The sequence below is a fragment of the Neoarius graeffei genome, chromosome 9 (assembly GCF_027579695.1).
Source record: "Neoarius graeffei isolate fNeoGra1 chromosome 9, fNeoGra1.pri, whole genome shotgun sequence".
Classification (NCBI taxonomy): Eukaryota; Metazoa; Chordata; class Actinopteri; order Siluriformes; family Ariidae; genus Neoarius; species Neoarius graeffei.
This window is the reverse complement of record NC_083577.1, coordinates 45,496,416-45,567,916: the sequence shown is the minus strand read 5'-3', so window position 1 is coordinate 45,567,916 and position 71,501 is coordinate 45,496,416. Positions and strand designations below refer to the sequence as shown.

General features: G+C 43.1%; 5 protein-coding genes across 8 annotated transcripts in view; 2 read left to right on the top strand and 3 right to left on the bottom strand.

The window, feature by feature from the left end:
* Window positions 1–6,372, bottom strand: part of ska3 (spindle and kinetochore associated complex subunit 3) — a 14,717-nt gene extending 8,345 nt beyond the window's left edge. For all 3 annotated transcript variants that reach the window (XM_060929594.1, XM_060929595.1, XM_060929596.1), the window contains exons 1-4: window positions 6,330–6,372; window positions 5,875–6,023; window positions 5,511–5,575; window positions 5,255–5,423 (exon numbers count right to left, since the gene is read on the bottom strand). In XM_060929594.1, the coding sequence (XP_060785577.1) occupies window positions 5,255–5,423; window positions 5,511–5,575; window positions 5,875–5,986 (346 nt within the window). In that variant the 5' untranslated portion in view covers window positions 5,987–6,023; window positions 6,330–6,372. The remainder of the gene's footprint in view (window positions 1–5,254; window positions 5,424–5,510; window positions 5,576–5,874; window positions 6,024–6,329) is intronic.
* Window positions 6,373–8,796: 2,424 nt separating this feature from the next.
* Window positions 8,797–13,706, top strand: LOC132891723 (cytochrome c oxidase copper chaperone). The gene is made up of 4 exons (XM_060929593.1): window positions 8,797–8,895; window positions 10,063–10,185; window positions 12,262–12,368; window positions 13,537–13,706. The coding sequence occupies exons 1-3, from the start codon at window positions 8,885–8,887 to the stop codon at window positions 12,344–12,346; spliced, it is 219 nt and encodes a 72-aa protein (XP_060785576.1). The 5' UTR covers window positions 8,797–8,884; the 3' UTR covers window positions 12,347–12,368; window positions 13,537–13,706.
* Window positions 13,707–23,140: 9,434 nt separating this feature from the next.
* popdc2 (popeye domain containing 2) lies at window positions 23,141–29,720 on the top strand. 2 transcript variants are annotated; one of them, XM_060928726.1, is made up of 4 exons: window positions 23,141–23,948; window positions 27,603–27,711; window positions 27,865–28,291; window positions 29,266–29,720. In XM_060928726.1, the coding sequence occupies exons 1-4, from the start codon at window positions 23,455–23,457 to the stop codon at window positions 29,340–29,342; spliced, it is 1,107 nt and encodes a 368-aa protein (XP_060784709.1). In that variant the 5' UTR covers window positions 23,141–23,454; the 3' UTR covers window positions 29,343–29,720. The 2 variants fall into 2 exon arrangements, with proteins under 2 accessions (XP_060784709.1, XP_060784708.1); XM_060928725.1 differs by lacking the exon at window positions 29,266–29,720 and having other exon boundaries at window positions 27,865–28,545.
* Window positions 29,721–29,815: 95 nt separating this feature from the next.
* pla1a (phospholipase A1 member A) lies at window positions 29,816–50,864 on the bottom strand. Its single transcript, XM_060930551.1, has 12 exons — window positions 50,858–50,864; window positions 50,256–50,321; window positions 39,891–40,110; window positions 39,602–39,779; window positions 39,378–39,486; window positions 38,725–38,826; window positions 38,420–38,512; window positions 37,929–38,096; window positions 32,091–32,180; window positions 31,796–31,904; window positions 30,631–30,786; window positions 29,816–30,514 (listed from the first exon to the last, which is right to left on the bottom strand). Exons 1-12 carry the CDS (start codon window positions 50,862–50,864, stop codon window positions 30,433–30,435), a joined length of 1,380 nt encoding a protein of 459 aa, XP_060786534.1. The 3' UTR covers window positions 29,816–30,432.
* Window positions 50,865–60,696: 9,832 nt separating this feature from the next.
* hsd3b1 (hydroxy-delta-5-steroid dehydrogenase, 3 beta- and steroid delta-isomerase 1) overlaps window positions 60,697–71,501 on the bottom strand; it is a 17,946-nt gene continuing 7,141 nt past the window's right edge. Inside the window, exon 3 of the mRNA XM_060928724.1 lies at window positions 60,697–61,505. Coding sequence (XP_060784707.1) covers window positions 60,697–61,505 — 809 coding nt within the window. The remainder of the gene's footprint in view (window positions 61,506–71,501) is intronic.

Genomic DNA, 71,501 nt, shown 5'->3' with positions numbered 1-71,501 from the left:
ACATCATGCTTTGGGGCTGTTTTTCTGCAAAGGGACCAGGACGACTGATCCGTGTAAAGGAAAGAATGAATGAGGCCATGTATCATGAGATTTTGAGTGAAAACCTCCTTCCATCAGCAAGGGCATTGCATGAAACGTGGCTGGGTCTTTCAGCATGACAATGATCCCAAACACACCGCCCGGGCAACGAAGGAGTGGCTTCGTAAGAAGCATTTCAAGGTCCTGGAGTGGCCTAGCCAGTCTCCAGATCTCAACCCCATAGAAAATCTTTGGAGGGAGTTGAAAGTCCGTGTTGCCCAGCGACAGCCCCAAAACATCACTGCTCTAGAGGAGATCTGCATGGAGGAATGGGCCAAAATACCAGCAACAGTGTGTGAAAACCTTGTGAAGACTTACAGAAAACGTTTGACCTCTGTCATTGCCAACAAAGGGTATATAACAAAGTATTGAGATGAACTTTTGTTATTGACCAAATACTTATTTTCCACCATAATTTGCAAATAAATTATTTAAAAATCAGACAATGTGATTTTCTGGATTTTTCTCATTCTGTCTCTCATAGTTGAGGTATACCTATGATGAAAATTACAGGCCTCTCATCTTTTTAAGTGGGAGAACTTGCACAATTGGTGACTGACTAAATACTTTTTTGCCCCACTGTATCTTCATAAAATACTCTCAACCACCAGTCACAAAACAACCGCAAAGCATCACTGCCATATTTTACAGTAGGTATGAATTTCTTTCCCTCCTCGCATGCAGTATATATCTCACCTGACCACAACACAGTAGTTCTAATGATGCTTGGTTCAAGGTAAAAATGGATTGACAAAGTTTGCCAAGATGGATAATTTATTGGCATTTATTAAAAGCATTTCTGACCACATATTTCTGAGGGGAAATTATTATAATTTTAAAGAGTGGTTCTATTGAGAATGTTTCTTCTTTTTTTTTATGACTCAAATTTTTATTTTCATTATAGAACAATACAGAACACAATGCAGTGCCAGTGGGATACATGATCTTAAAAATAATATTAAAATATCTTCGACATCAGTGTTGAAACCACTTTCCCAGCACTGTTTCTATATGCCTTACACACTGTTATTGTTACTTGATTCAACTCCTGCGGAAGATCTGGCTTTATTTCATTCTCAAAGAAGTCTCTAAATTGATAATATCTAAACTGGTCACAATCTTCCAGTCCAAATTCCCTCTTCAGTTTTTGAAAGCATTTAACTTTGCCCCGATCAATTATTGTGCATATTGCTGTAATTCCCTTATTTATCTATTGATCGTAATTGCTATCCATTGCCCCTGGTTTAAATTTAGGATCACTCAGAATTTTTATTTCCCTTTCTAAATTGTGTTTCCAAACCACTATAAACCAAATTTCCAGAGTGAATCTAGTAATTGGCTCAAGCATAGCCTTATATTTTTTAAACATGTCCCTGTTAGCAATCATACTCTGAATATGACACAGGAATATGACCTCTCTTTTTAATTCAATATCTTTCCACCTTGCGGTATACTCAGGGTCACACCAATACCAAAGGTAGAATCTGTGCAGCATAATATTCTAAAAGGTTTGGTAGAGCTAACCCACCTCTGTCCTTGGGAATCTGAAGAGTTGTAAATTTTATCCTTGGCCTCCCCCCCCCAAATGAAACATGAGATTTTTTTTTTTATTCCATTCTTTGAATTGTGATGTGGGGATTTCTATTGGTAATGATTGAAATAAATATAAGATTCATGGTAAGACATTCATCTTTATGATTTCTATTCTGGAACTAAAATCCAATGTTAGTGTCAACCATCTATCCATATCTTTTTGAATTTCTTGATTTAGACTCCCATAATTAATTTTGTACAGTTGTGTTAAGTTTCTACTAATACTTACACCTAGATATTTTATTGTTTTTGCTTTCCACTTGAATTTATATACATGTTTGTTGAATGGCTAGGGGTGGGGCATAGTTTATGGGTAGCACCTGTGTTTTGGTCACATTAAGTTTATAACCTGACAAGTAATGAAATGAATCCAGTCTTTCCATAAGTCTTGGAAGACAGACATCTGGTTGTTTTAGACTAATCATAACATCTGCAAATAGCCTGATTTTATGTTCCGTACCCTTTACTTCTATCCCTGCTATACCTTCATCTTCTCTTATTGCCTGGGCCAAAGACTCTATGAAAATCGCAAAGAGAGTTGGTGGTAACAGCCCTGTCTAGTAGATCTTTCCAATTTAAACCAGTCAGTGAGACTGCCATTTATTTTAATTCTAGCTTTCGGGTCTTGATAAAATGTTTTAATTATGTTTACTGAGTCCGTATTGGGCGGCACGGTGGTGTAGTGGTTAGCGCTGTCGCCTCACAGCAAGAAGGTCCTGGGTTCGAGCCCCGGGGCCGGCGAGGGCCTTTCTGTGTGGAGTTTGCATGTTCTCCCCGTGTCCGCGTGGGTTTCCTCCGGGTGCTCCGGTTTCCCCCACAGTCCAAAGACATGCAGGTTAGGTTAACTGGTGACTCTAAATTGAGCGTAGGTGTGAATGTGAGTGTGAATGGTTGTCTGTGTCTATGTGTCAGCCCTGTGATGACCTGGCGACTTGTCCAGGGTGTACCCCGCCTTTCGCCCGTAGTCAGCTGGGATAGGCTCCAGCTTGCCTGCGACCCTGTAGAACAGTGGTTCTCAACCGGGGGGGCGCGCCCCCCTGGTGGGGCGCGGAGGTACTCCAGGGGGGTCGCGAGTAGGCTTCATGTATGGAGGAAAAAAAAAATCTGGGGCTAACAGGCTATAGTAGCTAAGCAGATGCAACACATTTACCCATGTCAAAATGCAGGACATTGGACTATTACATACAAATCAATACTATTATAAAATCTATCATCAATCTATCATAAAATCTTGTGTGTGTGGCCGCATCAGTCGGGGGAACTGTGATATGTTCCCAAGCCTTGCAGACTTTATCAGTAATGCAGGCACTTCCCACGATTTCTCATCTGTCTTTCAAGCAGCGTCAGAGCACCTGTCGGTAATTGAGAAAACAGTTTGCGGCATACTTCACAGAGGATTATCGCTCTTTTGCGTGGGTTCGAGATCCATTTGTGTGTACTGCTGACGAACTTCCAGTTGACATGCAGGAACAGCTTATTGAGCTGAAGAGTGACAGTAGACTTAAGGCAGTCTTCACCTCATGCCCTCTTTCGACATTCTGGGCAGCATTGATGCAGGAGTACCCGCAACTGTGTGACGTAGCCTTGAAACTGCTCATCCCATTCGCATCGACCTACTTGTGTGAGGCAGGATTTTCAAAAATGACTGCGCTCAAAACGAAATATCGCAATCGTGCGCAAATTGAGGATGACTTGAGACTGTGCTTGTCAAACATTTCGCCAAGAATCAAGGATCTTTGTAAGGCAAAGCAGGCTCAGGTCTCGCATTAACGCAAATGCAGATCACAAAGGCACAGTTAAAAGTAAAACCTAAATTCACGCCTGGTCCCAATTCCCAATGATATCAATAGCCAGCTAATGATAAGCCTAATAAAATACCTAATAAAAACACTAATAATAATAATAATAATAATAATAATAATAATGCCTATTAATAATAATAGCATAATAATAATAATAATAATAATAATAACAACAACCAACAACAGCAATAATAATAATAATAATAATAATAGGCCTAATAATAATAATAATGCCTGAAAGAACATAAGTCTTGTACTACTGCCAACAGCTTAGTAATGATAATAGGCAATAATAATAATAATAATAATAATGCCCGAAAGCAGATTAGAAATGTGGTGCTACTGCCAATTATAACAATAGCCTAATAATGATAATAGGCCTATGTATTTCTATGGAATGGATAATGCTACTACTGCTGCTACTGCTACTACTACTACTACTAATAATAATAATAATAATGATAATAATAATAATAATAATAATAATAATCTAGCCCAGGGCTATCTATCTATCTATCTATCTATCTATCTATCTATCTATCTATCTATCAATATAAGGTGCTGTAGGTCGGGTGGCGTCACTGCGGGTGAGTGTGTTGGGGGGGGATGGGGGCGGGGCGAGAAGAGGGGCCCCCAACTGCAATGAACCAGCTTTGGTGGGGCCCAGGTTGCAAAAGGTTGAGAACCCCTGCTGTAGAAGGATAAAGCGGCTAGAGATAATGAGATGAGATGAATGAGATGAGTCCGTATTGAAACCGAATCTTTCTAAACTAAGATATAAAAATTTCCAACTAATGCTATCGAAAGCTTTTTCTGCATCTAAGCTGAGCAGCAGTGCACTTTCTCCCCTTTTTGTAACTTCTTCAATTATGTGTAAAGTCCTCCTTATATTATCTTGTGTTTGGCGCCCCTTAATAAAGCCACATTGATCATTAATTAGTTCTGTCATGAACGTTTCAAGTCTCTTAGCTAGGATGGTTGTATATATCTTATAGTCACAATTTAATATTGATATTGGCCTATAATTTTCACAGAATTCTTTATCTTTCCCCTCCTTGGGAAGAACCATGATTATTGCTTGAGAATGTTTCTTCTTAGAAGAAAAATAGTTTCATTTTTATTAAAAAAACAAAAACAAATCAACCCCCCCACCACTTTATTTTATACACTGGACTGCTCATTTTAACGAAGAGCACTATTAATTCTGGACACTATTTACTGATTGTAGCCCACTTGTTTCTTTGCAGTTTGTCTGGAAATGGACCACCATGGGACTAGCAACGGCCAGATATTATTAGTGTAGCGGACATTTCTCAGCCATGCCCCAGACATGGTAGGTGATGTGTGTGTATTACAGGTATGCACAAATGTCAGAGCAGCATTCCTGGGATTTTTAAAAACGTCAGCTGCTGGGATGAAAAACGGTGCAAAACGAAAACATCCAGCCAAAAGTAATCCAAGGATCTCTGATCAAAAACTGATCACCAATAAACAGCTAGAGGGTAATTAACACAAATTATAGACTGCTGTACCTGATACACACCACAAACACTACCCTGTCAGTGCCTAAATTTTATATGCACAGTGTGTTGCTTATGTATTGCAGACTAGGGCTGATGCAGCACAACAGATTAGTTAGTGTCTAGAAAGTGCACATATATGGTAGAGGTATTTATCGGAGAATAATGATCATAAATAATAATAACGATGATGAGTATTTAAAGGGTTAAGATCAGAGCCATTAGGTTATATTGAAAATACTACAATGTATCAAAACACACCTGACTTCAGGGAAGCTTTCTGTGGTTTGTAGCCATATTTTTCATAATGTCTCTGAATTCTTTCGATGTCCTCTGTAGTCCGCTGTTTCAGCACCATGCAGGCTTTAATGAACCTCCTCAGCTCAGTACTCCCATCCTCCTGAGATGCCACTTGTTTTTGAACCTGTTTCTGCAAATTGTTTACTTCATGTCAGTCTCCGACAGAGCCAGAACCCTGAGCAAACTAAAATCTAACCATCAAGACTCAGCTACTTACCTTAAGTCCTCTAACTTCAGAATGGAGCTCATGTAGTGCTTGGACTGCACCACTTTCTGTATCATCTAAACAAGTCAGTAAATCAAAAACATCTGATGATGATGATAAAGCTCTAAACTATATTATTTGAAAAATAATAAGGCACATCATAAACATCTATTAGTCTACATCACAGGTTCCCAACCCTGGTCCTGGAGTACCCCTGTCGTGCACATTTGAGTGTTTTCCCTGCTCTAACACACCTACTTCAACTCAGAAAGGGCTGAAAAAAAAAAAACAATCAAATGTGTAGGACAGGAGAGAATATGAACTCCTAAACATGAGGTCCATATGAAGCATCTAAATGAGAACCAATATGAGGTACCATCGTCCTGGTGCAGGTTTTGGCTGGCGGTGTGTTCCAGGTTGGTTCTCTCGGTGTCTAAGAACACAGCCAGACTCCGCAACTTGGCGAAAAAGCGTGTCGACGTATCCATGTGAACTATTGTGGCTGGCTGGCTACATTCAGAGAGGCTAGCATGGAAATAAATACATATATCAACTAAAATTCTCATTCAGTAAATATCCAATAAAACATCCCAATCAGTCACTCAGCTGCACGAGCGTCTAATCAACACCAGTGACTCCTAGCAAACGTTAGCAAAACAAAACTGCTTAGCTTGCTATTTAATATATAATGACACAAAAAAGTTAATTCAGTTAAGCTACACCTCTCACATTGTTTTACATTTGTTAAAAAACTAACATAACGTTTCATAAGTTTGAAACAATTAAACATGCACGAACCACAACAATAAGAAATACAATAAATAAACACACCGAACAACCGCCAGACAGGTTTGAAATTTGGTGACGCTCCTTCCGGCTATAGGCGGAAGTGCAAGTTGCTTTTTCACCAATAAAGGTCTCACAAATGATAAATCAATCTACCCAGGCAAAAATATTTAATCTAATAACAGAAAAACTTTAGCATAAACTGTACCCTTTGTTACTGAATGTCCAGAGACTGTTGTCCATTTATTTTGGTACTTCCCATTTTAAAACAAACAAACAAACAAAACTTTTTTAATCAAATCTTTTGTGCTTTTATCAGTGAAAATATTGATGAGCATTTTAGTTTATTATGGAAACATGTATTCATTGGTCACCTAAAATATGGGAAAGCCCTGGCTTAATGGTCAGAAAAGCAGCTTTGGGACCAAAAGAAGAAAGAAAGCACAACTTTATTCATCACACACTTGTGAAATTTCCTCTCTGCATTTAACCCATCTGAAGCAGTGAACACACACGTGAGCAATGAGCACACACACACATACCCAGAGTAGTGGGCAGCCATGCTAACAGCGCCCGGAGAGCAGTTGGGAGTTAGGTGCCTCGCTCAAGGGCACCTCAGCACAAGGCCGTCCCATATTAACCTAACCGCATGTCTTTGGACTGTGGGGGAAACCGGAGCACCCGGAGGAAACCTACGCAGACACGGGGAGAACATGCAAACTCCACACAGAAAGGCCCTCGCCGGCTGCTGGGTTCGAACCCAGAACCTTCTTGCTGTGAAAAAGGTTGTTGGTTTGATGCAGTTTGCATGTTCTCCCCGTGTCTGCATGGGTTTCCTCCCACAGTCCAAAGATATGCAGGTTAGGTTAATAGGCCATTTGCAGGAATTGGTCACATGTCAATTTTCCCCATAGCAACAAGCCCGTGGTGGGCAGGCTAACTTGACATTCCTTGACAACCGTAAGAGTTTGACTGGCGATGCGAAGCAATCCATTTCTATAATAGCTGTTTTTACCTTTTCTACTGTCTTTTTTGACCCGAATTTTTGTGTGTACTTGGAAAAAGTTTGTGGTTTTAACTTCTGTCGTAAGTTAAAGTGAATTATTGGCTGTAAAAGAGAGTTTTTGGACTCAAGTTGGTCACCACTGAAAGAAATTCACGTGCGAAATGGCAGATTTCTCAGGTATGTTTATAACTTATAATTTCTCCTTTTCTACCTTTATCATTCGCTTAATGTGTGAAGATTCTTTAAAATAAATACAGATATAATTATCACACGCGAAGTTTTAGGACGTAAAATGGCCTCAAATGTGAATAAATCTGCTTCTTATCGGCTAAAAACATATCTACAGATATATCTGTATTTATTTTCAAGAATCTTCACACATTAAGCGAATGATAAAGGTAGAAAAGGAGAAATTATAAGTTATAAACATACCTGAGAAATCCGCCATTTCGCACGTGAATTTCTTTCGGCGGTGACCAACTTGAGTCCAAAAACTCTCTTTTACAGCCAATAGTTTGCTTTAACTTACGACAGAAGTTAAAACCACAAACTTTTTCCAAGTACACACGAAAATTCGGGTAAAAAAAAAGACAGTAGAAAAGGTCAAAACAGCTATTATAGAAATGGATTGCTTCACGGGTGGCATGGTGGTGTAGTGGTTAGCGCTGTCGCCTCACAGCAAGAAGGTCTGGGTTCGAGCCCCGTGGCCGGCGAGGGCCTTTCTGTGCGGAGTTTGCATGTTGTCCGTGTGGGTTTCCTCCGGGTGCTCCGGTTTCCCCCACAGTCCAAAGACATGCAGGTTAGGTTAACTGGTGACTCTAAATTGACCGTAGGTGTGAATGTGAGTGTGAATGGTTGTCTGTGTCTATGTGTCAGCCCTGTGATGACCTGGCGACTTGTCCAGGGTGTACCCCGCCTTTCGCCCGTAGTCAGCTGGGATAGGCTCCAGCTTGCCTGCGACCCTGTAGAACAGGATAAAGCGGCTACAGATAATGAGATGAGATGAGATGAGATGAGATGAGATGAGATTGCTTCGCATCGCCAGTCAGACTCTTATGGTTGTCAAGGAATGTCAAGTTAGCCTGCCCACTACGGGCTTGTTGCTATGGGGAAAATTGACACGTGATCCATTCCTGCATATCTTTGGACTGTGGGAGGAAACCCATGCAGACACAGGGAGAACATGCAAACTCCACACAGAAAGGCCCTCGTTGGCTGCCTGGTTCGAACCCAGGACCTCTCATCAATAAATAATTATTTAAAAAACCCTAATGTGCCACTGCTTATGTAGTTTTTGAGAAAACGAGTTTTCATTTAAATAAGAAAAAAAAGACGGTACATTAAAAGAATAGTTAAGTTTTTTAACGTGACAAGACTTTTATTTTGACGAAAGATTGTATATTACCCTTCATCCCAAAAGTTTTACACAAGAGCGTGTTACGCTAGCGTCCATACTAGCATACTAAGCAGTGTGCCAAAATCTGTACTGTCGCCCTACTTAGGCATGCTGTGTAGTGCGGTAGTACGCAGGCTGTGTCCCGCCCCCTCGTCTCCAGGACTCTGTATAAGGAAGAGCACAGACTTGTAACTGCTAATGCAGTTTATGTAAGTTAATGGTGGCTTTAATTCTTTCTCCTGATAACTCTTAGTAATCGCAGATCTGATTTCATTAAGTAATTCGGTTGATGGAGTTCGGAAACGGAAGTAGTAGCATATGTCTTGCGTGGTTTTTTTTTCTTCTTCTTCTTCTTCCCCAAAACAGTTGCTAGCTAGCAATCATTAGCCAGTGTTATATCAGAGGTTAACTAACATAGTTATTTTACAGTTTACATATGTACTGCTCTCTAAAAGTTGATTAACTACAAATGAACTTGCTTGCTTACTGTTTGAAGAATAGAAAAGCGTCCTGGTACTTATATTATGTATTATTTTCGTTATTGAATTCTGTGTTGCGTAGTTGACCTTCTAAATAAGGGTCACGCACATGCGCAGTTTGGTAATATTAGCCAATATGGCCATAGAATACATGTGCATCAATGAGAATGGGGATGAGAGTGTAGTGAAGATCCAAGGAGTAGACGTAAAGAAAGTTGGTGAATTCAAGTACTTGGGGTCAACTGTGCAGGAAAATGGGGGCTGCGATAGTGAGGTGAGGAAGAGAGTGCAGGCAGGGTGGAGCAGTTGGAGAAGGATTTGGGGAGGAAAGTCCCAGCAAAAGTGAAAGGTAAGATGTATAAGACAGTAGTGAGACCAGCTGTGATGTATGGATTGGAGACCGTACCCTTAACGAAGAGACAGGAGGCAAAGTTGGTGGAGTTGAGGATGGGAGTGACAAGGTTGGACAGGATAAGGAACGAGCACATCAGAGGGACAGCACATGTGGAGAGCTTGGGAATTAAGCTAAGAGGGATGAGACTGAGATGGTATGGGCACATGTGGGAAGGAGAATGTTGAGGATGGAGCTGCCAGGCACACGAAAACGAGGAAGGCCAAAGAGGAGATACATGGATGTGGTGAGAGAGGACATGAAAGTGGTAGAGAAGGATGCGGAAGACAGGGAGCAGTGGAGACGAAAGATCCGCTGTGGCGATCCCTAATCGGGAGCAGCCAAAAGAAGTTGTCAGTATGGCCATAGAAGAAAAAAAATGATACCATGCTGACTTATTGGACATTTTATGAGTGAATGAATTTATGTGGGTGGTGTGATTTTACTGCAGATGAACAACCCTTGGATACATAACATTTAGTAATAGATTTGTTTTGCTGTTACAGCTCATCTTCAAGGATAATGTCGAGCATAGCTGCTGCAACTGTGGAGACCACAAATGCTGAAGAGAAGAAACCACTGAAGCCGTGCTGTGCATGCCCTGAAACTAAAAAAGCAAGGGATGCCTGGTAAAGAGAGCTGGCACATTTAATATTAACATTTCACGAAGGCCTGATATCACCCTGACAGTCCTGTGTAATAGTATTTCACATTTAGCCTTGTGTTAGGGATGTTGGGTTGGAACTGGCAGGAAGTTTGTATGTATATGTCATATACTATGTAGGATTATACATCAAAAGTCGTCATGGCTCAGCTTGATGTCTGAATCCACAATGACGGGCAGTCAGTCAGGGGAGATGGTCATAGTCAGTGTGAGACAGTTATAATAGTTAAAATGAATTTGTAGGTGATGGAAATTTAGCATTTTCTATCATTATTTGTTCTCTAGTTTGTCGGAAGTCTTGAACGATGATCATCTGGTTTATCCTTGTTATGAAATTTTTCATTACCCTGTGCCCAAGTTGTTTTTAGCTTAATGGTATTCAGTGAGTGGCGAACTAGTCATTGTGTATGTCGTGGTGTGGTTGCTTGTTGTCACACTGACTTCAGGCATTTTTAAAAAGCAGTGATTGCTGCTTGTGTTGACACTTTCATGTCAAGTTGATGGGTCATAATTACTCATGATTAGCTTTGTGTTATAAAAGTATGTGCCTTTTTATATAAGGCAGTTTACACTGTCTGGCCAAAGGAAAAAAGTTGCCATTTGGATTTAAATAAGCAAATACATAAGAACCTTTGATTGGATAAATGACTACAGTGATTAATATATTTCCGATGGCAACAGTTCTTTTAACCCCAATTGATAGTGAGTAGCTTCTCATTTCTTTAACAACCATGTCTGAATACATATCCCATGGTCGTGGAAAAATGTTACTGTGTTTCAAAAGGGTCAAATTATTGGCCTGTATCAAGCAACGCAAATGACAAAGGAGATTGCTGAAATTGGTGGAATTGGGTTAAGAACTGTCCAATGCATTATTAAAATCTGGAAGGATAGTGGTGAACTGTCAGCTCTGCGGTAGAAATGTGGTCAGAAAAAACCTGACTGACCATGATCAGAGATCACTTAAATGCTTGAAGTTGAATTGTAAAAGAAATTGACAGAACTGTCAGCTATGTTTAATAATGAAGCTAAGATCATTTCCACACTTGTAATGCGGCAAGAACTCTCCGGATTGGGACTAAACAGCTGTGTGGCCATTAGAAAACCACTTGTTAGTGAGACTAATCGGAAGAAAAGGCTTCAGTTTGCTAGGGAGCATAAAGACTGGACTCTGGAGCAATGGAAAAAGGTCATGTGGTCTGAGAAGTCCAGATTTACCCTATTCCAGAGTGATGGGCGTGTCGGGGTAAGAAGGGAAGCTCATGAAGTGATGAACCCATCATGCACAGTGCCCACTGTACAATCCTCTGGAGGCAGTGTTGTGATCTGGAGTTGCTTCACTTGGTCAGGTCGAGGCTCAGCAACGTTATGGGGCAATAAAATGAAATCAGCTGATGACCTGAATGTACTGAATGACCAAGTTATCCCATCAGTGGATTTGTTTTTTTCTACCCTGATGGCTCGGGTATAAATTTAGGGCTCAGATTGTGAAAGAATGATTCCTCATGCTCCCTGAACCATTTTCATACATGAATTGGCCACCACAGAGTCCTGACCTTAACCCCACTGAAAGTCTTTGGGATGTGCTGGAGAAGACTTTACGGTGTGATTTGGCTCTCTTGTCATCAAGACAAGATCTCGGTGAAAAATGAATGCAACTTTTGATGGAAATAAATGTTGACATTGCATAAAGTTGTTGAAACAATGCCATGGCAAATGCGTGTCATAAAGCTAAAGGTAGTTCAATGAAATATTAGTGTGCACAACTTTTTTTGGGGGGGCCGGGCAGTGTATAATAACAGAAGTACATCTTAAGAAACTGATATGTTTAATACTTCTAACGTCCTTTTGTTTAGTGAAACCACAATTCAAAAAAAATAGTGACAATATTAATGATCTTTTAATCTTTTGAGTGAATGTATTAGCCACCGGTCTTCCTGAATGCATTCATATTTGACTTTTATAGCCAAGCTTTGATGAATCTGAAAGCTTAGAAGTTAACATCAACTGCCAAGTTGATGTGTTGGTTTTCTTTTCCCAGTATAGTTGAAAAGGGTGAAGAAAGCTGCACACATCTTATTGAGGCTCATAAGGCGTGCATGAGGGCACTTGGTTTCAAGATATAATTGCACAAGACTGGATTATGAGGTAAGCATACACTATAAGTAGTTTTGTACTAACCTTTAATGCATATTAATGGAATAGTTTGATGAAACTTCAGATTTGTCATCACAGCAAATGCATTATGAGGCAACTGAACACTAACAATCTTTTTTTACATTATCTTTTTTTAACATTATATCTATATTGTACTTCATGTTTCTTTTTTTCCTTTTTTTTTTTTTTAAATCCCCCGCTGGCTGAAAGGCCCGAAGGGGGAATATGTCATGGCGACGTCTGTCCGTTCGTCCTGGGAAGGGTGTGCACCTTCTGAAATCAACTCCTTTCACAATTTTTGGATTTTTCACAAAACTTGGCAGGATTCCCCCCCCCCCCCCCATATCTGTAGTACGCATATTGCAATTTCTTTCAATTCGGTCACATTTTACCAGAGTTGTGGCCCTTGATTAACAAGCTTGTACTTTCACAATTTCATGAAGGTGTGCTTGTCTTCTGACATCAACTCCTCTCACAATTTTTGGATGAGTTTCTTGAAGCTTGGCAAAAGGCATTGCTATAAGACAGCAATACACATATTGCGATTTAATTTCGTTTGTGAAAATTTTACCAGAGTTTTGACCCTTGATTAAATAACTTTGACAATTTCATGAGGGCGTACGTTCTTCTGAAATCAGCTCCTCTCACAATTTGTGGAGGAATTTCACCAAACTTGGCAAAAGGCTTTGTTATACGCATGTTGAAATTTTGTTTAATTTGGGCAAATTTTACCAGAGTTATACCCTTGGTTATTAAAAAACTTGTACTTTGGCAACTTCATCAAGGTGTGCTTCTTTTCTGAAATCAACTTCCCTCAATTTTTATCCCCCGCTGACCGAAAGGCCCAAAGGGGGATTATGTCATGGCGATGTCCGTCCGTTTGTTCCGGAAGGGTGCTCACCTTCTGAAATCATCTCCTCTCACAATTTTTGGAGGAATTTCACAAAACTTGGCAGGATTCTTTGTTATATGTTGGTAATATGCATATTACAATCTCGTTCAATTCAGTCACATTTTACCAGAGTTATGGCACAGTTGCCAGCAGGGGATATTGTGCTCTCAGAGCACTCTTGTGTTTTTATGCTGAAGTTCAAAAGCTTTTTTTTTTAAATGATATTTGACCAAAAAAAAAAACCTTAACTATTCTGGCTTTTTTTAGGATGACCTGGACTGTGGTGGAGTGTGTGGACTACTATTTATTCTGCTGTGAGAAGATTTATTTTTTTTTTCCTTTCCTATTTCAGTTGTTGTTCTTCTGACTGTGATGTATTCTTAATTTTGTATGAATGTTGCAAAATTGATTTTGAATAAACATCCTATGCAATCCTATGGAAACTCCTTTGATTTAAAGAGCCTTTTATAAATATGAGCAAACATGATTGTATAAAATACAGTACACACTTCCAATTTTTAGCATTAAGAAGGAAAGAAAGCACAACTTTATTCATCACACACTTGTGAAATTCCTCTCTGCATTTAACCCATCTGAAGCAGTGAACACACACACGTGAACAATGAGCGCACACACATACCCAGAGCAGTGGGCAGCCATGCTAACAGCGCCCGGGGAGCAGTTGGGAGTTGGGCGTCTTGCTCAAGGGTACCTCAGCCCAAGGCCGTCCCATATTAACCTATTGGTTTTCTTAGAACAAAACTGTTCTCAATCCAACTTTTTTAGATGGTACATTTTCCCCTTATTGATCATATATAATTACAGGGTTAGTCAAAATTATGTTAACACTAATGGATTATTTTTCTCCTGAATGTGTGGTGTGCAGTGACCATGAAACATGTGTCTGGGCTTTAAATACTGTTGCTCGATGAGCCCATCCTGTAAATCATCTTGTACATATGATTATATGTTTTGTGAATAAATGGTTTCTACCATTTAAGTGTTAACATAATTTTGACTAACCCTGTGTATATTTATACATGTGTATGAAGGCACTTCAGATGGGAAGGTTTAGTCTTCAGATTTTCACTCCTCGTAAACTGAGGTTTGTGGGAGATGGACCTTTCTACAAAGTGATCATATGGCTTATCTGATATACAAGTATCTTTGTCATAAAGATAGTTTCTTTGGTGTTGGTGAAGTACAGGTAGCAGTAGCACCTATAGTAGACTTCCTGGTGTGACTCACCTTTCAGTAATGTCTATGAGATGTTCCTTGTAGGATAGCATGCCATTATGACTCACCTGTAGGCCATACTACAATGCAATGACTACCATATCTAACTTTTAACATAGCTGAGGACTTGTCTATGCAGTAAAAGAAGAGGCTTGTCACAGGACTTTCTGGTGCATCACGGATGGCATTTTACTGGCTGCTCATAACTTTATCACAACCTTTTCAAAAGAGTAAAGTGTCTTTGTCTACCACACTTCCCTAAGAGCCTGGTGGTCTAGAAGTCTCCTGATGCTGGCCATGAGAATTGACTAGGCTACCTTCATGTATCTCTAAAGAGTACTCCTGGTGCTAGAGAGAGGCTGAAGGATGGAATGGAATTGAAGTGCTTGGTTGGCAAACCTCAATCAGAATGTAGATATATGTAATACAGCTACGTGATTTTATGAACCAGTTCATCCATGTCTAATCTAGAATTGAGAAGAAACCACTGTACAGTACTTCTTCTGAACAAGAAAGTATGTTGAGTAGAAGCCCTGTTTCCTAGCCATAGCCTGTTTTCTTTGGTCAGATTGGTGATTTTGTTAGAGTCTGACACTGATGAGAAGGTTGTGGGCTGCTGGCAGAGCTGCAGTTTTCCATCCTTGCGACATAGTCATCAGGACCTACTGATCTGATGTTGTCACTGTCTGATCTGATGTCACTGTCCAATCCGATGTTTTCAACTGTAAAGTGAGCCAGTGGTGAAGGTGGTGGTGTTGATAAGGGGGATTATTTATTTAAGACCCATCCTGCAGGATGAATGCGGAATGCTTGACTTAAAACATAGAACCAGGCCATGTTGACCTAAGGCCAAAAAATTCACTCAGCACAGGCATGAGGAGATGACAGGCAATAGGAATCTATTGCCAGCTTTGGAGGAGCAAATATCTATAGCTCTGGCCTAGAATTGATAAAGACTTTATTTATACATTTATTATCTGGGTCTATTTTTATTACAAGTATAATCAGGAATGGGCGGCACGGTGGTGTAGTGGTTAGTGCTGTCACCTCACAGCAAGAAGGTCCAGGTTCGAGCCCTGTGGCCGGCGAGGGCCTTTCTGTGCGGAGTTTGCATGTTCTCCCCGTGTCCGCGTGGGTTTCCTCCGGGTGCTCCGGTTTCCCCCACAGTCCAAAGACATGCAGGTTAGGTTAACTGGTGACTCTAAATTGACCGTAGGTGCGAATGTGAGTGTGAATGGTTGTCTGTATCTATGTGTCAGCCCTGTGATGATCTGGCGACTTGTCCAGGGTGTACCCCGCCTTTCGCCCGTAGTCAGCTGGGATAGGCTCCAGCTTGCCTGTGACCCTGTAGAACAGGATAAAGCGGCTAGAGATAATGAGATGAGATAATCAGGAATGATTAAGATATAAAACTAGAACATCCCTCTTGTGCTGTATACAGATTCAGCCTTGCTAAATTCCTTAAATGGAGTCTTTATCATTATTAACAACTTAGAATATGATAATGAAGACATTTATTCATTCATTTTAAAAGCCTTTATTTCTTTAACCTAGACATGCTTGTATATATTTTAAATTCAACTTATAAGAAAAACTTACAGTTGTGGTCAGAAGTTTACATACAGAGACACGAATGTCGTCTTGGATATGAATGTCATGGCAATATTTGGGCTTTAAGTAAATTTCTTTGAACTGTTCTTTTTGTGGCAGAATGTACAGCATACATCTTTGATGAAAAAAAACACTAGAATTTGATGCACAAGTTTTAATTTTCTTTGGGCTTTCTGAAATCAACACAGGGTCAAAAATATACATCCAGCACACCTAATATTTGGGTAAAATGTCTCTTCGCAAGATCCACCTTCACCAAACATTTTTGTTTACCATAAACAAGCTTCTGGCAGAATTCTGGTTGGATATTTCATGACTCTTCATGGTAGAATTGGTAGAGTTCAATTAATTTTTTTTTCTTTGCATGGACTCGACTTATAAGCACGGTCCATATATTTTCAATAGGGTTGAAGTCAGGACTTGCTTTAAGCTTAATGTTAGCCTGCTTTATCCTCCACAGCCAGCTCTGATGCGTGTTTGGGTTCATTGTCCTGTTGTAAGTCCCAAGTTGTGTTCAAGTTTCTGATGGTTTTGCTGAAGAATTCTGAGGTAGTCGTCCTCCTTCATTATTCCATCCACTTTGTCCAATGAACCAGTTCCACTGGCAGCAAACAGCCCCAGAGCATGATGAGCCTACCACCACCACCAGCTGGTACAGTGTCCCTCTGTACATGGTGGTCATTGTGGCTGAACAACTCAATCTTTGTCTCATCTGACCATACAGCTATCCTCCAGAAGGTGTTTTCTTTGTCCATGTGGTCAGCTTCAAACTTTAGTTAAGTGTGAAGGTGTCAATTTTGGAGCAGGGGTTATTTCTTGGATAGCAGCCTCTTAGTCCACGGTGATCTGAACTGTAGACAGTGATCCATCAGCTTCCAGTTCATGAGAGAGCTGTGCCATGGTGGTTCCCAGGTTGTTCCTGACCATCCAAACCAATTTCCTTTCAGCTGAGGGTGACAGTTTGGGTTTTCTTGAAGCAAAGTGGCTTGGCAAAGTGCCTACACCGCACAATAACTTGGATACAATTGTTTGAACTGATCTTGGAATTTGCAGTTGTTTAGAAATGGCTCCAAGAGACATTCCGGAGTTGTGTATATCTGCGATCCTCTTTCTCAGATCTGCACCGAGCTCCTTCGACTTTCCCATTTTACTGTGTGTTGGTCAATCCAATGAGTGCTGTAAACAAACCCTTTTTATGAAGGCACAGAGAAGCTACCATCCCCGTCAGGCCTGGAGTATCTACTCAGCAGCTGCAGAGCATCCATGGTGAACTGGTCCCACCTGCTGTCGGGGATCTTGCGCATGTACTGGGTCATGTACTGCCCAAAAGCCTCCCTGGTATCCATTGGTCTGGAAAGAGTCTGCAACTGCAATCAGAAGAAAATATTTGCAACTTGTGTTGCAGCATGTTGCCTGTTACACTGATGGGTCATGTGTTGGTGTAATTTTTTTTTAACAGAACCTTTTTCAGTGATAGGTGAAAAAACATACCTGTTTGCAGAAATCCTGACTGGGCTGTGGCTCCTCAAAGTACTTCAGCATCACATCCTCTAGGTGGCTGGTCTTTGCCCGCTTGCCTGGCCTGCTGCCTCCTGGAGCCACACTTGAACTGGCAGGGGACTGTGGACGCTCTTTGTTGCCACTCTCGGACTCGCTGTGTACACCCTGTGATGAAGAGGCCTTCCCAAGCTATAAGCATTAGCAAAAAACAGTTTGGATTAGAAGAGTGAAGACAATTATAAAACAGCAAACTGAACCCATCAATGAAAAAGGTTCTGTTAAAAAATTACGAGCAGCACACGGAAATACATGTATAATCACACTCTCAAATCATTCTGTTCGAGGCAAATGCTTACCTCTGTTGACTATGTGGTGTATGTCCTGGGTGTGATGTGATCCTGCAGAAAAGTGAACGACTTCAGCTGCCACTCCTGTCTGGGTGTCCTGTTCTGGGCCGCCGATCCACTCTTCGTACACTTCATCAGCTTGCCAACAGCTGTTCGCTGATTTCGGAACCAACCCTCAATCTTGGCCACTGTAGAAGAAAAAACATAAAACTTTTCAATTACTACCAAAAGAAAATCCAAACAAAATAAATCTCAGTGACCAAATAAAATACAAGGGAAAAAATATCTTACCATCACAGCCAAGCCTCTTGGCCAATGCCTCCAGCTTCTGCCTCTTGGAGGCTTTGGTGTAGAACTTGCTATCCGACTTGTCATAAAACTCCTTCCTCTCCTGGAACCACTCGACAAGGATGTTCTCTTCTGCCGGCTTGAAGGCATACTTCTCCCTGTCCGTGCAGGGCTTGCCGGTGCTGCAACCATCATCATCGAATACTTCTTCCTCCTCCCCCTCTGCTGTTTCAGGCTGGGTTTCTTCAGGCTCTTCCCTCTCTGGAGATGCAGTACACTTCACTTTTGCTTGCTTCTTCTTGGGTCTCATTTTCTAAACTTTAAACTGAAAATGTTCAGATTTTTCCCACAAAATATCCAATGTGGCGGCACAGTGGTGTAGTGGTTAGCATTGTCACCTCACAGCAAGAAGGTCCGGGTTCGAACCCCATGGCTGGTGAGGGCCTTTCTGTGCGGAGTTTGCATGTTCTCCCCGTGTCCGCGTGGGTTTCCTCCGGGTGCTCCGGTTTCCCCCACAGTCCAAAGACATGCAGGTTAGGTTAACTGGTGACTCTAAATTGACTGTAGGTGTAAATGTGAGTGTGAATGGTTGTCTGTGTCTATCAGTACTACGGGCGATTGCTCTAAGACAATGAGGGAGGCTCAGCCTCCTCTAAAAATGCCCTTATAACTTTAATGTGTGCGTGAGTTTTTCCCCCTCGTGACAGCGCGATGCAGCCCAGCCTCAGTGGACTTCAATGGCATTTGGGAGCTCTGCGCTTTCAATATCAAAATGCAAGACGATTATTGGACAAATACTGCGAAAATGCCCACCCACGGAGTCCCACGGACTCCCAGCCTCAGTGGACTTCAATGGCATTTGGGAGCTATGCGCTTTTCAATCTCAAAATGCAAGACGGTTATTGGACAAATACTGCAAAAATGCCCGCCTACGGACTCCCAGCCTCACATGGGAGGGACATGGCAGGTTCCGCGAGGAGACTGGTGATTGGTGAAAGCGGCCGGATATTTTCTTTGATTGACAGCTCGTTTCAAATATAGACAGGCAGCGGTGAATTTCAGTTCAGTCCCATGCGGATTCGCAAGTGCCGTGGTGTATTGTAAGATATCAGCTTGCATTTCGATTTCATTCATTACATACGGTTTCTACCAACTTTTTTAGTTTGTATATATTTTCATTGTAAATAAAGTGTAAATATAGTGTTGTCAAGTTTGCTATCTTAGTTCCAGAAATTTCGTTTATTTGAGTGACTGAACTTGAACTTGAGGGGGCTAGTCAGCTAGCAAGAAAGCTGCGCACGGATGCCAAGCATTGCTGATTTAATTTTGGCGAAGCCATTTGCCAGTCTTCCTTTCGAGGAAAAAATTAAAATTAAAGAGACCAACGCCTCAAACTGACTTGGTGAAAAAGGTAGGGAATAATACTCGTTCCTTTCAGCTCTCCTGGTACGAGAAAGTGAATTGGCTAACAGCAAGTGACCCACATCAACAACAGTAAATAGGCTACTTTAGTAATATGTCATGGATGGACCAAAAATATAGAATCTATTTAAAATGTTTATGCTGAGTATATTATATTGGAATATATATTTTTCTGGATATGAATTAAACACAGCTACAATTTGGAAAACATTTTTAAACAAAAACACAGCCGAGAACATTTCACACTACAGACCTGGATTAAAAGTGAAGGGTTATCAAAATTGTCAATAAAACATTTCTCAGTCAAAATAAGTAAAATATAGGGAAAGTGTCATTGAATGAAATGTGTGGCACCCAGCTCTACTGCTGAGGTTCCTGACAAAGAGCTGCTTTCAATAATGATCAATTTTTAAACAACATGCCACAATTTTAAAATATAAAATGTTAAAATATACCCCCCCAACACCACCATCATGTATATTGGACAGTAGGCTAATGGGCCAAAAGAACCTGTTATTTCACAGTTTGTGACCCTGCCAACAATCAGCCAGATCAGAGGCAAGAGTATGGGCAAAATTTATGTTTTTTCTTTTAAAATCTGGAAATATCGTAACCGACCAGCCTCCCCTGTTTGAAAGACTACCAGCCGCCACTGATCAGTACGTTTACATGCACATCCAAATCGAGCTGCTGTCGATAATCGAGCAAAGGGTCCCAGCAGGGTGCCAGAGAAATCCAATCCTACATGCACACAAGGAAATCGAGCTATTGTGTGAGGTACATTGTGCACCCGAGCCACAGGTGGCGCTACACGCCCCATCGTGTTGGTACACTTCTGGTTGTCGTCATGAAGAAGAGCTATTCAAGAGTGTAAACAAAGTTATCAGTTCCGTGTTCTCCATTGCGCATTTTTCTCCCGTCCATGAATTTTAATATATTCAACTCCTTAAGCTGAATGAGCATGAACTCTGTCTCATCATTGCTCCAGAAGTGCACGTTTCTGCTCGCCATTTTCTCTTCTTCATTTGTTCCTCCTGACCTCTTCTGCTGCTCGCTATTACTGTTGTCATGCCGACCGAGGCTGTCGTGTTTCCCGCTTGTCGTCTCGTCACTCGTCACTTCTGGAAGGGGCAGTGCTGAAGTAAGTAGCTCGACTACGTAGCTCGATAGGGTTTACATGCACTAAATAGCTCGGCTACAATTGGCATAATCTAGGTCGTGTAGCTCGATTATGAGAAATCAAGTTCGGTTCAATTTCAGCCTAGCTAAGGTGTTTCCATGGCATTTAGAACTTCGATTTCAGTCGAGCAACGGCAGAAATTCGATTTTCTCTATGTGCATGTAAACGCACTGTATGTGTCAGCCCTGTGATGACCTGGCGACTTGTCCAGGGTGTACCCCACCTTTCGCCCGTAGTCAGCTGGGATAGGCTCCAGCTTGTCTGCGACCCTGTAGAACAGGATAAAGCGGCTACAGATAATGAGATGAATATCCAATGTCCTTCAGTCGAAAGACAGATGCAGGATGCTGCAGACACGCTTTTATACCCACTCCTGGCTTGGGTCATACGCAAGTCATGAGTGATTGGCACATGCTAATCACGTGCGTCATACATGCTTCACAAGTGCGGCCCGAACTCGTAGTGCAGGAAACTGGTAAAATGCAAGTCACATGCACTCCACACTCACTGAACATGCACTGATCATGTGCATCAGACATACGCTTTCCACGGGCTAATGGCACAATTTTTCCCACGCCTTGAGGAAGTCAGGCGTGCAGTCTGTACTTGACAAGTACTTTGCCCGTACTCCTCCCCCAAACTTTCCCCCGGGTTCACCGCGACCCTGGGGCACAGCTGCGAGCTACCAAACCCTGCGACCCATGCGTGTCCAAAACACTTACGTCAGGTTGTGAGTGTGGCATAAGAGACCTCGACCTTGGCAAGATAAGAGACATTTTGGAAGTTTCAGCACCTCTGAATTAATAATCTAAGTGAGCGTATGCAAATTTTTGACCCTGGATGTATAATTTTGACCCTGTGTTGATTTCAGAAAACCCAAAGAAAATTAAAACTTGTGCACCAAATTCTAGTGTTTTTTTAATTAAAGATGTATGCTGTACAATCATTCCGCCACAGAAAAAGAACAGTTCAAAGAAATTACTGAAAGCCCAAATACTGCCATGACATTCATATCCAAGATGACATTCATGTCACTGTGTGTAAACTTCTGACCACAACTGTAGCTGGCTTCACATATTCTGTGATAAGATTTACAAACATGTTTTAAGAATATATGATAAGATTCACGGGCGGCACGGTGGTGTAGTGGTTAGCGCTGTCGCCTCACAGCAAGAAGGTCCTGGGTTCGAGCCCCGGGGCCGGCGAGGGCCTTTCTGTGTGGAGTTTGCATGTTCTCCCCGTGTCCGTGTGGGTTTCCTCTGGGTTCTCCGGTTTCCCCCACAGTCCAAAGACATGCAGGTTAGGTTAACTGGTGACTCTAAATTGACCGTGAGTGTGAATGGTTGTCTGTGTCTATGTGTCAACCCTGTGATGACCTGGCGACTTGTCCAGGGTGTACCCCGCCTTTCGCCCGTAGTCAGCTGGGATAGGCTCCAGCTTGCCTGCGACCCTGTAGAAGGATAAAGCGGCTTGAGATAATGAGATGAGATGAGATAAGATTCACAATTGACATGAAGATTTAGATGAGCAGCTGCATGAAATCTCTCCTGGCTCAGTTTATCATCGTACTTGGTTGCACTATATGAACCACGCATGTGCCCTCACATTCTTTCTGGCTCAGTGCCTTGTATGGATGAGAAGGTCTCCTACTCTGAAGTGCAGCATTGACTGTTTATCAGCCTCTTCCATAGGATGGACTCCATTCATAATCCAGCCCTGCCAGAAACAGATCGTATTTGAGATAAGATTGGAAAATGTAAAAAGCAACAGACACACAATAATTATAAATCCATACTGATGGCAAGTTGAAATTTCAGATCATTCATTACATACTAGAATAAAGAGTAATGCAATGAGGAAAAAAAGTGAATAAAAAAAATAGTACAGCCTTCTCATAGTGGCTGTTGGACCAAGAACCATGATGACGGACTGTCGAAGAGGGGACAGTCAACAATGTAATGTGACCTCTGTAATTCTAACCAAACAGAAATCTCCAGCAGCACTTCATGCCAAAACCCAGAACACGTCTCCTCTATGACTGCCAATTATGTTCAAGAGAAAATCGTTATTTTACTGTGTGAAAACATGGCAAGCCTGTGTAACTCTATTTGCAATGCTGTGAATGCTTTTGCTTTTCTCACTTGTTATCGTCCCTCATCTCACTCTCCCTGGTGTGTTATGTTAAGTAGCTGGTCTGCTTTCTGTCTTTGACTCTTTCCTCCTTGGATTTCAATTCCAAACATGGTTATCCTTCTAGGGGTGTCTCACTTCCCACCCCAGCCCATTCCTTTCCTGCTTTGTGTTTCCAGCAGTGCTCACTCCACTGTAGGAGAGAGTAGAGACACACAGAGACGAGTCATAGCAGGTGATATAGTGGAAATTAAAGGCAGAGGGGCTGCAAGAGAAATGAAGAGGCTCACAGAATGAAGGCAGCTACATTTCACATGATTTTTTTAAATATTGGGCAAAAGGGAATAGTTTGCAACTTCATATTTGAGTTTGTATTCTTTGTGAACACTTTGGCTTCATTAAAAAAGGAAAATTTATGACGAAACAAACAACAGTCCTCTAAAGACTCTTCCTGAACTCTGAAGAAAGACCATGAGCAGCACCAACTTTAGCTTCGATGCAGTAATCTATGGTCATTCACTATGTACAGAATGGACCAACAGCACAGAGGGTGCCATCTACCATCTGGGTAACACCATCCTCTTTTTAGGGTACATGGGTGGCAGTGGAACTTATGGAGCTCTATACATCTTCAGCTTCCTGGCTCCTGCTTTCTTATGCTTGGCATTGTGGGGCTGGCTGTCAGTGTGTGGCCTCGATGTCTTTCTCTGGAACATGCTGCTGATGCTGCAGTGCCTAGCCCAGGTGTGCCACCTGATATTTCGGCTGGTGCGGGATGGTGTGGCCAATGAGGAACTTTCTGCCCTTTACTCTGCAGTCTATCTGCCACTGGATGTACCTGTGCAGGCGTTCAAAGAGATCACTGCTGCCTGTGAGAACAAGGTGCTCGATCTCAAGGCTGAGGAAACTTATGCTATAGAGGGAAAAACACCTATTGACCAGCTATCCTTTCTGCTCTCTGGAAGGTTAGTAAGACTCTTTAGGATTAATGTTTTAAGGTGAACATATTGATTAATAGCCTTTATTCATTAAAGTTGCATAGAAACAAGCATATATTTACATGTCATGTATACAGCATGGGATGGCACGGTGGTGTAGTGGTTAGCACTGTTGCCTCACAGCAAGAAGGTCCTGGGTTCAAGCCCAGCGGCCGGCGAGGGCTTTTCTGTGGAGTTTGCATGTTCTCCCCATGTCTGCGTGGGTTTCCTCCACAGTCCAAAGACATGCAGGTTAGGCTAATTGGTGGCTCTAAGTTGACCGTAGGTGTGAATGGTTGTTTGTCTCTGTGTCAGCCCTGCGATAACCTGGCGACTTGTCCAGGGTGTACCCCGCCTCTCGCCCATAGTCAGCTGGGATAGGCTCCAGCTTGCCTGCGACCCTGTAGAACAGGATAAGCGGTTACAGATAATGGATGGATGGATGGATGTATACAGCACACCCCACTTTCCCCTTATATATTCCATCCATCCATTATCTGTAGCCGCTTATCCTGTTCTACAGGGTCGCAGGCAAGCTGGAGCCTATCCCAGCTGACTATGGGCGAGAGGCAGGGTACACCCTGGACAAGTTGCCAGGTTATTGCAGGGCTGATCCCCTTATATACAGTACATATAATTTACATTTTATAACATGTCATAATTGTTGCAGGTGTTTTGACAGTGAGCCAATAAAAGGAAAGCATTCAGAAAGCCACAGTTATCCAAGATATGAGGAAACGAATACATTGAGAGATTTTAAAAAAACCCTAACAATTAATTGCAGCTAAAATTGGAGGTGCTTGTGTCAGAGGTTACACAAAATAAAGATGCTGTTTTTTAGTATCCTCAAAACAGAATAAAAAAGAAAAACACAGCTTCTGTGGATAGTCTAGTAGGTTTCTCTTTTGTTATTCTTTCTTCTTACTGAAATTAATGATATCATGTACAGTATATAGCTTTGTTACAGTTGTGTAAGTGTGCTCTTATTTATTTATTTGTTTGGTTGTTTGTTTATTTTTCAGTTTCAGGTAAGTTAAGTTTACAAAAGAAAAATTAACCACATTCTAGCTTCACCAGTAGGAAGTTATATGAAGTCTAGGAACTGTAATTTTACTCAAGTAGATCAGATTTAAAACTGAAGTTAGATTTAATTAAGGTTCTATTTATAAATATAAGTGAACCAAGTTTCCATCCTGAACAAATAAACAAATCATTATTTTACATAAATAAAATGCAACTAGGGCGGCACGGTGGTGTAGTGGTTAGCGCTGTCGCTTCACAGCAAGAAGGTCCGGGTTCGAGCCCCGTGGCCGGCGAGGGCCTTTCTGTGCGGAGTTTGCATGTTCTCCCCGTGTCCGCGTGGGTTTCCTCCGGGTGCTCCGGTTTCCCCCACAGTCCAAAGACATGCAGGTTAGGTTAACTGGTGACTCTAAACTGACCGTAGGTGTGAATGTGAGTGTGAATGGTTGTCTGTGTCTATGTGTCAGCCCTGTGATGACCTGGCGACTTGTCCAGGGTGTACCCCGCCTTTCGCCTGTAGTCAGCTGGGATAGGCTCCAGCTTGCCTGCGACCCTGTAGAAGGATAAAGCGGCTAGAGATAATGAGATGAGATGAAAATACAACTACATATTCATCCTACAAACCAAACTGCCAAAGTTATGTAATAATCTTTAAAAAAAACATATGCATCTGTCTGTCTGCAGAAAAATTTATTGTTAAAACCTGTTGTTAAAACAAAGTGTGGTGAAGCAGCTTTTAGCTACTATGCAGTACAGCTATGGAACCAACTGCCAGAGGACATCAACTCTCCTCCTCTTGGCAGCTTCAAATCTAGACTAAAGACCAAGCTGTTTGCAGATGCTTTCTGCTAAATTATTAATATTGCCATCTCTACATGTTTTAAACTCTTTACTTTTACAGTCTCTCCATGTTTTAAATTTTACTTAACTTTTATTCTGCTGTTTTTTTTAAATTGAACTTTTATCTAATTTTATTATTTTATTTCTACTATTGTTTAATTCTTATTAATTTTCTTCCCCATTTATTTTATGTAATTTTATTTTCTATTGTTTACTGTTTTGCTTTTACTTCTGCAAAGCACATTGAACTGCCACTGTGTATGAAATTTGCTATATAAATAAACTTGCCTTGCCTTGCCTTGTCCAAAAGGTGTATGTAAAAGCAGCTATTACTTAAAGTAATGAATAATGAGCTAATGAGCTGATAAAGATCTGGATCTATCTCCAGATTCTTATACACATTTATACATTTCGCATCGACACCATACCTACATTTTAGTACAAGGTTCCTGTATGTGCAAATGGTATCATGTTTTATATTCCATCCATCATCTATATCGCTTGTCCGTCAGGGTCACAGGGCAAAGCTGGAGCCAATCCCAGCTGACTTCTGGCAAGAAAGGTCACCAAATCTATTGCAGGGTTAACACACAGACAAACAACCATTCACACTCACATTAACACTTATGGGCAATTTAGAGTAGCCAGTTGACCTAATTCACATATCCGCATTTGGACTGTGGGAGGAAACCAGAATACCTGGAGGAAACCCACACAGGCACTGGGAGAACATGCAAACTCCATGCAGAAAGGCCTCAAGCAGCCGCGAGGTTTGAACCTTCTTGCTGTTAGGTGACAGTGCTAACCACTTCACCACCGTGCTGCCCATGCTTTATATTGTCAGTTCTTATGACTGTATTTACTATATAGCCCTAATAAGTAATCATGGTGATATTGATTTTGATTACTTACCTGGAAATGAAGCATTTTTTTTCTTACCAGGCATGAGTTTAATTTTCAAGATAGATGTAAGCCTCAGGTGAAATTGATTAATGAACTTATTTTATAATCAGATTTGACTGTGTGCAGCTTCAATGAGTAAGGCCCATCGTCTTGATCTTAATTTATATTTTTTGTAAAGAGGCTCAACTCAACTGTATTTAAATCAATGGTATTTGACTAGGCATTCATCTCATCTCATTATCTCTAGCTGCTTTATCCTGTTCTACAGGGTCACAGGCAAGCTGGAGCCTATCCCAGCTGACTACGGGCGAAAGGCGGGGTACACCCTGGACAAGTCGCCAGGTCATCACAGGGCTGACACATAGACACAGACATGCGGGGTACACCCTGGACAAGTCGCCAGGTCATCACAGGGCTGACACATAGACACAGACAACCATTCACACTCACATTCACACCTACGGTCAATTTAGAGTCAACAGTTAACTTAACCTGCATGTCTTTGGACTGCGGGGGAAACCCACGCGGACACGGGGAGAACATGCAAACTCAGCACAGAAAGGCCCTCGCCGGCCACGGGGCTCGAACCCGGACCTTCTTGCTGTGAGGCGACAGCGCTAACCACTACACCACCGTGCCGCCTGACTAGGCATTGTGTTTAGTAAAATTACTATGATTGTTTATGATTTGTCAGCAGACACCTTTGTGACAAACTTTCTAAGAAAATTTTTTTTTCTGCTAATGTTTCTTTACAAATTAGTCAAATAAGATTTTGGACTCAATTTTATTCAAATGACAAAACACTTCTTCAATACTTAATAGTGATGTTTACTTTGGCTATAGATTCCACCCATTGTTTTCTTTTTCTATAATTTATAGAATTCGAGTGTCTTTAGAAGGTCAGTTCCTTCATTACATATTCCCTCACCAGTTCCTGGATTCTCCGGAATGGGAATCCCTCAGACCAACAGAGGAGGGAAATTTCCAGGTGCCATAACAAATATTTTTAGAGTCCCTTAGCTCTAATATGGTGAAATGCAATCTCACCATTGCTGTAGAATAACCAATATATTAAAATACCTACTTCACATCCAACATTTAACTAACATCTCTTGAACACTCGGATCTCCCCCATCCTCAGGTGACATTGACAGCAGAGACGGATTGTCACTACATCTCCTGGCGCCGTCGACGTCTTTATCTCCTTCTGGCCAAAAATCGCTACATCGCTCGTCTGTTCTCTGTCATGCTTGGCAGTGACATTGCAGACAAACTCTACTCTCTTAATGACAAACTCTTTGCCAAGAGTGGGGTAAAGCTCGACATCCGTCTGCCCAGCCTCTACCATGTTCTTACCCCATCACCACCAAGCAGTGAGAGGGGCAGTGGCAGCTCCCCACCCAGGGGAAGCCAAGGGAATCAGACAGTCATGCCAATAGACCCATCACCAAGCAACCAGCATGTAGGTGCAGCAAGTTCTCAACAAGGACAGGGGAAGGATCCACTTCTCAAAGGCCAGCCTCCCCAGCGACACTCTTCTTGGGCTGTGGATCCTGAGATGCCCTCGGGTGAGGACTCAACCAGCCTAGTCCTCGAGGACTTTGCTGATATGATAGGCTCTCTAGTGGACTATGGAAGTGAAAGGGATTATTTGAAGTAGAAAATAGGGTGCTGAAGCTAACACACCTGGCCACTTCTTAAGTTACATGTAAGTACACACAAATAGGTCAGGACTGGTAATGTGGAGAGAAGTGTCTGTTTTGAAGTGGCACTGTTGCACTTGTTTGGCATCAGGTACTTGACTAACTTCAGAGAGTGCAGGAGAGGAACGTGCTTTGCAGTGAATGTGCATTTAACATCTAACTCTTCCATGAGTGTTACTGTATGGATGAAAAAGATTAAAATAGACTTATTCTATGTAGCTGTGCCTTTGAATGTATCTGTGTGTTTGTGTCTACATGGACTGGTGTGATTCAAAGGACAGAGAAGGCATTGGGCTCTTTCGTTGCCTCACATATAATGAACTAATACAACACACATTTTAATACAAGTTGAAAATACAAATATAATTAGTGAATAAGAGTCAGTTAAGACTTTGTCTTTGTCAAGTTCTTCATCATTCTGCATATTTGTTTGTTTAAAGGCTGGAAAAGCATAAGCAAACCAGTAATTCAAAACCGTAAGCTCCATTAATCCACCTCTTGCTTTTTTTGAAATTCATGCTTGCGCCAGCTGTGGGTGATATTGCGTTTCATTGGGGCGGGGGGATTGGATGGAATGCAGGACAGCTGATGGGAAGAGACGGGCTCCACTGTCATTGAAATGCTGACCTTGTGCACAAGGCCTGTGGAGGAATTAGAGATATGGGCTGGGCTATGTGGACGGATAGGCTACACCATACTTTAGAGAGGGACTTGCAGTGATTCAGCACAGATTCAAAACAATCTTAACATAAGTTACTATAGAAGGACGTCTATATTGGTAAGCTGTTGCTATAAGATTTCAAATGACCACTTGTTGATTTTCTTCATAAATTTGACAGAGGGTGATACTCCTGGAAGGTTTCGATATCAAAGAGGACGTGCTCCACTGGCTCCCACGGATACCCCAAGGCTCTAAAAATAATTTAATCCATAAACAAAGCCAAGAGTGGAACCAGGGCCTCAGCAAGTTCACTCCATGCTTCTCATTTCCTCCTCTGTCAAAAGTTATGCTTCTATAGTACAGAAACATACTGTAAATTGGACATCTTAAAGAGGATTTTAGAAGGGATTCACTGTATCTATACTAATATAGCAGTATTAATCCCTTCCGCTGGCCTTGATCAGCAAAGCCAAGAATAGTTTTGGGTTCCATGTTCATACCATTATAGTATAACAGTTTTGCTGTAATGTTGTTGTTAAGCCTTTAGTCTCAGTATTTTTGTAGCTCTGAATGTAAGTAAAAGTTCTGCTTCACCTTTCACTTCATTTCCTAACGACATATTGTATTTTTGCTTTTTTTGTGTGTGTTTTATTTTATTAAACATAGGATAAATAATGAGTACAGGGAAAACATTCAACCAGCATATATTACTTTATGTGAGTCTTTAATTCACCATAAGGAATCAGTGTATTTACATGGGGCCAAATCTTCGTTAATAAAACCTCAGTGAAAATGCAGTGCATGGCTGATATTACTCCCAGTCTAAAATTTGCCTGCAGTAGATTAAGCTTTATGCTCCATTCTAAATACCAGATGTTGTACATAAATGTGCCTGAACATTGTTATACATTTCACAGATTTATACATTAAATAATAGCCAGGCTGCCAAGCTACTGTATATCACAAATGTCAAACGTGTATGTTAAGTTAATAAGACACATGAGATGTCAACGTGAAGACTTTTCATCTGAACAGTATTGCATTATTTGATATTAGGAGCAAAGAAATCATCAAACTGAACTCCAGTAATTGACCAGTATTAAAAGGCATTATAATTGCTCTGTAATATCTGACTGAATATCCTTGGACTGTCACTGAAAAACGCATTTATAAATGTTTTTTTTCTTTTTACAATACACATGCAATATGTGTGCTTTTAATGGAACACTTTAATAAATGTTGTTGTCTTTATATATTTAGTTCTAATGTGTGTTCTTTGTGCGTTGGTAAAATGTATCTTCCAGTTTGGTCCACTGTGTGGAGCTTACGCTCTCCCTCTTGACATTCAGCACACCTGGATAAAATCATGTGACCATGGTGCATGCCTGCCAATCCTTATGTTCTCCACACACAATGAGTCCAGCCTCCTAAAGTGTAGAATAGAAACAACACACACATACACACACACACACACACACACTATATATATAAATTTTCCACCCATACTTTTTTTGGGGACTTTAAACATCTTTGTTGATTTTACCTCATTTTAGGGATCCTGGAGATACAGATGTATTCAAAGTGGATGTTCCCTTGTCTGTACAAAAACATTCCAGTATTCTTCAGATGGATCGACTCAATCTTACATAGATGCTCTGGGTGCCCGACCACTATTTTATAAATGTTTTCATCAGAATATCTGGAATATGTATACAGAAAACCATTCTAAGCATATAATTAACAATTATTGCACGAAATCAAGCTGATAGCCGACGAGGTGCGTAGTGCCGTGTGAGCTATAAATCATGTACGACGAGATTGAGTGGAATAACTGTTTTATTATATCCACATTCACTGGATTTTGAGAAACAGAGCATTTTTATCTTTATTTTTTGCAAATTCGATCAAAAACTTCGTAAATTCGTACAAAAACTTTATACAAAACGTCTGACAAAATCATTCCCATTTAGGCAGACTTCTTAAAAGCCTATCAATGGCTGCACAAATTGACTTTAGTGTTGTTTTTTGTAGAAAGTGCCATCTTGCTGTCGTGCCGAGGTACAGAATAGTTTTAGACATTTATTTAATTCTTCCATAACATTTCAGTTATGTAATTTTCAAACTTCTTTGAGCTTTTGAAACAATCTTAAAAAAATTCAACAAGTTTTAATGCTTAAAAATGTAGAATGGAAACAAAATGGTGAAATGACAGTAATTTGTGAAAAGTGCTATAATAATAATTCTTGAAAAATAAAAAAAAGATACGTTCTTTCATCAAATACTTTCATTCATATTTTGTTTTGTTTTTTTCATTTTTGGGGGTTTCGTTTTCGAGTAGAGTTTTTACTTCGTCCTCAGTTGTTTCAGCAACACGTTTCGCCACTTTATTTTTCTCTACTCATGGTATATGAGCTGATAGCCTAGTAGTAGAGTAGCCAATCAGAGTGTGCGGTTGCTCATATCCAGTGAATGTGGATAGAATAATACAAAATGTAGCTATTTTGTGCAAACGGTAACATACTTCACACAAGTATACGAGTAACATGTTGAAATGTACTTTCACATGTTTTCATGTGACCAGATATTACTCACATAATCACATGTGCAAAACATATTATCGCATGTGAAATGTATGTGATTGTTTCCCATAAGGGCTTTAGTTGTAGTTGGTGCTAAAAGTGGATAAGCTGGAATGCAGTTATACACACAGATGGAGTTTCTGTTCTGTCTTGATGTCTTGCTTGGAGACCAGGGTTACCTGCACCACTGCACCCTTTATCAGTGGGGACACTTTCAGCTCAATCATTATGTGATGGACTATAAAGGAAGACAAAGCACAGATCCAGGTTTCTTACACAAGCATGCATTTTCATATCTTAATTCAAAAGAGACTAATGAGAGAATATAAACTTCTCTAATCTGTGTCCACATACAGTATATTTAATAATCTTCGTCTCAACTGAAACGTGGTGATAAATATACATGTTAGAAAAACAATCCCACCACAAAAGGGAGCTTCAGATGTAGTCAGGAGGTAGACTTTCTCATGTAGGGGTAATGGTGACATTGTTATCCCACTGTTCTTCAACAAGCCTAAGACACAAACACAGACAGATGAAAAGGATGGGAGTTCAGACTGAGTTTACTTATCTGTCTTTAAACAACAACAACAACAATAGCACATACTGACATAGACAATTTTACAACCCCGATTCCAAAAAAGTTGGGACAAAGAACAAATTGTAAATAAAAACGGAATGCAATAATTTACAAATCTCAAAAACTGATATTGTATTCACAATAGAACATAGACAATATATCAAATGTCGAAAGTGAGACATTTTGAAATTTCATGCCAAATATTGGCTCATTTGAAATTTCATGACAGCAACACATCTCAAAAAAGTTGGGACAGGGGCAATAAGAGGCTGGAAACATTAAAGGTACAAAAAAGGAACAGCTGGAGGACCAAATTGCAACTCATTAGGTCAATTGGCAAGAGGTCATTAACATGACTGGGTATAAAAAGAGCATCTTGGAGTGGCAGCGGCTCTCAGAAGTAAAGATGGGAAGAGGATCACCAATCCCCCTAATTCTGCACCGACAAATAGTGGAGCAATTTCAGAAAGGAGTTCGACAGTGTAAAATTGCAAAGAGTTTGAACATATCATCTACAGTGCATAATATCATCAAAAGATTCAGAGAATCTGGAAGAATCTCTGTGCGTAAGGGTCAAGGCCGGAAAACCATACTGGGTGCCCGTGATCTTCGGGCCCTTAGACAGCACTGCATCACATACAGGCATGCTTCTGTATTGGAAATCACAAAATGGGCTCAGAAATATTTCCAGAGAACATTATCTGTGAACACAATTCACCGTGCCATCCGCCGTTGCCAGCTAAAACTCTATAGTTCAAAGAAGAAGCCGTATCTAAACATGATCCAGAAGCGCAGACGTCTTCTCTGGGCCAAGGCTCATTTAAAATGGACTGTGGCAAAGTGGAAAACTGTTCTGTGGTCAGACGAATCAAAATTTGAAGTTCTTTATGGAAATCAGGGACGCCGTGTCATTCGGACTAAAGAGGAGAAGGACGACCCAAGTTGTTATCAGCGCTCAGTTCAGAAGCCTGTATCTCTGATGGTATGGGGTTGCATTAGTGTGTGTGTGGCACGGGCAGCTTACACATCTGGAAAGACACCATCAATGCTGAAAGGTATATCCAGGTTCTAGAGCAACATATGCTCCCATCCAGACGACGTCTCTTTCAGGGAAGACCTTGCATTTTCCAACATGACAATGCCAAACCACATACTGCATCAATTACAGCATCATGGCTGCGTAGAAGAAGGGTCCGGGTACTGAACTGGCCAGCCTGCAGTCCAGATCTTTCACCCATAGAAAACATTTGCCGCATCATAAAACGGAAGATACGACAAAAAAGACCTAAGACAGTTGAGCAACTAGAATCCTACATTAGACAAGAATGGGTTAACATTCCTATCCCTAAACTTGAGCAACTTGTCTCCTCAGTCCCCAGACGTTTACAGACTGTTGTAAAGAGAAAAGGGGATGTCTCACAGTGATAAACATGGCCTTGTCCCAACTTTTTTGAGATGTGTTGTTGTCATGAAATTTAAAATCACCTAATTTTTCTCTTTAAATGATACATTTTCTCAGTTTAAACATTTGATATGTCATCTATGTTCTATTCTGAATAAAATATGTAATTTTGAAACTTCCACATCATTGCATTCCGTTTTTATTTACAATTTGTTCTTTGTCCCAACTTTTTTGGAGTCGGGGTTGTACATCAATACACAGTACCAGTCAAAAGTTTGGACACCTACTCATTCATAGATTTTTCTGTATTTGGACTATTTTCTACATTGTAGAACAATACTGAAGACAACAAAACTATGAAATAACAGATATGGAACATATATAGAATTATGTGGTGAACAAAAAGTATAAAAAAAACAAAAACAAAATATGGTTCTTGTTTTTGATTCTTCAAGTAGCCACTGTTTACCTCAATGACGCTTTGCACACTATTGGAATTATCTCAACCAGCTTCATGAGGTATTCACCTGGAATGCTTTTTAATTAAGAGGTGTGCCTCATCAAAAGGTAATTAGTTGCAATTTCTTGCCTTCTTAAGTTTCTTGAGTTTGAGATCATCAAACAGTAAAGAGTAAATAATAAAAATACAGTAAATATCCCTATTCCACAACTGTAGTAAATACGTTATTTACCAGCTGGGAGGTCCGTATTGTGAAATACCTTGACCGAGGTCTTGAAAGTACTGACCGAGGCCCTCTGGGCCGAGGTCAGTATTCAAGGCCGAGGTCACGGTATTTCACCATACGGACCGACCTTAAGCTGGTCAATAATACATTTATTTTTTTCTTTACCAAATTCTAACAGAAAACGAGAGCACCCGAAAGGGAAAACCGAGCCGAGGCGAGCCACCATTTTGAATCCTCATTCACAGCTGTAATGCAAATTGCTTCCTCCTCGGTATACAAGTGCACTTCCATGGCAGGAAAAAAACTACATTTTGCCGCCTATGTAGTCCCCTATTTATACAAATAGGAGTCATTCAGGATTCAGCCATGTTTTTGCTCGGCGTTAGCAACAGTTACAGGTTTTTCACTTTCTCCTGCAATGTTTTCTTTTATTTCTTCTTCCTCAGGGTAGTAAAACTCGCTTTCGCTGTGAACACTGTCGTTATCGCTATCCATGATGTAAAATTAATGCTATTCTCCTGAGAAATGTGAAAATAAATGTTGACAAAAATTGCTACTATGTTTGTTGTTGTTGTGAACGAGAGCGAGTCGCCAGAGGTTCGTAACTGGGGTCCGTATCGTAGGATACGGACCCGCTCGCCAGCCAATCAGAACGCAGGATTTGATGGAAACCGGACCGTGAAAAAAATAATCCATATTATTTTTTTTTGCAGTCTGGTTTCCATCAAATCCTGTGCTCTGATTGGCTGGCGAGCAGGTCCGTATCCTACGATATGGACCCCAGTTACGGACCCTAGTTACAGACCTCTGGCGTCTCACTCGTGCACAACAACAAACATAGTAGCAATTTTTGTCAACATTTATCTTTTTTTTAAATAAGATTTATTTATAAGATTATCAAAAATCTTATAAATTTTTGCCAGCATTTCTCAGGAGAATATCATTAATTTTACATCATGGATAGCGATAACGACAGTCTTCACAGCGAAAGCGAGTTTTACTACCCTGAGGAAGAAGAAATAAAAGAAAACATTTCAGACGAAAGCTAAAAACCTCTGAATTGCTAACGCTGAGCAAAAACATGGCTGAATCCTGAATGACTCAATTTTGTATAAATAAGGGACTACATAGGTGGCAAAATGTAGTTTTTTTTTTTTTCCTGCCATGGAAGTGCACTTGTATACTGAGGAGGAAGCAATTTGCATTACAGCCATGAATGAGGATTCAAAATGGTGGCTCGCCTCGGCTCAGTTTTCCCTTTCGGGCGCTCTCGTTTTCTGTTAGAATTTGGTAAAGAAAAAAATATTATTTACCAGCTTAAGGTCGGTCTGTATGGTGAAATACTGTGACCTCGGCCTTGAATACTGACCTCGGCCTAGAGAGCCTCGGTCAGTACTTTCAAGACCTCGGTCACGGTATTTCACGATACGGACCTCCCAGCTGGTAAATAGCATATATTTATGTCAAGAACTGCTCAACTAAGTAAAGAGAAACGACATTTATCATTACTTTAAGACATGAAGTGACTTTTAATTAATAAAAATAAAGAAAAAACATTGAATTAGAAGGTGTGTCCCACCTTTTGCATGGTACTGTACACTATTGCCAATAAGCCTTTTATAACCTTTAACTTCAGTCCAGCTGATTCTCACATGTGCTACTACAGTTCTGTTCACCATACACAGACAACATATTGCTTTCGTTTCGGATTACAGCAATATTGATTTAGAATTTTAGAATGGTGTTCATAAGGCTACAGTGGTGCTTGAAAGTTTGTGAACCCTTTCGAATTTTTTATATTTCTGCATAAAGATGACCTAAAACATCATCAGATTTTCACACAAGTCCTAAAAGTAGATAAAGAGAACCCAGTTAAACAAACGAGACAAAACTATTATACTTGGTCATTTATTGATTGAGGAAAATGATCCAATATTACATATCTCTGAGTGGCAAAAGTATGTGAACCTCTAGGATTAGCAGTTAATTTGAAGGTGAAATTAGAGTCAGGTGTTTTCAATCAGTGGGATGACAATCAGGTGTGAGTGGGCACCCTGTTTTATTTAAAGAACAGGGATCTATCAAAATCTGATCTTCACAACACAAGTTTGTGGAAGTGTATCATGGCACGAACAAAGGAGATTTCTGAGGACCTTAGAAAAAGCGTTGTTGATGCTCATCAGGCTGGAAAAGGTTAGAAAACCATCTCTAAAGAGTTTGGACTCCACCAATCCACAGTCAGACAGATTGTGTACAAATGGAGGAAATTCAAGACCATTGTTACCCTCCCCAGGAGTGGGCGACCAACAAAGATCACTCCAAGAGCAAGGCGTGTGATAGTCGGCGAGGTCACAAAAGACCCCAGGGTAACTTCTAAGCAACTGAAGGCCTCTCTCACATTGGCTAATGTTAATGTTCATGAGTCCACCATCAGGAGAACACTGAACAACAATGGTGTGCATGGCAGGGTTGCAAGGAGAAAGCCACAGCTCTCCAAAAAGAACATTGCTGCTCATCTGCAGTTTGCTAAAGATCACATGGACAAGCCAGGCTACTGGAAAAATGTTTTGTGGACAGATGAGGCCAAAATAGAACTTTTTGGCTTAAATGAGAAGCGTTATGTTTGGAGAAAAGAAAACCCTGCATTCCAGCATAAGAACCTTATCCTATCTGTGAAACATGATGGTGGTACTGTAGTATCATGGTTTGTGCCTGTTTTGCTGCATCTGGGCCAGGACGGCTTGCCATCATTGATGGAACAATGAATTCTGAATTATACCAGTGAATTCTAAAGGAAAATGTCAGGACATCTGTCCATGAACTGAATCTCAAGAGAAGGTGGGTCATGCAGCAAGACAACGACCCTAAGCACACAAGTCGTTCTACCAAAGAATGGTTAAGGAAGAATAAAGTTAATGTTTTGGAATGGCCAAGTCAAAGTCCTGAGGTTAATTCAATCGAAATGTTGTGGAAGGACCTGAAGCAAAGAGTTCATGTGAGGAAACCTACCAACATCCCAGAGTTGAAGCTGTTCTGTACGGAAGAACGGGCTAAAATTCCTCCAAGCCGGTGTGCAGGACTGTTCAACAGTTACCAGAAACATTTAGTTGCAGTTATTGCTGCACAAGGGGGTCACACCAGATACTGAAAGCAAAGGTTCACATACTTTTGCCACTCACAGACATGTAATGTTGGATCATTTTCCTCAATAAATAAATGAGCAAGTATAATATTTTTGTCTCATTTGTTTAACTGGGTTCTCTTTATCTACTTTTAGGACTTGTGTGAAAATCTGATGATGTTTTAGGTCATCTTTATGTAGAAATATAGAAAATTCTAAAGGGTTCACAAACTTTCAAGCACCACTGTACATTGTGACCACATAAACCCATTATAACAATTAGCCTAAACATACATTCTATAAGATGCAAACTGTTTTCATCAGACTTGAGTTAATAACATGTGGAAGGAATGCCTCTTCGCATGTGATACTCTGTTAAGTTATGCAAACATGACCTCAGATTTGAAGAAAGCAAATCATGTCACTTGGTGCTTAATGAAATAGGCCTTAATAAATGTTTGTGTAGGTTTTACCTATCTGTGGGCAAATGCTGATGAAGGGGCCATCACAGCTGGTACATTGGCCGGCCAGGAAATTCTCATAACTGGAGCAAGGGAAGCCAGTGAGTGCACAGGAGCCACTTAGTGCACTCATGTACACATACAGCGCCCTCATATGGTCACAGATTACATAGCCATATACTGGAAAATAAATAAAAACTGACAACAAACCCAGATTCTCAGCTACTGCGGCTGCATTTTCTTTTTAAGCCTTTATAACTTTCACCTTCATAGTTAAGTGCAATTATCTTTAAAGTTTACAATAATGACTCAATGAACTGTTATAATTCCTTAAAGACCCAGTCGAGACTTGCTGAAACACTACATTTTTTAAATACACAATCCAAACACAAATGTCATAATGCAAGATTTTTTGGTTTTTATCCATGTTGTTCTAACTGAATCAGTCAGAGAGTTAGAATGAGTTCTTGAAACTTGTCCACATACTTGAAATGTCCACATACTTGATGAAAAACTTGACCGTACACATCCAGTTTGATCGAACCCACCATTTACGAAAAAATCCACATGCCCAACAGGAATAGATATGCCAAAATCTGCAAAATGTAAGTGAAATAATTAAAGCATGATATAGTTATTTGAGAGTAGAATTGGTAGCATGATGAGCAGCATTTTATGATGCAAGGTAATACAATAGCAGAAATGAGGCTCTGTGTGAGCAGTTCAAGAGGAAAGGAGAACTGGTTGTTGTTATTATCCTCACTTTACAGCAGGCTTAAAGTTATGTGAGGTTTTGTTGAATTCTCACAGTCAGAGTCGGTGTGTATAGCCTCGACAAACATGGCATCTGAGGGATCCAGGCGGTCAGATGGGTCAGCATTTTTGAACATCGGCCCTGCTGGGTCCAGACCTGTGAAAACATGTTGGAAAAGAGGACCAAACTTCCTATAAATGTAAAATTACGACAAAAGTGAAAGCGTAAATTAGACTTACAGTGTTAGGTGTTGTGAAAGAATTACAAAAGCTTGAAAGTTTTCTTAGTTTTAACTAATTATTCTGAAGAATGCAATACTTTCTGGGAAACTTGAAAAGAAATCTAAGAAGTCAACAAAACAGACTAATTTGTCCTTTGCCAGAGAAAAGTAATGCTTTCTTTCAATGTAGTGGAAAGTCTTGTTCATAAAGTTGAAGTTTTAAGTAGTGTGAGTGTGCATAAGATTTTTGTTTACACCATAATAATTTCTTCATCCTGGTATTTCTTCAGGAAAAACTAATAAAACTAAATGCAGCTACAAGGCGGATATTTCCATTATGTTTAAAAAATCTGATGCTTCAGGAATCACTTTGTTCTGAAGCTTTTCTCAAACAAATAAGTACAACCCATGCTACAGACACAGGCATCTTGCTTGGTTTGTAGTCTGATATGTAACTGATGAAGCGAGTAATGCAGTGGTTCCTCACCTGTAATCCGTCCAAGTTTGCCTCTAAACAGAGTTCCTACAAATCCTGCTACATGAGCTCCCAGGCTTATGCCAATGAGATGGAATGATTCCAAATCAGTTCCAAGGGTCTGCATCAGCAGCACAAAAAAGCATTGTTAAGCATCTTAGATGACACACACTGATGAATGCTTGTCCACTGTCTTGCAAGTGCTTGAAGAAATATTACTTATAAAACATACTCACCGTCAGCTGATTTATAAGAATTGCTATCTGTACAGCCACCTCTTTATAATTATCCACCACTCTGTTATAGGCAAAAGATGCTCCAAAGAGCCAGTCTACCACCAAGATGTTCGAATCCTCCTTCTCTAACAAAGCCCAGGCTAAGCCACTCACCCAGGATGGCTTCCTGCCTAGAGCTCTAGAAGAGATGGCAGTATATTAAAGGTGGAAATCTAGATTTATCCTGGTAAAAGAAAGTGTGTGATTTATTATGAACAACTACAGTATCAGAGTGTAAAATTGTGCCTACCTATATCCATGAATAATGATTTTAGTGGGAAGTGTACTGTTAAAGTGTGCAGTATGTTCCTGTGTATCGTTGAGCCAGTCCTGGGTGAAGAGACTAGCGCAGTCTGCATTGCTTCGTGTCAGGAGCAGGTACTGGACATGTACACCTTTCATTTCTCTGTATTTTTGCCATGTTGTGTTATTGAAGTCTGCACAGTTTGCTTTGGGTTCTTCACCACTAACTGTGAGCATATAAAAACATGGAGGTATCGGGTGAGATCAGTTGATGCACTTTAAAAGGACATTATCTCATCTCATCTCATTATCTCTAGCCGCTTTATCCTGTTCTACAGGGTCGCAGGCAAGCTGGAGCCTATCCCAGCTGACTATGGGTGAAAGGCGGGGTACACCCTGGACAAGTCGCCAGGTCATCACAGGGCTGACACATAGACACAGACAACCATTCACACTCACATTCACATCTACGGTCAATTTAGAGTCACTAGTTAACCTAACCTGCATGTCTTTGGACTGTGGGGGAAACCGGAGCACCCGGAGGAAACCTACGCGGACACGGGGAGAACATGCAAACTCCGCACAGAAAGGCCCTCTCTGGCCACGGGGCTCGAACCCGGACCTTCTTGCTGTGAGGCGACAGTGCTAATTACTACACCACCGTGCCACCTAGGACATTATATAAGCTCAAAATAATTTTTCCATTATGAAGTGCTGGAGGTTCATGTTTAGTTGTATCTGACATGATTAGTGTACACTACACTCTGAACTGACAAATGTGATGAGACACCGAGACATGAATCACCACAAACCGATGACATCTTTTTTTTTTCAGATGGAAAGCTTTTGATACCTTTTAAACCAGTTGATGTATAACCAGAGTTTATATTATCCCTCTTGTAACTACATACATTTCCTATTTAACAGTAGCGACTGAATAAAAGTAATTACTGAATAATTTGCTTTAAAATTAATACATTTAGGGCGGCACAGTGGTTAGCGCTGTCGCCTCACAGCAAGAAGATCCGGGTTCGAGCCCCGTGGCCGGTGAGGGCCTTTCTGTGTGGAGTTTGCATGTTCTCCCCGTGTCCGCGTGGGTTTCCTCCGGGTGCTCCGGTTTCCCCCACAGTCCAAAGACATGCAGGTTAGGCTAACTGGTGACTCTAAATTGACCGTAGGTGTGAATGTGACTGTGAATGGTTGTCTGTGTCTCTGTGTCAGCCCTGTGATGACCTGGCGACTTGTCCAGGGTGTACCCCGCCTTTCGCCCGTAGTCAGCTGGGATAGGCTCCAGCTTGCCTGCGACCCTGTAGAACAGGATAAAGCGGCTAGAGATAATGAGATGAGAGATGAGATCCAGGAGTATTAGGGCTTAAGAAGAAAAATATTAAGTAAAATATCATCTTACACCAATATTAGACTTTGCAGTATTGTTTACAAGAGCCACACAAATCAGCAACCATAAATTTAGGTCTTTCTTTTTTACTTTTTGTGTATAGCTTTATAATATCGTAAAATATCGTATAAATGATAGTAAGAGCTTCGGTTTTTTAACAGCAGAGAGGCAAATTGTTTGTTTTCCTTTTTATGCTTTTCCCTGAACGATGATTGACGGTAAACTGAGGTCAAATACAAGCAGTCCCACTTTATCTCTTATATATGAGTGTTTAGTCTAGTTCTTATCTAGAGTGTTTATACTGTTTGTATTGTTTATTTCAATTATTCTTATTTCAATTATTCTATTTTTTTATTTATTGCATTGCCTGTTTGCACCGTGGGTCAGAGAGGACTGAAATTTCATCTGCGCTGTATGTCAAGCATGTAGAGCATATTTGACAATAAAGTTGACTTGACTTGACTTAACAGTGCCATTCGATTTTAAGTGGAATTTCTTGGCATCTTATAAAACAGCAGGGCACTTACCGACCACTGATGTACTGTAGAGTGACAGAAGAATGCAGATTACGTTTATCCATTTCCAGGTCATTTTTCCACAGAAAAAGATCTGCCTGAATGATGGTACTCCGAGACTTTACAATGATTTTATGATTGATGTGATTTCTCTTTCTATATCCTGATGATCTGCTCTTCTTATTCTTTAGCCAGCTCTCCAAGTAAGGCTTAAAATTCACAGAAAAACTGTTTAAAAAATCCGAATAAGTGAGACGAGGGAAACTTTTTGCAAGCTCTCTCCTTCAATCCAGTTTTATAATTTCACAGCAACAGTTCGACTTGTGTAGGATTAACTCCATTCATCTTGTGAATCAGATGGCGTTCAAACATCAAACTCAAGGAATGTGAAACAAACGCCTTGTGTTTGTTGTGCTGCAGCTGGCTGTGAATCCATGACCTCACTGAGTTGAAATGTTTGTTTTTGTCGTGCCGCTGGACTCTGCCCTTTGTCACTGCTCATCCTGTACATCTGGGAGTTATTTTAGCTGGGAATTGAAGAGCTCTAAGACAATGGTTCCAACACTTGATTCATATCTTCTTGGTGTAGACACTGTAAATTATTCCAATTAAACTGGACTGATTTGTTTAGACATGCTCAGGTCTGAACTTGAAAAGTGCATAGGAGTGTTGCAATGCATATCTTTTATTGATTACTTTTTTGCACTGATTATATTGTCAAATAAAAGCAAATCATTCAAATAAAGTGCCATTTATGCATACTACAGTGGTGCTTGAAAGTTTGTGAACCCTTTAGAATTTTCTATATTTCTGCATAAATATGACCTAAAACATCATCGGATTTTCACACAAGTCCTAAAAGTAGAGAAAGAGAACCCAGTTAAACAAATGAGACAGCAATATTATACTTGGTCATTTATTTATTGAAGAAAATGATCCAATATTACATATCTGTGAGTGGCAAAAGTATGTGAACCTTTGCTTTCAGTATCTGGTGTGACCCCCTTGTGCAGCAATAACTGCAACTAAATGTTGGTAACTGTTGATCAGTCCTGCACACCGGCTTGGAGGAATTTCAGCCCATTCCTCCGTACAGAACAGCTTCAACTCTGGGATGTTGGTGGGTTTCCTCACATGAACTACTCACTTCAGGTCCTTCCACAACATTTTGATTGGATTAAAGTCAGGACTTTGACTTGGCCATTCCAAAACATTAACTTTATTCTTCTTTAACCATTCTTTGGTAGAACGACTTGTGTGCTTAGGGTCGTTGTCTTGCTGCATGACCCACCTTCTCTTGACATTCAGTTCATGGACAGATGTCCTGACATTTTCCTTTAGAATTCGCTGGTATAATTCAGAATTCATTGTTCCATCAATGATCCCAAGCCATCCTGGCCCAGATGCAGCAAAACAGGCCCAAACCATGATACTACCACCATCATGTTTCACAGATGGAATAAGGTTCTTATGCTGGAATGCAGTGTCTTCCTTTCTCCAAACATAACGCTTCTCATTTAAACCAAAAAGTTCTATTTTGGTCTCATCCGTCCACAAAACATTTGTCCAATAGCCTTCTGGCTTGTCCACATGATCTTTAGCAGACTGTAGACAAGCAGCAATGTTCTTTTTGGAGAGCAGTGGCTTTCTCCTTGCAGCCCTGCCATGCACACCATTGTTGTTCAGTGTTTTCCTGATGGTGGACTCATGAACATTAACATTAGCCAATGTGAGAGAGGCCTTCAGTTGCTTAGAAGTTACCCTGGGGTCCTTTGTGACCTCGCCGACTATTACACGCCTTGCTCTTGGAGTGATCTTTGTTGGTCACCCACTCCTGGGGAGGGTAACAATGGTCTTGAGTTTCCTCCATTTGTACACAGTCTGTCTGTCTGTCTGTCTGTGGATTGGTGGAGTCCAAACTCTTTAGAGATGGTTTTGTAATGTTTTCCAGCCTGATGAGCAACAGCAACACTTTTTCTAAGGTCCTCAGAAATCTCCTTTGTTCGTGCCATGATACACTTCCACAAACATGTGTTGTGAAGATCAGACTTTGATCAATCCCTGTTCTTTAAATAAAACAGGGTGCCCACTCACACCTGATTGTCATCCCATTGATTGAAAACACCTGACTCTAATTTCACCTTCAAATTAACTGCTAATCCTAGAGGTTCACATACTTTTGCCACTCACAGATATGTAATATTGGATCATTTTCCTCAATAAATAAATGACCAAGTATAATATTTTTGTCTTGTTTGTTTAACTGGGTTCTCTTTATCTCCTTTTAGGACTTGTGTGAAAATCTGATGATGTTTTAGGTCATTGTAGCGAGTTTCGAGTGTGGGTGGAGCACAGAGGACGGCAGGACAAAGCTTGGAGGCAGATAAATTATTTATTTTAACAACTTTTCAGTCTAAATATTTCCTTCCATACACACACACACGCACGCACACTTGTCTGGTCCTGGGTTGCGCTCCCTCTCCTCTCTCTCTGCCTCCTTAAATAGGGAGCGGTTACTGGGAAAACACACACACAAACAGGTTAATTATCCTCAGGTGTCGCGATTCTGCCACTCACCTTCCCCGGCTCCACCCTCCTGTCACAGACCGGCGCTTGACCACGCCCCCGCTGCCACATACCCCCACCGCCTGACTCAGGCCGGGCGCTCATCCGGCCCGCAGCCGACTCCCCCCCCCCCCCCCCCCCCCCGCCTTGACGGGAGAGGAAGTCCGCCACGACCATCTGCGCCCCCGGCCTGTGGACCACCTTGAAGTTGAAGGGTTGGAGTGCCAGATACCAACGGGTGATCCGCGCGTTGGCATCCTTCATGCGGTGGAGCCACTGGAGGGGCGCGTGGTCCGAACAGAGAGTGAAAGAGCGCCCCAGCAGGTAGTAACGGAGGGCGAGGACCGCCCACTTAATCGCCAGGCACTCTTTTTCAATTGTGCTGTAGCGCCCCTCACGCACTGACAGCTTCCGGCTGATGTACAGGACCGGGCGGTCCTCCCCCTCCACCTGCTGGGACAAAACTGCCCACAGCCCTCTGTCCGACGCATCGGTCTGCAACACAAAAGGGAGAGAGAAGTCAGGGGAGTGTAAAAGTGGCCCCCCACACAGTGCAGCCTTTACCTCAGAGAAAGCCCGCTGGCACTGCTCCGTCCACTGGACCGGATCTGGCGCCCCCTTTTTAGTGAGGTCAGTCAGCGGGCTGGTGATGTCTGAATAATTAGGTATAAACCTACGATAGTAGCCAGCCAGCCCCAGGAACTGCCTCACCCCCTTTTTGGTCTTGGGCCTCGGGCAGGCCGCAATCGCTGCCGTCTTATTAATTTGGGGACGCACCTGCCCGTTGCCCAAGTGGAAGCCCAGATACCGTACTTCCACCCGCCCAATCGCACACTTCTTCGGGTTGGCAGTGAGTCCCGCCCGCCTCAGCGACCTAAGGACGGCCCTCAGGTGTTGTAGGTGCCGCTGCCAATCATTACTATAAATGATGATATCATCTAGGTAAGCGGCTGCATAGGTGGCGTGGGGCCGGAGGACCCGGTCCATCAGCCGCTGAAACATAGCGGGCGCCCCAAACAGCCCAAAAGGAAGTGTGACGAACTGGTGTAAGCCGAACGGTGTGGAAAAGGCCGTTTTCTCTCGGGATAATGGAGTCAAGGGGATCTGCCAATATCCCTTCGTCAAATCCAGTGTCGAGTAAAAGCGAGCCGTGCCTAGTCGATCGAGCAGCTCATCAATACGAGGCATTGGGTACGCGTCGAATTTAGACACCGCGTTGACTTTTCTATAGTCCACACAGAACCGGACCGAGCCGTCGGCCTTGGGAACCAAGACCACCGGGCTGCTCCAGTCACTGTGGGACTCCTCGACGATGCCCATTTCGAGCATGGCCTGAAGTTCTTCCCGAACCACCTTTTTTTTGTGTTCGGGTAATCTATAAGGACGGCTCCGCACTACCACCCCCGGGGGCATCTCTATGTGGTGTTCTATGAGGTTAGTGCGACCGGGCAGGGGCGAGAACACATCCGAAAACTCGGCCTGCAACTGGGCGACCTCCGTGAGTTGGGTCGGGGAGAGGTGGTCTCCACAGGGGACCGGAGAGGTACGTGTTGCCAATGACCCTTTTTGGACCTCCGGCCCCAGCTCCGCCTTCTCCGGAACTACCGACACCAACGCCACGGGGACCTGCTCGTTCCAGAGTTTCAGCAGATTGAGGTGGTAGATCTGTAGTGCCCCCTCCCTGTCCGTTCGCCTAACCTCATAGTCGACGTCCCTGACTCGCCGTGTGACCTCAAAGGGTCCTTGCCACTTGGCGATTAATTTGGAGCTCGACGTGGGCAACAGGACGAGTACCTTATCTCCCGGAGTGAACTCTCTAAGGCGCGTGCCCTTGTTGTACAGGCGGGCTTGCGGTTCCTGGGCCTGCCGCAAATTCTCCTGAGTTAGGTGGGTGAGTGTGTGGAGTTTTGCGCGCAGATCCATAATGTACTGAATTTCGTTTTTGCTCTGTGAAGGTCCCTCCTCCCAATTTTCCCGCAGGACATCTAAGATGCCGCGCGGCTTACGCCCATATAATAATTCAAATGGGGAGAACCCCGTGGAGGCTTGGGGGACCTCTCGCACTGCGAACAACAAGGGTTCGAGCCACTTATCCCAGTTACGTGCGTCCTCACCGTTCAACTAAACCATCCGTCTGTGGGTGATACACGCTGGTGCGGATCGGCTTAATACCCAGTAGCCCATACAGTTCGCTCAGTGTCCGTGACATAAACGAGGTGCCTTGGTCAGTCAGAATCTCTTTCGGGATTCCAACCCGGGAGATGACGTGGAAGAGGGCCTCTGCAATACTGCGTGCTGAGATATTGCGAAGAGGCACCGCTTCCGGGTATCGCGTTGCATAGTCCACCAGAACCAATATAAAGCGGTACCCTCGTGTTGACCGATCTAATGGCCCGACGAGATCCATCCTAATTCTTTCGAACGGGGTCTCGATTAATGGTAGGGGGCACAAGGGCGCTTTTGGAATGGCCGCTGGATTTACTAACTGGCATTCGCGGCACGCCGTACACCACTTACGGACATCGCCGCGAATCCCCGGCCAATAGAATTGGGCCATTATCCGGGCGAGTGTCTTATCCTGCCCGAGGTGTCCAGCCATGGGATTAAAGTGAGCCGCCTGGAATACCAATTCCCGGCGGCTCTTTGGAATTAACAATTGGGTGACTCGCTCTTTTGTCTGAGTGTCCTCCATCACTCGGTATAACCTATCCTTCAAAATGGAAAAATAGGGGAAGGACGGGGTGGCGTTCGGCTGGAGCGTCTGACCATCGATTACTCTCACTTGGTCAAACGCGTGTCGCAGAGTCTCGTCTCACGATTGTTCCAGTGGGAAATCCACGAGGGATTCCCCAATAGAAAGAGGAGGGGCCGGTGGCTCCTCACTCTGTCGCGGAGATGATGTAGACGGCTCTGCGACCGCAGCTCCAGCCAAAGCGACACCGGGACCCTCCCCTGTCAACTGGCAGGACCCACTCTTTACTAGGCATGCCATTAAACCCCGAAATCCCGGCCAATCAGTCCCCAAAATCAAAGAGTGGGTAAGGCGAGGATTAACCGCCGCCTTCACTATCGATTTTTCCCCTCTGAAATGTATGTGGACCGACACCAACGGGTAGCTGTGAATATCCCCGTGCACACACAACACCTTCACCCCTTGTGCTCCCCCCAATGCCTCGTCTTGCACCAGGCTTTGGCGGATTGAGGTCTGATTGCAACCTGAATCCACCAACGCCTGATATGTAGCCCCTTGTACACTTACCGGCATGCGATACGCTCCGGCCCAATCGAGGGCAGCCTCTGGTGCGTCGGGGATCCGCACCACCGCCCCCACTTCCATCGCTGCACACTGTTGCTGCAGGTGGCCCGGTTCCCCGCAGCGCCAGCAGACCGGCCCGGGCCTTCCCTCTGCAGCTGTGTTCTGGGGCTCACTCACCTGAAGGGGGGGGAGAGACAGACACAGAAGGGAGAAACGGGAGGGCACCACGGGTGCGGCGGGCCGGCTGGGGTGGAGCCGGCCCCCGCCTCCGCGGTGGGGGAATGGGGAGAGGACGGGACACGGGAGGAGGGGGGAGAGAAAGAGAGAGAGAAGAGGAGAGAGAAACTGATGACGTCCGCTGTCCTGCCGCCGGAACAGCCGCCAGATGATCCTCCGCCAGTCCCACGGCCTGATCCAGCGACGCCGGGCGGTGGCACTGGACCCACTCCGCGGTTCCGGCTGGTAAGCGGGCAATGAACTGTTCCAGCGCCACCTGGTCGATGATTCCCTCGGCGTCGCGATCTTCGGCCCTCAGCCACCGCCAGCAGGCGTCCCGGAGCTGCTGGCTGAACGCGAACGGGCTGCCGACTTCCTCCATCCACAGTGTGCGGAAGAGCTGGCGCTGCTGCTCCGGCGTGCGCCCCACGCGCTGGAGGACAGCCCGGCGAAGATCGGCGTAGGTCAGCCTGCAGTCGGCAGGGAGCTGTAGTGCGGCCAGCTGCGCCTCTCCCGTCAGGAGGGGGAGGAGGCGCGCCGCTCCATCGGCCACCCCGAGGCTTCGGCGACCTGCTCAAACAATGTGATGAACGCCTCGGGGTCGTCCTGCGGGCCCATCTTGGTCACGGTGAGGGGAGACGGGCCCGCGGCCGGGGCGCTGGTGGACCCCGCCGCCGCGAGGAGACGCCGGAGGGCGTGGACCAAGTCCGCGAACGGGGAAGATTCCATGGGGCTGCTGTGTTGGTGCTCCACCTTTTTCCCGGGTTTCGGCACCACTGTAGCGAGTTTCGAGTGTGGGTGGAGCACAGAGGACGGCAGGACAAAGCTTGGAGGCAGATAAATTATTTATTTTAACAACTTTTCAGTCTAAATATTTCCTTCCATACACACACACACGCACACTTGTCTGGTCCCGGGTTGCGCTCCCTCTCCTCTCTCTCTGCCTCATTAAATAGGGAGCGGTTACTGGGAAAACACACACAAACAGGTTAATTATCCTCAGGTGTCGCGATTCTGCCACTCACCTTCCCCGGCTCCACCCTCCTGTCACAGACCGGCGCTTGACCACGCCCCCGCTGCCACAGTCATCTTTATGCAAAAATATAAAAAATTCAAAAGGGTTCACAAACTTTCAAGCACCACTGTATCCCGCCTTTCGCCCATAGTCAGCTGGGATAGGCTCATAGGATAGGCTTGTGTGAAAATCTGATGATGTTTTAGGTCATATTTATGCAGAAATATAGAAAATTCTAAAGGGTTCACAAACTTTCAAGCACCACTGTACATAGTCCACAGGTGGCACAGTGGTGTAGTGGTTAGTGCTGTCGCCTCACAGCAAGAAGGTCCTGGGTTCGAGCCCTGGGGCCGGTGAGGGCCTTTCTGTGTGGAGTTTGCATGTTCTCCCCGTGTCCGCGTGGGTTTCCTCCGGGTGCTCCGGTTTCCCCCACAGTCCAAAGACATGCAGGTTAGGTTAACTGGTGACTCTAAATTGACCGTAGGTGTGAATGTGAGTGTGAATGGTTGTCTGTGTCAGCCCTGTGATGACCTGGCGACTTGTCCAGGGTGTATCCCGCCTTTCGCCCGTAGTCAGCTGGGATAGGCTCCAGCTTGCCTGCGACCCTGTAGAAGGATAAAGCGGCTAGAGATAATGAGATGAGATGAGATGAGATGAGACATAGTCCACATTCTGGACTAGTATTAAACATAGTCAAAGACAGTCTTAGGTGAAGAGACTAGCGCAGTCTGCATTGCTTTGTGTCAGGAGCATAGACATATAAACATAGACGCCGCATAGCTGGTGGCCCTGTTGCTGGGATACGTCAGAGTGTCCGCCATATTTGATGTGGCAAATCTTCCCTGTAAACCAATGCAAGTAAATGGACTGAACTTCATAAAGCCCCTTTCTACAATAATATTTAACTCAATGCCTTTTATTCACCAATTAAGACACACACGTATATATTTGGGAAACAAACAGGCATCAAAACAACACATATAACTTTTAATGTGATGGTTATAAATAGTGTGCGAAATACCCTGTACACTGCAAACTAGCGACAGATACGCGATAGATAGCTCAGGTAAGCTAATCAGTCAGCATACCGTAGCAAGCTACCAAAACCTGAGGCCACAATAACCAACCTACAAGACTGAATATAATAAATGATGGAAATAGTGAATGAAAATAAAAAATGTACTGTTTTATTTATTGAGTCACCACACAGACCTACTCTCGTTGAATAAAGTGAGCTGAATGACCGCCAAACTGAGTTCGGACAGGTTCTAACGTCATACCAAAACAAAATACATCACTGATTCCTTCACATTCAGAAAGGTTAAAAACATTCATCATACGTTCAAAAACGTTCATCATAGTGTGGCACTGTATTATCTAATTCTCACTGCTTATAACTATACACCTACCCGGTGGAGATGAGCTGGGAAACTGAAGACTGAAGGAACAGCTCCCTCTCTGATCCTGACTGTCTGACCTGTTCTGTCAAAATCCTTCATATTAGCCACAAAGGCAGAAAAATCTGTTCGTAAAATTACGTTATAATGACCAAATATAATGAAAAGTATTTTTCCTGTCTCACCTGTGAAAGGTAATCCCATGTGATCTTGTCTGGACGGTAAACCTGCTGGTACAGTTAAACGCAGCACATGAATGAGGCATCTTTATTCTCGGCTACTGTCTAGACGCTATACCAGAGAAAGTTGAAGAATCTCCACTTTGCCACATCCAATATGGCAGCGAGGATGACGTATGATTCTATGCAGAAGGCGGCGTCTATGTTTATATGTCTATGGTCAGGAGCAGGTACTGAACATGTACACCTTTCATTTCTAGTCACATTGTGTTACTGAAATCTGAACAGTTTGCTCTAGGTTCTTCATCACTAAGTGTGAGTATATAGAGACATGGAAGTATTGGGTGAGAACAGCTGATGCACTTTAAAAGTACATTATATAAGCTCAAAATGTTTTTTGGGTATGAAGTGCTGGAGGTTCATGTTTAGTTGTACCTGACATGATTAGTGTACACTACACTCTGAACTGACAGATGTGATGAGACACGAATCACCGCAAACCTCTGACGTCTTTTTTCAGATGGTTTCAGATACAGTTTAATCCAATTGACTTATAACCAGATGTTATATTATACCTCTTGTAACTACATAAATTTCCTATTTTCTTATTAGGTGTTTCTTTTATACTTTTAGTGTGTATATGAAATGTTAGTAGTAGAGTAGCTCTGATTGGCTACTCTGCTACTAGGCTATCAGCTCATATACCGTGAGTAGACAAAAACAAAATGGTGGAGTGTGTTGCTGAACCAACCGAGGACAAAATAAAAACTTAACTCGAAGAAAAAAAACCCAAAAATACAAAAAAAAAGCAACAAACTATGGAATAAAAGTATTTGATGGTAAGAATGTATCTTTTTTATTTTTCAAAAATTATCACATTTTTCACAAATTGCTACTGTCATTTCACTGGTTTGTTTACATTCTAAGTGGAAATGAGTTTGTCGGACGTTTTGTATAAAGTTTTTATTTATCGAATTTGCAAAAAATAAAAATGCTCTGTTTCTCAAAATCCAGTGAATGTGGATATAATAAAACAATTATTCCATTCAATCTAATTGTACATGGTTTATAGCCAACTTGGCGCTATGCACATCAGCTTATGCATGACTTAATTTCGTGGAATAACTGTTAAATAAAAAAAAACCATATATATATATATACATACACACACACACATCTCAGACCCTCCAGGATTTCGCGATGTTGCGATTTGCAACTTCAACGCAAATTCAACCAATCCCAGCGAATTCAGGGCGGTGTTGCAATTATATCCAATCACCGCAACTTTCCCGCAAATTTGACCAATCGTTGGCGTCGTCTTGAGGTGACATCGACAAACTAGCGAGCAGTGTTGCCAGATTGGGCGGTTTACGAACGTATTTTGGGCTGGAAAACGTCTGAAAGTGTGTCATGTTTACAGTGAAGGACTGTGTGTACTTTACATTTTTTTTTTACTTAATACAAGAAATTAATGGATGCCAACATTTTTACCAAAATGGTATTTTATTTTCCATTGTTTAGGCAGCTTATTCAGCATCATACTGTGAGATTCTGTTCAAATTGTTTTTTTTTCTCTATGAAGCCTGAGCCATTTATTTTATTGTTTAATTTAGTCTTCAGGAGAGACTGCCTGCACACAGTACTAGTTTTTTTTCCCCTTACATGAAAGCTGAGGCATTTATAAGGTAACTTCATGTTGTACTGTGAGGTTCTCAGCACTTTAACTTTTGAACCAACAGGTGCATTTGGATAAGTAAAGCCTATTTTTCTGCATTTTTGTAGTCCTGGTAATTTTATATTGGTAAAGTTGTTTATAGGACCATTTCTCAGTGTCTGTTCTTTTAATCAATAGTTTCAGTAATAACTTAATATTTAACATATCACTATTTTAATCACAAAGAGAAAATCGCAACAATTTCTCACACCTTTCACTTCCTCCCGCAATGTAATCGCAAGAAAAACCTAAAAAAAACAAACAAACAAAAAAAAAACGCAACTTTCATCGCAATTTTGGGAAAAAAAAAAAGAAGACATTTTAGCCTGCAACAATCACAAAAAAGGCCCGTGGAATCCTGGGAGGACCGATAGCGGTATAACATCATAGAATATTGTTTAGATGATACTAGGAGCTTCCGTACTTGGGTTTAATATCAACAGGGAGGCAAATTGTTTTCCCTTTGTTATCTCCTGAACAGTGCATTTGCAACCTCTGGTTACAAGTTCAGGCCAAAAGGCCAGACTACACCACCTAAGGCCCCACCCCTTAAGATGTGCATCAAGTCAAAGAAAACTCCCACACAAATTTGTACACTCTCAAGAGAGGTGTTAAAAACACCACATATTTAACACATCAGCGTGTTTATATAAGGACACAGTTTGTGTTTTATTTATTTAAATAAATAAAACACAAACTGTTTTAACACACTAGCGTGTTAAATAGTTCAACACAGTTACTGTGTTATAGAGTTCAACACATTAACACAAACTGTTGTCCTTATATAAACACGCTGATGTGTTGTTTTTAACATCTCTTTTGAGAGTGATGTATATCAGTAATGAACAGAGACTTGCACTCCAGTGACCGGGCAAAGTTTATTAAAAATCCATTAATATCAAAAACCTGTTGAGGTATAAGAATAAATTCTTACAATATTTCAGTAACCAAAAATACATTAAAAAAGAACAATTCTTACAACCATACAAAACCAGTCATTAGCTGTATAAAGGTGACTATAGGGTACTGGTAGTCACAAATAAGAAATGCAGCCCATTAAGAAAACTAATAGGAACCAACAGTCAATGAGTAGCTAGCTGGTAAAGGAGGAGAGGCCGGGTTAGACACAGTAACCAAGTTACTTGCTCAGCTATTTCGGATTAGTACACTCACAAAGGGCTACAAGCAAAGCCTCAAATAAGCAAACAGACGTGCTAGTAATTACTGTAATTCACCTCAAGCAGTGCAGAAGAAAAAGGAACAACTAAGCATCCCCCAACCAGTACCACATTCATCGAGTCTGTTGACACAAAAAGTGAGTGATTATAGACACATACAATTTGGCCTAATACACAATTAAAAATGGACAGCCAATACCCAAAGATTAGTAGCACTCAAAAAAAATAAAAAATAAGTTGCCCAGCCTTAAGCCATACAAACAAAAACCAAAGAAAACACCACAAAAAAAAAGTAAGCTAAACAGTAATGGCAACTCCTCCACTGGAAATGGCCACAAATCGTAGTCAGTGTTTATGGTAGATGCTCCCCCCGTAATCAACGCCCATGGTGAACTGCAAATCAATGCCCGTAGCAAACGATCTCACAAACATCAGCTCTCATGGTGGGTGCTCACACCAAAAAATACAGAGGATGCCAGCAACTCGCTAGGATCCCCATTAACCTCTGCAGCCTGGAGCAAGTGAAATGACAACGCGCAGCCCTACGTGTCACTTCCTGAATTTATTTTCTCCAACTGGCCATCATAAATTAATCAGCCCAACTATTGTCAGGTGCATACGGAACAGTGAACTTGCAACGCGGCTGCAATGCCCTAATCAACAACTACTACGGTCAGGTGTTTATAGAGGAAAATGTGAGGTGCGCGCATACGTGTGCGCGTGTGTGTGCGCCAGGGGCGCAGATAGGATTTTTGAACTGGGGGCGACTGAGCTGTCAGCAAATGATTCCATTTTGTGTATATATATATATATATATATATATATATATATATATATATATATATACACACACACTACCGTTCAAAAGTTTGGGGTCACTTTGAAATGTCCTTATTTTTGAAAGAAAAGCACTGTTCTTTTCAATGAAGATCACTTTAAACTAATCAGAAATCCACTCTATACATTGCTAATGTGGTAAATGACTATTCTAGCTGCAAATGTCTGGTTTTTGGTGCAATATCTCCATAGGTGTATAGAGGCCTATTTCCAGCAACTCTCACTCCAGTGTTCTAATGGTACAATGTGTTTGCTCATTGCCTCAGAAGGCTAATGGATGATTAGAAAACCCTTGTACAATCATGTTAGCACAGCTGAAAACAGTTGAGCTCTTTAGAGAAGCTATAAAACTGACCTTCCTTTGAGCAGATTGAGTTTCTGGAGCATCACATTTGTGGGGTCGATTAAATGCTCAAAATGGCCAGAAAAATGTCTTGACTATATTTTCTATTCATTTTACAACTTATGGTGGTAAATAAAAGTGTGACTTTTCATGGAAAACACAAAATTGTCTGGGTGACCCCAAACTTTTGAACGGTAGTGTGTATACATGTTATTTCACCTCCCTCACTGCCATCACCAGGAACTACCTGCAGGCCAGGACAATGATAACATTTTAACATAGCCTATGGAAATCCAAAGTTTACACATTATCATCACGCACAGAAATTGCAAAACTAGTTTTAAAACCGCTAAGTTCAACTGTTAAAGATAGCGAGAGGCTGAGCTACGTGTGTGTGTGTGTGTGTGTGTGTAAAGTGTAAACCAGTGCATCCTGACTTTCTAACTATGCCTGTGTGTTGCATGAGCGGCAGTCAGTCAACAACTCTTCGCAAAGTTTCCTTATGAAACAATACGCTCGCTGAAATTATGGCAGGGAACGCCAGATTAAACATTAAAACTGCCTTCTGAGCACTGTATCTACAGGCTACCACCGAAAGAAGGAGGCTACCAGAAAGGCATCTCTACTCCGTACGATTTTACTTTCACTACGACATTACTTTGAACAGACTATCAAAAAATTGCAAGGTGATATGATAAAGTAAGGCACAGTTTACTTACAGTCTTTTTTTGAAAAAACGATGCAATCGTTTTCTGCCTTTTGGCACCCTTCATCATGCCGTGTTGGGGTCCTGAACTAGGAGGCGCTGTCCCTGATATGCCTGTCAAACTTGTTATGGGTAACCATAGCAACCAAGCTCGAGCTCGCAACCTGTGCAGTCTGCGCAGTTGCAACTATGTATGTACTGCTGTGCACCTCAATAAACCGAATGGTAATTAGTCTTTTGATTTTTCCGTGAGGTTTGCCTTATGCAAAGAAAGACAGCATAGACGTTTTTTCCTCCCTATAAGTGGGGCGGACCGAACGAGGTGAATTTAAATCTGGGTGGGACGAATCCCCCCCTCTATCTGCGCCCGTGTCTAAGGCAGAATGTAAACAAGGAAGTGAAAGCAGCAGTCCGAGATACAACAACCAACCAGTGAGTGACATAAGACACTTGCTGGTTACACATTGACAGTAAACTGAAGTCAAATACAAGCAGTTTCACTTTATTTTATAGTGTTGTGATATTTATCTTTTACTGATTAATTTTTTGCATTGATTATATTATGTCAAATAAAAGCAAATCATTCAGATAAAGTAATGTTTACACATATTACATAGTCCACATTTTGGATCAATAATAAGCATAGTCATGGTTAAAAAAGACAAACAATAAAGCAAAGCAAAAATAATCTTTAACAAACTAATTTAGATTTGTTCAGCTTAATTAAATGACCTGAATAATGATTTTCTGCAATTAGTAATGTTCTATAATGGCTAAGAGGAATAAATTGTTCTTTTTTATAACCTCACATTTGAAAGATTTTAGATTTTTGCATGTGGCATTTTAATGTGGAGTTGTTTGTTTACGGGAAAGAAATTTAACTCTTTAAAGCAGCCAAATTCTACTTGAAAATGAGCAAAACAAAAAGTACACTAAAGGAAAGTAAAGGAGCATCCATCCTTCTATCTAATTTACTGACAAAACCCGTGCTGTGCTTTTTTTTTTACATTACATTCTCAGCAGGGGCGGCACGGTGGTGTAGTGTTTAGCACTGTCGCCTCACAGCAAGAAGGTCTGGGTTTGAGCCCAGCGCCCGGCGAGGGCCTTTCTGTGTGGAGTTTGCATGTTCTCCCTGTGTCCGTGTGGGTTTCCTCCGGGTGCTCCGGTTTCCCCCACAGTCCAAAGACATGCAGGTTAGGTTAACTCATCTCATTCTCATTATCTCTAGCCGCTTTATCCTTCTACAGGGTCACAGGCAAGCTGGAGCCTATCCCAGCTGACTACGGGCGAAAGGCGGGGTACACCCTGGACAAGTCGCCAGGTCATCACAGGGCTGACACATAGACACAGACAACCATTCACACTCACATTCACACCTACGGTCAATTTAGAGTCACCAGTTAACCTAACCTGCATGTCTTTGGACTGTGGGGGAAACCGGAGCACCCGGAGGAAACCCACGCGGACACGGGGAGAACATGCAAACTCCACACAGAAAGGCCCTCGCCGGCCCCAGGGCTCGAACCCAGGACCTTCTTGCTGTGAGGCGACAGCGCTAACCACTACACCACCGTGCCGCCGGTTAGGTTAACTGGTGACTCTAAATTGACCGTAGGTGTGAATGTGAGTGTGAATGGTTGTCTGTGTCTATGTGTCAGCCCTGTGATGACCTGGTGACTTGTCCAGGGTGTACCCCGCCTTTCGCCCGTAGTCAGCTGGGATAGGCTCCAGCTTGCCTGCGACCCTGTAGAACAGGATAAAGCGGCTAGAGATAATGAGATGAGATGTTTTTTGGGTATGAAGTGCTGGAGGTTCATGTTTAGTTGTACCTGACATGATTAGTGTACACTACACTCTGAACTGACAGACGTGATGAGACATCGAGACACGAATCACCGCAAACCTTTGACGTCTTTTTTCAGATGGTTTCAGATAGTTTAATCCAATTGACTTATAACCAGATGTTATATTATACCTCTTGTAACTACATACATTTCCTATTTTCTTATTAGGTGTTTCTTTTATACTTTTAGTGTGTATATGAAATTTTAGTAGTAGAGTAGCTCTGATTGGTTACTCTGCTACTAGGCTATCAGCTCATATACCGTGAATAGACAACAACAAAATGGTGGAGTGCAGTGGCGGCTGGTAGTCTTTCAAACAGGGGAGGCTGGTCGGTTACGATATTTCCAGATTTTAAAAGAAAAAAGAAACACATCAATTTTGCCCATACTTTTGCCTCTGATCTGGCTGATTGTTGGCAGGGTCACAAACTGAAATAACAGGTTCTTTTGGCCCATTAGCCTACTGTCCAATATACATGATGGTGGTGTTGGGGGGGGGGTATATTTTAACATTTTATATTTTAAAATTGTGGCATGTTGTTTAAAAATTGATCATTATTGAAAGCAGCTCTTTGTCAGGAACCTCAGCAGTAACAGCAGAGTGTTCTGGAATAGGCACAAGCACTGACCTTGGGGAGCCAAACATAGAGCTGGGTGCCACATATTTCATTCAATGACACTTTCCCTATATTTTACTTATTTTGACTGAGAAATGTTTTATTGACAATTTTGATAACCTTTCACTTTTAATCCAGGTCTGTAGTGTGAAATGTTCTCGGCTGTGTTTTTGTTTAAAAATGTTTTCCAAATTGTAGCTGTGTTTAATTCATCTCATCTCATTATCTCTAGCTGCTTTATCCTTCTACAGGGTCGCAGGCAAGCTGGAGCCTATCCCAGCTGACTACGGGCGAAAGGCGGGGTACACCCTGGACAAGTCGCCAGGTCATCACAGGGCTGACACATAGACACAGACAACCATTCACACTCACATTCACACCTACGGTCAATTTAGAGTCACCAGTTAACCTAACCTGCATGTCTTTGGACTGTGGGGGAAACTGGAGCACCCGGAGGAAACCCACGCGGACACGGGGAGAACATGCAAACTCCACACAGAAAGGCCCTCGCCGGCCCCGGGGCTCGAACCCAGGACCTTCTTGCTGTGAGGCGACAGCGCTAACCACTTACACCACTGTGCTGCCCCCAATATAATATACTCAGCATAAACATTTTTAAATAGATTCTATATTTTTGGTCCATCCATGTCCAACAATACATTTTCCTCGTCACTGAACTTGCTGTTAGCCAATTCACTTTCTCGTACCAGGAGAGCTGAAAGGAACAAGTATTATTCCCTACCTTTTTCACCAAGTCAATTTGAGGCGTTGGTCTACCCTGCTCTTTAATTTTAATTTTTTTCTCGAAAGGAAGACTGGCAAATGGCTTCGCCAAAATTAAATCAGCAATGCTTGGCCTCCGTGCGCAGCTTTCTTGCTAGCTGACTAGCCCCCTCAAGTTCAAGTTCAGTCACTCAAATTAAACGAAATTTCTGGAACTAAGATAGCAAACTTGACAACACTATATTTACACTTTATTTACAATGAAAATATATACAAACTAAAAAAGCTGGTAGAAACCGTATGTAATGAATGAAATCTAAATGTAAGCTGATCTCTTACAATACACCACAGCACTTGCGAATCCGCATGGGACTGAACTGAGATTCACCGCTGCCTGTCTATATTTGAAATGAGCTGTCAATCAAAGAAAATATCCGGCCACTTTCACCAATCACCAGTCTCCTCGCGGAAAGCTTAGCCATGTCCCTCTCATTGCCTCCCACTGTGAGGCTGGGAGTCCGTGGGTGGGCGTTTTCGCAGTATTTGTCCAATAATCGTCTTGCATTTTGATATTGAAAAGCGCATAGCTCCCAAATGCCACTGAAGTCCACTGAGGCTGGGCTGCATCGCGCTGTCACGAAGGGGAAAAACTCATGCACACATTAGGCGAACTGGGGAAAGTTATAACGGAATGATTTCGCACTGTAGTTGGGTTGAGCACATATATTTCTATGATTCTGGATCTGAAATAGCAATGTTATAAGGTCGGCTATAACATAAGCCTAGCGCAAATCATCCTACACGATGTTCGTCATTTTTAGAGGAGGCTGAGCCTCCCTCGTTGTCTTAGAGCAATCGCCCGTGGTGGAGTGTGTTGCTGAACCAACCGAGGACAAAATAAAAACTCGACTCGAAGACAAAACCCCCCAAAATACAAAAAAAGCAACAAACTATGGAATAAAAGTATTTGATGGTAAGAATGTATCTTTTTTATTTTTCAAGAATTATTATTATCACATTTTTCACAAATTGCTACTGTCATTTCACTGGTTTGTTTACATTCTAAGTGGAAATGAGTTTGTCGGACGTTTTGTATAAAGTTTTTATTTATCGAATTTGCAAAAATAAAAACGCTCTGTTTCTCAAAATCCAGTGAGTGTGGATATAATAAAACAATTATTCCATTCAATCCAATTGTACATGGTTTATAGCCAACTTGGCACTATGCACATCAACTCATGTATGACTCAATTTCGTGGAGTAACTGTTAAATAAAAAAAAATCCCATATTTTTATATATATATATATATATATATAGTAGTGGTATAACATCATAGAATATTGTATAGATGATACTAGGAGCTTCAGTACATGGGTTTAATATCAACAGGGAGGCAAATTGTTTTTCCCTTTTTTGCTATCTCCTGAACAGTTCATTGACAGTAAACTGAAGTCAAATACAAGCAGTTTCACTTTATTTTCTAACAGTGCATAGGCAGGAAATATAGTGTTGTGATATTTATCTTTTACTGATTAATTTTTTGCATTGATTATATTATGTCAAATAAAAGCAAATCATTCAGATAAAGTAATGTTTACACATATTACATAGTCCACATTTTGGAGCAATAATAAGCATAGTCATGGTTAAAAAAAAAGACAAACAATAAAGCAGGGCGGCACGGTGGTGTAGTGGTTAGTGCTGTAGCCTCACAGCAAGAAGGTCCGGGTTCGAGCCCCGTGGCCGGCGAGGGCCTTTCTGTGTGGAGTTTGCATTTTGTCCGTGTGGGTTTCCTCTGGGTGCTCCGGTTTCCCCCACAGTCCAAAGACATGCAGGTTAGGTTAACTGGTGACTCTAAATTGACCGTAGGTGTGAATGTGAGTGTGAATGGTTGTCTGTGTCTATGTGTCAGCCCTGTGATGACCTGGTGACTTGTCCAGGGTGTACCCCGCCTTTCGCCCGTAGTCAGCTGGGATAGGCTCCAGCTTGCCTGCGACCCTGTAGAAGGATAAAGCGGCTAGAGATAATGAGATGAGACAATAAAGCAAAGCAAAAATAATCTTTAACAAACTAATTTAGATTTGTTCAGCTTAATTAAATGACCTGAATAATGATTTTCTGCAATTAGTAATCTTCTATAATGGCTAAGAGGAATAAATTGTTCTTTTTTAAAACCTCACATTTGAAAGATTTTAGATTTTTGCATGTGGCATTTTACAGGAAAGAATGTTTACAGGAAAGAAATTTAACACTTTAAAGCAACCAAATTCTATTTGAAAATGAGCAAAACAAAAAGTACACTATTGTGGGTTTATTTCATATTGATTTGTTGTCTTTCTCTGGGCAAGACAGATGCTAGCCAATCAGTAGTCCGTTTGCGTGCCTCTTCCCAGTTATAACGAGGAGTGTATCCCAGATCTCGGTGGGCCTTCTCATAAGAGAAGGTGAAAGGTGTGTTTAGCATTATTAAAAGTTGCCTATTCAGTGGTGGGGTAAAGTGTAGAAAGGGATGGAGCAGGACTTGGACAACCTCCATGAGGAAGCAGATGAGGTAAAGAATAAAGAAAGGTAGGAATGGTCTGTCCTGGATGCCAAAGCCAAGTGGTAACAGAACAGCATGGTTGAAGTCAGAATAACTGACAGGTGGAGTGTCATCGGAGATGTAGTAAAAGTTTCCACCAACCACACCTCTCTTCTCTGAATCCTTCAGGGCTCGTGCGGCCTGCAGATGTGCAAGAGTCGCATTTCCCACGTACACAGGATTGACTTTAGCTTCACGTCGTGAAGTCCTCAGTAACACATCACCATTCTGGATTCCATCCCTCATATGACCTAAAGTAAACCGGCAGCCCTCTCCATACATATACATTGGCCTGAGAACACAAGTAGCCAGCCGGCCTCCATTTTGAAGTATTTCACCCTGGGCATTAAGGCATAGCTGTTCAGCTTCCTTTTTGGTCTGGCTGTAGGGAAACTTTAAGTAAGTGTTGTACACTGTGTCCTCATTGCCATTGAGAATAGGGTCACCACGATGATTTGGACCAGCAACCTCAATGCTACTGGTGTATATGAAGGAAGCAACATTCTCCTGGATACATGCCTCTAGAAGCAATTTGGTACCTAGAACAAAAAAAAAAAAGTTTGTTTTTTTTCCTTTCTTTTGGTTTTTGGCATTCAATCACTTAAAGCTCTGTTGCCTCTGTATTAGTGGTAAACTACAATAAGTCTATCTGTATCAATTTCTGTTTTGGCTTCAAATATTTTATCTCTATTCATATTTAAACCTGAAGTGACCTGGAAGTTTTTTTTCTGTCTTTCTTTCTATTTATTTGTTGTTCTTTCTAAAATTAAATATGAACCCTACCACTATGTCCTCAGAAATGGAAAACTTTTGGTAAACAAGTAGAACTTTGATGCCATTACCACCAACAAGTAAAGTCCTTCTTGCTGCTAATTTGTACAGTGTCTTGGAAAAGTATTCATCCCTCTTGATGTTTTTCCTGTTTTGTTGCATTACAAGATGGAATTACAATGGATTTGTGGATGGTTAGCACCATTTGATTTACACAACATGCCTACAGCTTTAAAGGTGCAAATTGTTGTTTTATTGTGACACAAACAATAATTATGATGAAAAAACAGAAATCTGGAGTGTGCATAGGTATTCACTCCCTTTCATATGCAACCCCTAAATAAGAGCTGGTCCAACCAATTCACTTCATAAGTCACATAATTAGTTGATTAAAATCTACCTGTGTGCAATCAAAGTGTCACATGATCTGTCACATGATGTCTGTATAAATCAACCTGTTCTGGAAGGACCCTGACTCTGCAGCACTACTAAGCAAGCAACATGAAAATCAAGGAGCCTCCAAACAGGTCAGAGACAAAGTTATGGAGAAGTGTAGATCAGGGTTGGGTTATAAAAAATATCCCAAACTTTGAATATCCCAGGGAGCACCATTAATTCCATTATAGCAAAATGGAAAGAATATGTCACCACTACAAACCTGACAAGAGAAGGCCGCCCACCAAAACTCACAGACCAGGCAAGGAGGGCATTAATCAGAGATGCAACAAAGACACAGATCAGTGGCGTAGCCAGGATTTTTTACATGGGGGGGCCAAGGATATACAAGGGGTGGCCATGCTGTGACTAAATAAAGGGAGGTCCTCCCCCAAGAAATTTTGAATTAGCTAGATTTGATTTCCTGTATTCTGATGTACCTGGTGGCATATCTGGTGCCTAACTCATGAACAAAACCCATCCGAGCCAAGAGGTCAGAAATTAATGTATTAATTTATGTAACATAAAGCATCTGCAAAACAAAGAAACCATCCAACTTGTTTACTCTAGTTAAGCATCAGGATTTTAACGATCACTACTAAAATGCAAAAGTAAAAACTAAAAGATCACCTGCCCCAGGCACCTGGGAAGTAGTAAGGATATTAGTCAGGCTTGAATAAAGAGTGCTTTGCTAAGGAAAATACTTGTATACTTATACATACAACATATGTAAACACATGTTGTGATATTGTCCATTGTAAGTACTGTACAAACTAAATGTGTTGAGTTACAAAATGTGTGTGTGTGTGTGAGTGAGAGAAAGTGTTACACTGATGTAACACATGACATAGATGAGGTGTAGTGCATGAGTGGTGTGTGCGTGTGAGAGAGAGAGAGGGGGAAAGTATGTGCACTGCATGTAGATATAGATGAGCTGTAGTATACGAACTGTGTGTGTGTGAAGATATGCTGCATGTAAATACAAAAATGTCGGATTCTATGATGATCCATGAGAGGATAAATACCTGATACTCCCTATTAGACAGAATTGAGAAAGCCTTTCGGATGAGAGGTGAAACATTTTCAAGAATCTTCAAGCAAGTCCAGTTGCTCTCTTCTACCAACCACAAAAATGAAGTGCATAAGTTGTGTGTGTGTGTGTGTGTGTGTGTGTGAGAGAGAGTATGTTCAGAGTGCATGAGTGTTGTGTGTTATACGTGAATATAGAAATGTAGTGCATGGGTGGTGTGTGGGTGAGTGTGTGTTCAGAGTGCATGAGTGGTGTGTGTGTGTGTTGAGAGTGCATGAGTTGTATCTTATAGTCAGGGCTTTGAACCAGAATTTTTTTCCTATTGGTTCGTTCCGAACAGAAACGGAATTTTAACGTTTCCGGTTTTGGGTTCCACCATTAAATAGACGTTCCCGAACCGGTTAGAACAAAAAAATTTCGTTCCCGGAACGGTTAATTACGTTCCCTGTCAGCGGTTTAACAAATGTCTATAAAAAGTTATGTCTCTGTCTCATCCAGCTTAAGCCAAATGTAGGCTAATTCTATTACAACCTTCATTAAATAAGACAAGAAATAATTCAAAACAATTATTATTTCAAATGTTGGCGATTTGGATTCTCAGTATGTCTTCCCATCTACACAAACAGAAAAAGTGCCAAAAAAGAAAGATAATTCGTTTAGTGTGTTACCAAAGGCTAGTCAGGCCCTATTGAGGTATTTCACTCACGTGACCAAGTCATGTGATGCTGCCATTTTGGACGGCACGGCTCGAATCAGTTTGAATGCGAGGAAGGCGACAAACGAAAAACATAAAAGAAAAAGGAGCGAGATGCAGAAAACACCTTCACTATCCAGCGACGTAGGGCATTTACAGGGCGAGCAGAGGGAGAGGTATTTGCAAAAATTGAGGTTAGCAGGCTTAGAGAATGACATTTACCTGCTTCCACCAGGATTGTTCACTGACAGCTAAGATTTGTTCACATTTTCATTTACTTTCGGTCCTCAGGATAAACAAAATGTTATTAAATGTCATTGAAATAACTTCTTAGTCTGTTGAGACATGGCCCGTTATAAGTTTTTCCTTTACTGTATTTACTAGTTTACTGAGCGCGCTCCGGGGCTGGCTGGCCGGCTAGCTAGCGCTCCGGGGCTCGCTGGCTCAGTAAACTAGTAAATCCAGTAAAGGAAAAACTTGAGACTGAAAGGTTTTAACAGTCATCCAAATGACTGAACGTAAACATTGCTACAGTAACATACTAGCTACTGTTGTTGACATTAGCTAGCTTGCCGTCCAAAATGGCGGACACCGGGGCGTCACGTGACCCTGTGACATCAGGTGAAATACCTCAATAGAGGGCTACCGCATGACGTCACCGCGCCGCGAGATTTTGTTAGGCGCCTGTAAGAGACCCTACGTGTGGGTGGAGCACAGAGGACGGCAGAACAGAGATCAGGTTTTATAAAGGGCTTTATTGCCACACTTTTCAGTATAACAATGACAGACACACAACCGGCGTCTGGTTCAGGGCTGAGCTCCTTCTGCTCTCGCTCTCCCTCCTGATATAGGGCGCAGTCACTGGGAAGACACACAAACAGGTTAATTGCTCTCAGGTGGCGTGATTCTGCCACTTACCTTCCCTGACTCCGCCCTCCTGTCACAGACCGGCGCTTGACCACGCCCCCGCTGCCACATACCCCCACCGCCCGACTCAGGCCGGGCGGCCGTCCGGCCTGCAGCCGACTCCCCCCCCCCTTGACGGGAGAGGAAGTCCGCCACGACCATCTGCGCCCCCGGCCTGTGGACCACCTTGAAATTAAAGGGTTGGAGCGCCAGATACCAACGGGTGATCCGCGCGTTGGCATCTTTCATGCGGTGGAGCCACTGGAGGGGCGCGTGGTCCGAACAGAGGGTGAAAGGGCGCCCCAGCAGGTAGTACCGGAGGGCAAGAACCGCCCACTTGATGGCCAGACACTCTTTCTCTATGGTGCTGTAGCGCCCCTCACGCACCGACAGCTTCCTGCTGATATACAGGACAGGGCGGTCCTCCCCCTCCACCTCCTGGGACAAAACCGCCCCCAGCCCTCTGTCCGACGCATCGGTCTGCAACATAAAAGGGAGAGAAAAGTCAGGGGAGTGTAGAAGTGGCCCCCCACACAGTGCAGCCTTTACCTCTGAGAAAGCCCGCTGGCACTGCTCCGTCCACTGGACCGGATCTGGTGCCCCCTTTTTAGTGAGATCAGTCAGCGGGCTGGTGACGTCCGAATAATTAGGTATAAACCTGCGATAATAGCCAGCCAGCCCCAGGAACTGTCTCACCCCCTTTTTGGTCTTGGGCCTCGGGCAGGCCGCAATTGCTGCCGTCTTATTAATTTGGGGACGCACCTGCCCGTTGCCCAAGTGGAAGCCCAGATACCGTACTTCCACCCGCCCAATCGCACACTTCTTTGGGTTGGCTGTGAGCCCCGCTCGCCTCAGCGACCTAAGGACGGCCCTCAGATGTTCGAGGTGCCGCTGCCAGTCATTGCTATAGATGATTATGTCATCTAAATATGCTGCCGCATATGTGGCGTGAGGGCGGAGGACTCTGTCCATCAGCCGCTGAAACGTTGCGGGGGCCCCAAACAGCCCAAACGGAAGGGTGACGAATTGGTGTAAACCAAACGGTGTGGAAAAGGCCGTTTTTTCTCGGGATAGTGGAGTCAAGGGGATCTGCCAATATCCCTTCGTCAAATCCAGTGTCGAATAAAAGCGAGCAGTGCCGAGTCGATCGAGCAACTCATCAATACGAGGCATTGGGTACGCGTCGAATTTAGACACCGCGTTGACTTTTCTATAGTCCACACAGAACCGGACCGACCCGTCGGCCTTGGGTACCAAGACCACCGGGCTGCTCCAGTCACTGTAGGACTCCTCGACGATGCCCATTTCGAGCATGGTCTGAAGTTCTTCCCGAACCACCTTTTTTTTGTGTTCAGGTAGCCTGTAAGGGCGGCTACGCACTACCACCCCCGGGGGCGTCTCTATGTGGTGCTCTATGAGGTTAGTGCGACCGGGCAGGGGCGAGAACACATCCGAAAACTCGGTCTGCAACTGGGCGACCTCCGTGAGTTGGGTCGGGGAGAGGTGGTCTCCACAGGGGACCGGAGAGGTACGTGATGCCAATGTCCCTTTTTGAACCTCCGGCCCCAGCTCCGCCTTCTCTGGAACTACCGACACCAACGCCACGGGGACCTCCTCGTTCCAGAGTTTAAGCAGGTTGAGGTGGTAAATCTGTAGCGCCCCACCCCTGTCCGTTCGCCTCACCTCATAGTCGACGTCCCCGACTCGCCGTGTGACCTCAAAGGGTCCTTGCCACTTGGCGATCAATTTGGAGCTCGACGTGGGCAACAGTACGAGTACCTTATCTCCCGGAGTGAACTCTCTAAGGCGCGTACCCTTGTTGTACAGGCGGGCTTGCCGTTCCTGGGCCTGCCGCAAATTCTCCTGAGTTAGGTGGGTGAGCGTGTGGAGTTTTGCACGCAGGTCCATAACGTACTGAATTTCGTTCTTACTTTGTGAAGGTCCCTCCTCCCAATTTTCCCGCAGCACGTCCAGGATGCCGCGCGGCTTACGCCCATATAATAATTCAAACGGGGAGAACCCCGTGGAGGCTTGGGGGACCTCTCGCACTGAGAACAGCAAGGGTTCGAGCCACTTATCCCAGTTACGTGCGTCCTCACTTACGAATTTTTTAATAATATTTTTGAGGGTGCGGTTGAATCGTTCCACTAAACCGTCCGTTTGTGGGTGATACACGCTGGTGCGGATCGGCTTAATCCCCAATAACCCATACAGTTCGCGCAGTGTTCGTGACATAAACGTAGTGCCTTGATCAGTCAGAATCTCTTTCGGGATTCCAACTCGGGAGATGACGCGGAAGAGTGCCTCTGCAATACTGCGTGCTGAGATATTGCGCAGAGGCACTGCTTCCGGGTATCGCGTTGCATAGTCCACCAGAACTAATATAAAGCGGTACCCTCGTGTTGACCGATCTAATGGCCCGACGAGATCCATCCCAATTCTCTCAAACGGGGTCTCGATTAACGGTAGAGGGCGCAAAGGCGCTTTTGGAATGGCCGCTGGGTTTACTAACTGGCATTCGCGGCATGCCGTACACCACCTACGGACATCGCCGCGAATCCCCGGCCAATAGAAACGGGCCATTATTCGGGCTAGTGTCTTATCCTGCCCTAAGTGTCCAGCCATGGGATTAAAGTGAGCCGCCTGGAATACCAATTCCCGGCGGCTCTTCGGAATTAAAAGCTGCGTGACTCGCTCTTTCGTTTGAGTGTCCTGCGTCACTCGGTATAATCTATCCTTCATAATCGCGAAGTAGGGGAAGGACGGGGTGGCGTTCGGCTGGAGCGTTTGACCATCGATTACTCTCACTTGGTCAAACGCATGCCGCAGAGTCTCGTCTCGCGACTGCTCTAATGGGAAATCCGCGAGGGATTCCCCAATAGAGAGAGGAGGAGCCGGCGGCTCCTCACTCTGACGCGGAGATGACGTAGACGGCTCTGTGACAGCTGCTCCCGCCAAAGCGACACCGGGACCTCCCCCTGTCAAATGGCAGGACCCACTCTCGACTAGGCGTGTCATTAAACCCCGAAATCCCGGCCAATCAGTCCCCAAAATTAGAGAGTGGGTAAGGCGAGGATTAACCGCCGCCTTTACTATGAATTTTTCCCCTCTGAAAATAATGTGGACCGACACCAAAGGGTAGCTGTGAACATCCCCGTGCACACATAACACCTTCACCCCTTGTGCTCCCCCCAATGCCTCGTTTTGAACCAGGCTTTGGCGAATTGAGGTCTGATTACAACCAGAATCCACCAACGCCTGATATGTAGCCCCTTGGATACTCACCGGTATGCGATACGCTCCGGCCCGATCGAGGGCGGCCTCTGGCGCGTCGGGGATCCGAACCACCGCGCCCACTTCCATTGCCGTGCACTGCTGTTGAAGGTGGCCCGGTTCCCCGCAGCGCCAGCAAACCGGCCCGGGCTTTCCCTCTGCACCGGTGATCTGGGGTTCACTCACCTGAGGTGGGGGAGAGACAGACACAGAAGGGAGAAACGGGAGGGCACCGCGGGTGCGGCGGGCCGGCTGGGGGGGTGCCGGCCCCCGCCTCCGCGGAGGGGGAATGGGGCGAGGACAGGACACAGGAGGAGGGGGAGAAAGAGAGAGAGAAGAGGAGAGAAGAGATGCCATCTGCTGTCCTGCCGCCGGGACAGCCGCCAGATGATCCTCCGCCAGCTCGACTGCCTGATCCAGCGACGCCGGGCGGTGGCACTGGACCCACTCCGCGGTTCCGGCTGGTAAGCGGGCGATGAACTGTTCCAGTACCACCTGGTCGACGATTCCCTCGGCGTCGCGATCGTTGGCCCTCAGCCACCGCCAGCAGGCGTCCCGGAGCTGCTGGCCGAACGCGAGCGGCCGGCCGACTTCCTCCAGTCGCAGCGCGCGGAAGCGCTGGCGCTGTTGCTCCGGTGTGCGCCCCACGCGCTGGAGGACGGCCCGGCGGAGGTCCGCGAAGGCCAGCCGGCGGTCGGCGGGGAGCTGTAGCGCGGCCAGCTGTGCCTCTCCCGTGAGCAGGGGGAGGAGGCGCGCCGCGCGCTGCTCCATCGGCCACCCCGAGGCTTCGGCGACCTGTTCAAACAACGTGATGAACGCCTCGGGGTCGTCCTGCGGGCCCATCTTGGTGACAATGAGGGGAGACGGGCCCGCGGCCGGAGCGCTGGTGGACCCCGCCGACGCGAGGAGATGCCGGAACGCCTCGCGATCTTCCTGCTGGGCCAGCACCAGGGCTTCGAAGCGCTGCTCCTGCTCCTTTCGGAGCGTAACGAGTGCCTGGTGCTGGCTTTGCTGAGCCGTGGCGAGGGCGTGGACCAGATCGGCGAACGGGGAGGATTCCATGGGGCTGCTGGTTTGGTGCTCCACTGTCCCGGGTTCCGGCACCACTGTAAGAGACCCTACGTGTGGGTGGAGCACAGAGGACGGCAGAACAGAGATCAGGTTTTATAAAGGGCTTTATTGCCACACTTTTCAGTATAACAATGACAGACACACAACCGGCGTCTGGTTCAGGGCTGAGCTCCTTCTGCTCTCGCTCTCCCTCCTGATATAGGGCGCAGTCACTGGGAAGACACACAAACAGGTTAATTGCTCTCAGGTGGCGTGATTCTGCCACTTACCTTCCCTGACTCCGCCCTCCTGTCACAGACCGGCGCTTGACCACGCCCCCGCTGCCACAGCGCCATATTGGAAGACCAAGTACACATCTATGCAAGTACATACATACATAAAACAAACTACAGCTGAAATGTAGCCAGGGCCGGTTCTGCCCTAATCTGGACCCGGGTGCAACATCGCGCAAACCCCCCCCCCCCCCCCCAAAAAAAAAAAACACACCAGTCTAAATCAGGACAACCATCACATAACTATAAACATTTTATATCAACTATTTTAACTAAATGGGCTATAATAAATAAGCCTGCAGGCAGCCACGGCGGGCTGCCTCAGAAAAGTAACCATTTGTCCTACCTTAAAACTCGTTTTGCATTTTCTGCCTCCTTTTTTGTATTTTCGACCCTCCGTTTATTTTCTTTCCTTTTCTGAAAACCCGATTTGTGTCCAGACATTTTGTTCTGCTACCAACGAACTAACTCGTCAGGTCTCGTCTCTCGAGCCCGCGATGATTCCCGTGGGAAGGGCAACAACTGATACATTTTTACAAACAGCCAATAGGGAGGTTGCATCGTTCAGGCTCTTCTTTGCTCAGACACTCAGTAATGGAGACGTGATAGTAGTCCACCTTCCCGCTCTCTCCATTCAGTCAGCGAACGTCATACAGGAAGTGAACCCCAGCGGGTCATAGAAACTTGCGCAGGAGAAGAATGGCTTTTTTATTTGTAGGCTACGGAAACGTTGAGGAACGAAATAAAAACTGGTATTAACCGGTTACCATTTATTTTTAATAAGCGTTTCTGTTCCGGAACATAAAAAATAATAAAGTTTCTGGTTTCGTTTCTGTTCCATGTGAAATAGAAAAAGTTCCCGGTTTTCGTTTTCGTTCCTTGAACCGGTTCAAAGCCCTGCTTATAGTGAGTGAGAGAAAGACAGTGTGTGTTAAGAGTGTGAAGTACGTGTTCATATATGAAAGAGAGAGCGTGTTAAGACAGTGCATGAGTGTTACATTTAAATATAAAAATTTAGTGCATGAGTTGTGTGTCTGTGTTGTGTATGAATGTTATATGTAAATATAGAAATGTAGTGCACAAATTGTGTGTGAGAGTGAGATAGTGTGTTAAGAGAGTGCATAAGTGTTGTGTATGAGTGAGTGTGTTACATGTAAATATAGAAATGTGGTGCATGAGGGGGTAGGGGGAGAGTGTGTGAGAGAGGGGGGGGTAGGGGGAGTGTGTGTGTGTGTGTGTGAGAGAGAGGGGTAGGGGGAGAGTGTGTGTTGAGAGAATGCATGAGTGTTGTGTATGTATGAGTGTGACAATTATTAATCAATGTGTACTCCCACCAGTAACACACATCTCACACACATTAATATAAACATCACACAACATCTCTATATTTTCTCTATATCTATCTAGTATCTGTGTGTGCACACAGCACAAATCCCACTGTAGCTGGATATCTATAAAGACGCATATTTATCTATCCGGTTGCATTTACATGTAAACGAAGGTTTCAGTCACTGAAAACGGATACTTTCAAAAACCCCGGGCAGAGTGGAGATTTCTGGAAACTCGGGAGATTTCTGGAACTCTGAATTGTCTGAGGACAGAATTGTAACTGTATGTCTACAAAGTGAGAACTTGAGAGTATAAGAGATGAATAACTTGCATCCCAAATTAATTGCACGTTCACGTAGTTCGTAGGTTGTTGTGTTGTTGGACTAGAGCATGACTATCTGATACCACCACCGTCACGACAACCTGCTCATCCACCTGCTGCTTGAATGCGCAAAATGTTTGTGTTACGGTAATCAGTGTTGTGCAAGTTCACACTTTTTTTGAACTAGTTCAAGTTCAGTTCAAACATGTTAAAAGTGAACTGTTCACGTTCATAGTTCAGTTTTAATTCTGAACTAGTTCAAAGTTCAGTTCATTTTACTTTTAGGTGGGATATGAAAATATAAAATCATATGCTACATTCTAGCTCAAAACTACTCACATATTATAGATATTATATTCTATCACACAAAATGGAAGTTATTGTACATTCTCATCTCATTATCTCTAGCCGCTTTATCCTTCTACAGGGTCG

Excerpts from the sequence above, each read along its gene's own strand:
- pla1a (XM_060930551.1), bottom strand. Across the intron at positions 39,487-39,601 it reads TTCTTATAAATCAGCTGACG|ACCCTTGGAACTGATTTGGA; the intron begins GTGAGTATGTTT and ends CTGCTGATGCAG. Across the intron at positions 31,905-32,090 it reads ATCTGAAGCTCCCTTTTGTG|TCCATCACATAATGATTGAG; the intron begins GTGGGATTGTTT and ends CTTCCTTTATAG.
- popdc2 (XM_060928725.1), top strand. The coding sequence starts at position 23,455 with ATGAGCAGCACCAACTTTAGCTTCGATGCAGTAATCTATGGTCATTCA. Across the intron at positions 23,949-27,602 it reads TCCTTTCTGCTCTCTGGAAG|AATTCGAGTGTCTTTAGAAG; the intron begins GTTAGTAAGACT and ends TATAATTTATAG. Across the intron at positions 27,712-27,864 it reads CAGAGGAGGGAAATTTCCAG|GTGACATTGACAGCAGAGAC; the intron begins GTGCCATAACAA and ends CCCCATCCTCAG.
- LOC132891723 (XM_060929593.1), top strand. Across the intron at positions 10,186-12,261 it reads AAAAAAGCAAGGGATGCCTG|TATAGTTGAAAAGGGTGAAG; the intron begins GTAAAGAGAGCT and ends TTCTTTTCCCAG.